Raw genomic sequence first — 72,089 nt, forward strand, 5'->3', positions numbered from 1 at the left:
AACTCTTACCCTAACCCTAAACCTTAACATAACCTTAGTAGAATATTCAATTCTTAAAGTTTCTGCAGACAGAAAGCCCTTTCTGGACAGTAGAGACAGTTACTCCAACAAAAGCAGGATCAACCCTTCATTTCGGAAGAAACAATGAATGAGCAGGTGTCCCAATACTTTTGTCCAAATAATGTAATTCATTTATTCTCTGTAATTATTCTCTGTACTCGGTACTCATATTTATTTTTCTGTATTAGACAGCTGTTCATTCCTCAGTCCCTCTTCACTGTTTTTATTTTTTTGCATCTCTGCTTCCTAAAACTGGGATTATGCCTTTTCATTGGCCCTTCCCCCACTTCAAGAAGAGATCTAGCTCTAACTCTCTCTCTCTCTCGCTTCTCTTGTCCCTCTCCTGCGCTGTTGTTCCTGGCAGTGCAGACGCAGTCATATTTTCCATAAACTCTCTCGCTCCTCTGTCTGCCTTAAAGCGCTCGGTGTCTGTGCACACTCAGGAAAAGCAGCGAGAGTGAACTGTGAGTGAAAGGACAGTGTGAGAAAAAGCAAGAGAGAGATTGTGCTTCTTTAACAGCATGTACAGCATAAGCACAGCATTGTACATAAGTCGAGAAAGGCATTAGAAGTAGGTTGAGGCGAATGGGAGGGGCTGTACAAAGTCTGGTGGTTTAGTGAAAAAAAAGCCAGTGGCCAACGTCTGGCCAATACAGCGTATCCCCGAGCTTCCGGTGTGTTGAGTCCAAGCATTAAACAGTTTTGACTGGGTGTGCTGCGCTTTAACACTGGAGAACTAACAAAAGACTCATAATAGTGTGGTGCTGACAGTGTTTCACAGAAGCCAAGTTGATTGCAAGAAAATAATGAGCGCATTAAAGCACCCGTATTCACATATCAGCACAATATTCAGTGTATTATCAGTTCAGTGAGTGGTGAATGGAGGCTGCTTATACAATCATTTGCGAGAAATGTAAATTGCTATCATAGCTCACTGATTTGGACAGTTATTAAAATTGATCCTAATACCGATACTGAAACCTTTATATTTCAATATTTAATATTAATTTTCTTTAAAACCTTTTTTTTTTTACATTTCCCCCTTTTCGTCCAATTTCATACTGCCAATCAACCCACCTGTTCATAGCTCCTCTAGCGCTAGCAGTGCTCTCGACACTAGGAGGGTAAGGACTTAACACATGTCTCCTTTGATACATGTGAAGCCAGCCACTGCCTCCTTTCGAACTGCCACCAATATGACATTGCCGGGCAGCCGACATGCTAGGAGGAACACGCCGGGTCCCCAGCGCCAGCTAACATATGCTTGTGCCGGCCAAACTCCGGGCACTGATGGCTCAGGATTCAAACTCGCGATCAGTAGTAGCGCACTAGACCGCTGAGACTGTTCTGTAAAAATGTAATGCTGTACATGAAATTAGAAGCTAAATTAGTAGCTCCTGGCTAGAGCCAGTAGAGAGGATGCTAGCCTCCCGGCTAAGCAGTGAAACCAGGAAAGAGGACTCAAGCCTCCCAGCCACGCAGTGAGAGCCTCCAAAGAGAGCCTCAGGTTTAGAGAAGTAGTGTTTTGGGTGTGAATAAACATATTTGGGTTGGGTCCTCCAGTCAAAATGTGCTAAAACCCAGCAGAAATGTCATTTGCAATAAAAAAAAAAGGCATATCAGATTCCATTGCTGGTCGCCAGCATACCAGCATCCTAAAACACAACATGTGCTGGTTTTGCAAATGATCAGCTATGCTAACCTGTGCTGTTTTTTTAACAGTGTGAAAATATAAGTCATGTACAAAATTGCTTATATCATATTGTTTTAGATATTTTTACTGTTCAAAGTTGGTCACTCATTATGACTAAATGAGTATTTTAGGTCATAAGGTCATAACGGCAGTGCTTAGATCCCAAAGATTGCAATTAGCAATGTAATTCAGTCCACAGAAATCACCATGTTCTCCATCAATTTCAGAGGAAAGCTCAGTAGACACTATTTGCATTGGTTACTGACATATAATTTAATGACTTTCAATGTTTGAAAGTTTTTAAAGAGAGAAATCAAAATAGTAGTGCAAACTTTTGTACTCCCATAGACCTGGGCCTGCTTTCTTAAATACAATACAGTGTATAACCCATCCACCACATCCCCCTTCCCCCCTTCTTTCAAACTCTCCCCCTCATGCTTTGCTGTTTTTAAATAACTTTTAGTTTTAAATGAATAATTATTAATACCTATTATTATTAATACTTCAATCCCATTCAGCATTGTCCCCAGTGTGAATAGTTTAGCTAGTACTGCTGAACTGGTGGTTCCAGGCCTGAGTTCTGCACGCCTCCTGTTTTTGATGCTTTTCATCTGATTACTGAAATAGAAATCTAATATTTGATCTAAGCTGTAGTTATCAGCAGGTACCTTCTTTCTTCCTGTTTCTGTTTTCCTTAACTGAGCATGTACAGTGAAGACTCCTAGCAAGCCTACAAAACATAATCAGATGCAGAGAAGATTCAATTATTCCAAAGGAAAAAATACAATTCTGTTTCCACTCTCATGAACTGCTTCAGTAAATTATACCCTTCCTCACTCTCTCTCTCTCTCTCTCTCTCTCTCTCTCTCTCTCTCTCTCTCTCTCTCTCTCTCTCTCTGTGTGCTATGGGACCAACCCTCCTTTACTCATCATCTGTACCAATCAGTTAAACCGCATGCGCTCACAATAAACACATCTGACACAAATTCACATGCTGCCTTTTTCCAGACACCAGTAGATGTTCACGGACGCTACACACATGCTGATGAGCGAGGCTAGAACTGCGGGGTCTACTGACCTTTGTGTGCAACTTTTGTGTGCTGTCACATTTTTCCATTTTAACCAGTTTTTCAACTTTTCATTTACTGAACCCCAACCCTGCCATGAGTATCTGTCATCAGATGGGATTGGGAGTGTAGACAGAGTGATAGGAATCATGCAGTCCTCATATGCCGACTGACAAGTCGTTCAATGCAGTGCTGCTCCTTTCCTTCAGTTGGGAGTATGGCTGTGATATGGGAATAGGGTTGCAGGGCTACTGAGGCTGAAGCTGCTTCTGCTTGTCCTGGCTCAGAGGCAGAGGCAGGGACAACTTATTTAGTATGAATAGCTGCTTAAGACTTTACCTGCATTGATTCGATGTCAGCCTGTTTTACTGTGGTCTAAGCTAACAGGCTACTGTCCACCACTCACAGCCTACCCCCACCTTTCTTCATCAAAGACTGGGCGACATGCTGTCACCTTTTCTTTCTCTCTCCTGTCTTTGTTTTCTTTCTTTGAGTATCAGATTTTTCATTATTATTTTCAGTATTCCATATATGATGAAAATTATAGTAGCTTAATATTGCAATACAAACCTGTTCAAAAACATTTTATACAGGCCCATAGAATCATCCTAACCTTACACCCTCCCCTTACAGCACCCTTGACTACTGTCCATTGGTAATCCCAAAATTGTGAAAACACTTAGAAACACTTAGAAAAAAGTGTTGAGTTTTGGGGGCCAACACAACTGTCTTTAATTGCACACCCATCCATTGCAAAGGGATTCTGTGGCATTTCTCCAAGGAACCCTTATGGTACGTTTATTTTTGCGAATGCAATTATGTTGAAGTGTAAATCAGTCACCTCTGAAAAGGCATATACACAAGCTTTGTCTTACGGATCATAACACTATCTTGAGTTTTTAAGGATAGAGACCTCCAAAGATCAGGATTGGACAACACTGAGAAAAACGGTACAGTAAAATCTGCAATATCCTCTATGCTGCCAGTGAACTGTGAGGAAGACAAGCAGCTACCCTGTAATTGTGACCCGCCCAACTAGCTTAGATTCCCCTTTCATTTCACTAAAAACACTGCTTTAGGTTGGGCCATGCTGGCAGGGGAAGAGTCTTGCCGGTGGCTTTCTCACACACACACACACACACACATACTCAAGGAGGCTCCATGGCACTGGTTCAGGGTCCTCGTGCCCAATCATTAGAGCTGTCTGTGTTTGTGTTAGACACAAGAGGACAGGCATCCGGAGCAGCGTGGCAAGCAGGTGTGCCAGCCTGGTGGGCACTGCTTTTAAGGTGACCATATGAGTGTGGCAACGCCCATTCAGGGCTTAAGTAATGAAAGATTTGAGCGTAGCCATGGAATGTCTTTGGAGTACCACGCAAATGCAATATGTGGCCTAAAAGAGGTTAAAGCCGTAGCTCTTTCAAAACTCCACATTTCAGACCAATTTCATCTACACTCACTATTCTCAAAGTCCCTGAATCTGAGCTTCTTGTTCTGGTCTTCTAGAGCCAGAGTACTGTTCTCCAACCAACACAAACAATGAGTGAGTCAAAGAGAGTCCCAAATTATCCCATACACTTGTATACTATAATTTCACTGTAGAGCTTCAACTGGCATCAGACACTGAGTTTTTAAAGTGCCCCAGTAGAGGGAAGGGACAGCCTCAGTAACCATTTTCTGAGGTAAAGGTATAGGTATAGGAGTTGTGGTCTTTCATTAAAACTAATAGAAAAGGCTATGAATACAAAAAACAATAGTCTGTGCCATAACAACCCTTATCCTAATGCTGTACATGGTTTGTTGAATTCCTGTAACAGTAAAGATTTGCTTCAACCCTGACAAGACTGTAGGCGTGTCATATAGACAGACCTTTATTCCACCACCTACTCCTACACTTTAGGCAGATCCGATTTTTAAATGAGTGTTTTTAAGCTTCAGGTTTAAATCCCTGAATGATCGTCTACAAAGCCAAAAATGGACTAGTCCTTCCCCGCTTGATGGCAATGGTCAAAACCTGAACCGGACCTAGAGCTCTTTAAGCTTTAAGTATGACTTGGCTTGCCCTTCCATTCTTCAAGATATCCGGAAGGAAGTCAAGCATCTAGACGCTTCTCTGTCCTAGAACCCAGTTGGAGGAACAAACATCTCCTGAAAATTCCTCACTATCTGACAAATGTCATCAAATGTCATGAACTTACATTACATTTTATTTTTTATTTTACAATTATTTTTTCCCAAATTAAAAGTGTTCAGTTTCATCCACCTATCAGGACTCTCCACAATGCCATTAAGCTGGAAGGGTGAGGGCTGGCACATGCTTCCTCTGAATGAGGCCCCACCACATCTTTTTAAAATACTGCTCATTCAATCATTCAAACACTCATTTGACAAGTCAGCATGTCCAATTATGGTATGTCAGCTAACAGATTAAGTAATTAGGGGGGAGAGTGAGGATCATTTACGCTCCTGAAATCCTGTCCATTCATGGAAGTCGAAAATGTTTGCAATTGCACATACACTATATGGACAAAAGTATTGGGATACACCTCTTAACTACTGAATTCAGAAGTTTCATTCAGTCCCACTGTCAGTGATATATAAAAGCATGTATCCAGCCATGCAGTCTGCCTTTGCACACATTGTGTGTGAGAATGGGTGGTTCTAAAGAGCTCACTGAATTTCGGTGTAGTACTGTTACAATAGAATGCTACCTTCTCTCCTAGATATTCCATTATCAACAGTAAGTTGTATTATTGAAAAGTGGAAGCATTAGGAATCACAGTGACTCAGCCGCAAAGTGGCAGACTATGTAAAGTCACAGAGCGGGAAGGCAGAGTGCTGAGGCGCAGGTGCAGAAAAGTCTCCAACGCTCTGCTGACTCAATAACTGCAGAGTTCCAAACCTACTGTTAGAGCTGCAAAGTGGGGACCAACTCCATAATAATGCATATGGATTTAGAAAGTCACATGCAGGTGTCCCAATACATTTGTCTATATTGTGTATAAAATCTCTGTATTGTGTATTGTTTGTATCTAGGTGCCATGCCTTGTGTGTCTTTGTATCGTCTGAACCTCCTGCCCCATATCTCCCATGGAATATGTGGTCACCCTACTTATACGAAGCTCAAAGAGAAAACAGTCATCAAGCAGGCTTACCTTTGCTTATTTTTATCTACTTTACCCACGGAAGCTCCCCCCGTCCTCCCCCTAAATATTCCATACCATCATCTTTTCCTGTAGGCCTGGTCTCCGTCTGCATGTATGCATGAGTGTGAGGAAGGCTTCGGTGGGCACCTGTAATTGCTAGGGCTGATTTTGCCTCAGTGTAAATGACAGACATTTACAGTCGTCTCCAGAGCCTAGGTGGCTGTGAAAGAGAGCGATTTCTCCCCCCCACTCACCCTGTTATTTGTCTGGAACGTGAGCAGGTTATCAAAGTGGGAGCGCTGCCATTGACACGCCTGGCTGCCGGGAGTGCTGGGCGAGGGTCTGAAAAACACACTGTCTGCAGCAACAACGCTAAATCCTCATCAGCACCCTGTCATGCTTCATCCGGCCTATTCTCTAAATGGTGTAGATGCGTGTAGGCAACAGACTGTACTGTTACTTTTTTGTGTATCTGCCACAGGTGTGTAGAGAAGTTTAAACCACCCCCAAATAATAGTTGTAAATGTTACCTCGTTGAGAAAATGACTCAAGTAGAAGTACAAGTTTAGCCTAGTTACTAAAAACTACAAATCTAAATATTTTATCTATATAAGTATAAGTATAAGTATATAGAATATAAAGTATATAAAATCTATGTACTTCTGCAGTGGGATTTCTTAGTACATGCAGCATCTATCAGCACAGTGAGTCATATAGTACTAGACAGTACGATAAAGACCCCCTTTTTTATTTAAGTGTATAAGATATATATTTATATAGCAATAACTACATGACTGCATATTCCTTCCCCTAAAAAGTCACATTTTTGGAGGTTTTGGTCCATATCCACAATTTATACATAAACTAGTATGTAACTAGTTTTACCTTTGTCTGACATCTGGCATCCATATACAGTATCTTTTACCTTGGCATAGTTGAAAAATTAAGAGTTTAGTACATGAAACTGACACAGCATAAACCTCAAAAACTGGTGTGTCCTCTTCAAAAACAAAATCCACATTCTAAGTAAAACACATCTGTAAAACAGGCCAATTCCAAACTGTCATTTTATGTACGCCCTTAAAATTTCCAACACCAAGCCCAAAGCTTTTCAAGGCTAAACGGAACGGCTACCTTGAGAGAATATGGAAGCAAGAAGGAATCCATGCTAGACTAAAAGCTAGAGGAAAAGCATGTGCTTGGGTGAAGGTCCAGCTAGAGAAAGCTCCATAGTCAGGTATCTATGGAAAGGCTTGGGGCACAGTTATCTGTGCTAGGCTAAAAGCTAACCCTAGCAGACTTAACTGCTGAGCTGCATCTCTTCAGCTAGCTGACTGGACACTGTGCCAATTGGACACCAAAAGGACAGCATCACTCTACAAAAAATGAGTGTTTTTCTTACAGTGCTAAAAGCACAGTTATGCTATACTATGCTGCTATGCTATGCTATGTGACGACTCAATGATGACATAAACCAGACAATCAAAGAACAGTTAATCTTTTTTTCAACCATAAAAGGAAATTCAGTTTTTTTATCATCTCAAGTAAAATAACAGGGTTGTAAACCCACATATGAGCATTTATCACCCCAACTAAAGTCTCATACTTATTATTTATTATTATTAAAGGACAAACTAAAATAAATACATTCTATGTCACCTTGAAAAGTCTTTTTTCTCCCAGCACTAGAATTACATCCTCCCTAAAACTTCCTTTTACCTTTTATTCCCGCCTGTCCCCTGCTTTGCTCCATTTCATCATAGTTTTAGTTCATGTCTCCATCCTCTTCCTGAGTTTGAACTCGCTCCTGAGATGGCTGAGAGGGCTAATACTAAAATGTCTGGGTGGAATCTGGCTGCTGTAATGATATTATTCTAGACACTAAACGCTGCTTTTAGACGGCACTCATTGAACTCTGTGGCAGTATCCTACCTCTTTACATAAGTATAAGTTGTGAAGTCTCATCTGTTGTTCAGCACATGCCTTTACTGCTTAAAAATGTATCATCGACTCCCTCTCTCTCTATCCCTCTCTCTGTTTTACACACGCACACACACACACACACACACACACACACACACACACACACACACAGAAACACTCTAGGCAGTTGCATGGCATGTCCAGCAACACTGTGTGCGAGCCTGAACCTGCAAATAGAGCTTCTCTCTGTCAGGACTTCATATATATGTGGAGTCCTGGGCCTTTACCTGGCCTTTGACACAGATAAGACATGAAATGAGGATCCCCAATGATACTGAGCTTACTGCATTAACCCAAGTTTGTCTTTCAATCACGTTCTGATTGGCCTGAATCAAGTAAATGGATTGGGCATACATACATATACTATATGGACAAAAGTATTGGGACACCTTCTCATTTATTGTGTCATCTGAATTCAAAAGGGTTTACCTGTCTCTACTGTCCAGGGAAGAAGGCTTTCTACTAGATTTTGGAGCATTGTTGTGAGAAATGTGACTGCATTCAGTGACAAGAGCATTAGTGAGGTCAGGATGTCAGATAATCACCATCCCTCCTCATCCCCAACTCACCTTACTATCATCAAGCACTATCATTCCAGAGAACACAGTTGCACTGCTCTACAGTCCGATGCTAGAGGGCTTTATGCACCTCTAGGCCTAGAGAGTCCTATTCCATTGGCAATACTTCTCTACAGGGACTCGACAAGCTGTGTGTGTGCATTTGCATATCTGTGTTAGCTATAGGTGCAACTTAAGAAGTTACAAATTTATATAAAAGAATGACTCTGTAAATATTTATACTGCCCTGCTACCAGCATTGCCCTTAATTTGCCAAGCATGCTAACTGCTGAATAAAGCACATAGTAGATGTATTGCCAGCAGAATGATTTGAGGGTAAATGAGCCATTCATTATTTCCAGATGGTACAGTCAGACTGAGAGTAGACCTGTAGCTGATGGCTGATTGCATGCACTGCTAAAACGAAAGACTTTAGCACCTGATGCCACATCAGCCTCTGGGAAACCATGCAGTTGTACCCTGTGACCCACCCGCCAGAAAAGTGCTGGTTTTACACTATGTTATAGAGCTCCCTACGCAAGCAGCCAGACTTCTTCAATCAAACAGTGCCCAACAGCGCACTTGTGAGGCGTTGCTGAGTGTGATTTTGCAGGTTATAGGTTGTGTTATTGGTCTGAAGTGAGGCTTGATGTTGTAAAGTAAGTGTGTGTGTGTGTGTGTGTGTTATTCTGCTCACCTGCTGGGCAACAGAAGTGCCGGGCTACAAGCAGGCGCCAACTAGCAGATACTCTCCGCCCCTTAACTTCTAACAGGAGCTTGTGAAGTGTGTCTCACAGCTTGGAGCAAACTCTCTAAGCACACTCACATGTGTGTATGAATTGACACTACACACCCATCCACACACACACACACACCAGAAGTGACTCTGATGATACAACCTGCACCAATAATGATTGGCCCGTATACTGAGCCCTGAGGAACGCCGTTGTGGATGCAGAATAGCACATAGAATACACAGTGCTAAAACACTCGGCTCTGTTTCCAAAACTGCTTTTCACATAAAAGGTCATTTACTGCATTTCTGCTCTCCAGCTAATAATGGATGAGGTGCAGCAGGAAACTACTATAGGCCCATACTTTTAAAAGACAGCCTCATGATGGATGGCACTGTGTTAAGACAGGAGGCTGGAATGACCACATTTGGTCTCGCTGCACATTTCTAAGTATGTTAGATAATGTAGACAAAGCTATATGTGATCATATAGCTGAAAAGAAAGGCAGCATTTCTTTGATAAAGCTGAACGAAAACCGACTAGAAAACAGACTGAACTATTGCCAACCTTCAATAACTCTTAATTATTGTTTCGATCAAGAAGCAACTTTTGCAGAATTAGTTTTAGTTCCAACACCTTTTCATTGTAAAAGCCTTTCTGTTCAATTCTGCTGTTTGGCTGATGATCGCTAAGATTACAGAAAGACCTTAGGTTGAATGATGCTGCTTTTTGGCCTGTAATAAAGGCTGAGGTGCAATGGTTGATTCACAGTTTTCTCTTTCCTCTTTGGATTCAATCTTAAAGGAAATAGTTCTTCTCGCATGGTGATAAAAGGGGCTGAATTCAGAGAGAGAGTGCGCGAGTAAAACAGCAACTGTCCAAGCACTTTTTCTCCACAGAAAATCAGACTTGTTTTGTAAAAGCTGTTTTAATTAAAAATAGCTATTAATAAATGAATTGAACATCACTTGTCTGTATACTGTAACTTAAAAGAGCACCCCCCTTAAATCAGGTGAGGTAAACTCACCTTTTTTGCCTTAGGGCAAGCACTTCATACTCAAACATCTGCACACAAGCTGCTACAAGCAGAGGAAAGGCATGGGAAGGTATCTAACCACAGAAATTGGCTACATTTAAATGAAGGGAAATGCTAAAGAAATGAAACTAATCACAGTGGTTTGTTTATGTGGGTCAACACCCATCCATCACCCATTCATCACACTGTCTTCTGAAACCATAGGCCTATCAGTGTAAGAGTTTAGAACAACAAGAAGTATCAGCGCAATGAAAGGAGCTATAATAAATAAGTCCAAAATAGCCTTTTCTATGTATCATCAAAGTTTAAACCTTAATGGTTCTTCTAAGACATATGATTTGGTATAGGACCGTTTCATTATGTGGATGTATCTTAAACCTTCAATTTTTCATTTTTAATGAACAACAAAGGACAAAAAGGCAGCAATTGGAACATTAGCCCCTTAAAAAAACTATGGCCTGCTGGCGGACCAAGAGTATTATTGCAAACTTCTATTACTAAAGAATAGCTCCAGCAGTTTGTTCATAAGTCCCTGTAGTTACTGAGTAATACGCCTCAGAGTGTAAAAGACCTTTCTGCGTTAAGAGGTTAACCATTTATGTGCTTACTTGCAAGAATCATGCATTAAATGTGGGACAAATGTGGCCCATAAGGACAATTTGTTTAGCCCACAAAAAAAAAAAGAAAAATCACACACTTAAGGGTACTTTTTGGATTCTATATAGCGCAGACAAAGGTTTCTTTTTTACTTAGTAGAATCCTGCTTTCAAACTTTTTAAGAAAGACCATTTCACAAGAGGTTTTTCTATGTATATGGAGAACTATTCAGCCATTTTTTTTTCATTTAAGCATTCAAATGGTTATGTGAATTGTCATGCCATTATTTAATTTTAACATAAATATAATTTTCTTTTGCCTTTTAGTAAAGGCAAAAATGGGTTCTTTAAGAACCCTTAAAGAACCCATTTTAAGTGTGTCACCACTCACCCAAATTAATTGATTATAATTAATACAATTAAAATGGTACTTTCCTCTTAGACCTCCATTTTCCAAGTATCTTATTAAATGTATTATTATGAAATACATATTGTTACTGTTTAGCTCCATTTTTGCCATATTTTTACTTTTTGGCATAATTTGAATCTGGCAGTTGTTATTTATATTATTTTAGAATTTCATGATGAGTGGACCAATGGAAATGTTCCAAAATGACAGAGAATATTATAATTTTACATTGACTTCCACTAAGTTAAGAAGGTGTTTTCTTCTGTAATGATGGAATTGTAAGTATAACATTCTTGAGGAACTTTTGGATGTTCTTCAATTTAAAACTGTGGAGGAACTTTGAGAAGAAAAAGGTTCCTTTAGGGGCTTTAAAGCACCTTAAGAGGTTCCTCCACAGGTTCAAAGTGAAGAACCCCTAAAAGTTTCTCAGTGTTCCACAACAATGTGGATTTACAAGGTTTATGCATGATTGTGTTAAAATCTAAATTCCTTAATTAAGAATCACCCATATTCTGTATTTGTAGACTGTTTTGTTTTTCTGGCATCCGCCCACAACCAACCATTACATTTTGGCAATCAAACCAAACAGCTGGGCATCCCTGTTCCACCAAAGAAGCCTTTAATATTTATGTGGAAAAGTCTTTCTGAATTAGTTCAGTAATGGAGTACATTCTTAAAGATAAAGGTGCTACAAAGTGAAGTGAGTGAAGAACCATTTTTTTGTGAAAGAGCTGTGAGTGTGAAGAACCTTTACATTGGTTTAAAGAATAAAATAAACTGAAACCTTCAAAAGTTTCTGCGGACATTAATCTATTTTGCAAATAAATGTTTTTTTATGAAACCAAAAATTGTTCTTCTATGGCTTCATTAAAAGAACCCTTTATAGCACCTTTATTTTAAGAGTGTATGTGAAAAAATCTAGCCCTAATCTTTAACTATTTCTCTCATTCATTCAGGTTCTTAAATCAAGGAGCTCCGAGCTTATGGGAAGCAGGTGCTGATATGTCTAAATGCCGCTCATAATGAATGACACGTCAGGAAACAGGGCCATAAAACCTTACTTTCCCCTTTTCTATAGCCTTCTTCTGACTTTCTGTCAAGGCCAGAAGCCGCAGCCTGAGTAGAAAACTCATTTGCGCTTGTTTCTTGTTGACTGGGGAGGAGCAGAGCTGGAGCATAAAACCCTCCCTCAGGTGAGGGAGTGCTTTATTAAGCTGGCCTCTAAAAACACATACACAAAATGTCCAATTTACTGGTGCCCCGGTTCCTGTGTTGAAGATGTGCGTAAACTATGTTGTGTGTACGTCTCTGTGTTTGTGTGTAATGTATGATTAGGCCTGAGTGTGTTGTTGGCCCCCTGTCTCCCACCCGCTAACAGCCACTCAGCGCTCTCAGCAAACATGTGGCTTCTGACAACACTTCAAACGACGGGCTTCCGTTCATAAAAACAGGGGGCTTTAAAACGAGGCACCTTCTGGGTCAGGAGCTTTGTGACGATGGCTGCAGCGCTCTCATTAGTTGCCTCTTACCAAGAGTGATGAAAAAAACGCTGTCATAAAGGCATCATAACTGACTGAAATGCTCAGCTGTTAAATGGAACCAATAAAAAAAGTGTGTGTGTGTGTGGAGGGGGGGGGGGGGGGGGGGTTGCAGAGTTTTAAAAGGTCTAGGCACCCAATTATTAAGCATGAGTCAGGGTTTTTTTTTTTTTACTTTTAAAACATACAGTACTGTACCTGTATAAATTAGAGTTAAATGGGTTCTTATTAGTGTTTATTTGCTTAACAAAACACTAATATTAGAATAAATACAAATAACATTCATATGAAAAATAGTGATTTAACATCACTGTGTTCATGAATACATCTCCAAGGCTCTCCTCAAAGAAGTATGGCATTATTTATTAATTAAATTATTGTCCAACACAATAATTGAATGTTAAAGCAGGTGAGCTGGTGATGGAATTCTTTAAACTAGTTCACAAGATATAAACTTATTTCTTCAAAATTAGAAATTCTTGTTACTTTTTACTGTAATTGTGTTTCTCTGTAAACAAAAACAATGTAAAAATGATTTCATAATTTAAAATAAGACACTTTTTCTAAAAAAAAAACATTTTAAACTAGACTAGTAGTTTATTTCGTTTTATTTTATTATTATTATTATTATTATTATTATTAATGTAACTGGAGTGCTTACTGACTATAACACAAAAACATTTTTGTTAAAAAGAACTTTTTCTTAAACAAACATGGTACATGTAAAAGTAGTTTATTTAGAGGAAAATAATTGTACTTGTTTTTTATTTCTAATGTTTTTACATTTTGTGTTTATTATTATCATTTATTTTTTAAAAATTACTTATTTTGAAAAAAATTCTAATTAATAATAGAATTATTATTATATTGTTTACAGTATTTTTAAGTTACTGGGTAGCTTACTGATTATGATGCAAAAGTACAAAAAAATGACTTTTTCAAAAAATTTATTATTATTTATTATATTTACAAATTATTGTAATTTAGCCATATCAGAAAATCCTTTGTTTCACTATAATACACAATCTTTCCACGTCAAGTTACACAGACAGGTGAATGTAGTGTAGGACTCTTATTGGTATGAATGGTATGCTTGCCCTGCCAGGGAATCAAACCCTAGATTTCTCTATGGGAAATGTGGTATAGTTAGCCACTACCCACACCAACCACCATAAACTATAAACACAAATAAAACCCTGAAATCGGTCTTCAGGCTGACCAAGCCATCAAGCCATCCCGTCCCCGTCTGCCTGTTCTATCTGTTGTGTTATAGCTTATAGGACAACACTCTCCTTCAAACTATGACTTATTTAACCACATTAGAGGACAATCTGTTTTTAAAATTCACCCCGATCCTCCCTCACAGCCTTCTACTCTTCATTCCAAGCTTCAACTGCCTTCTGTCTGCAATCTCAATCAACTATTGTTTTTCATTTCACAGGAGAGAAAGTCAAGAGAGAAAGAGAGAGAGAGAGAGAGAGAGAGAGAGAGAGAGAGAGAGAGAGAGAGAGAGAGAGGAGAAGGGACTTCCTCTTGATAGACTAAAGCTTAAAGCTTGTCTCCAGTCAACCTCCAGGCTGCTGTGCAGTCCAGCAGCACTCCACCCATAATCACCAGTCTGGACCCTGTGAGACGCTGACCACAGAACTATAGATTACAAAGACCGGGGCCAGATGAGGAGGTTCTGTAAAATGGCAGTTTCTATTTCCATGTGAAGCCACTCTGCTTCTGTTCCGCTCCTACACACTGCTCACTCAATAAGGTCATCCGGAACGGCCGAGGTGAGGGACTAGGTGTGTTTTGTCCAGGGTTTTGTACTGACTAGTTTTAAAAAGGGTTCTTACTGAAGAATCAGCCATTTGTTCAAGGACCCAATCAATATATCGTTTGAACGGTACAGTCAGGCAGAATTTTAGATTTATAAAGAACTCATATTTGGATAATTTTTAATTGTGAAAAACTTATGGGTCTTATGTGAGGGGAATCACTCGCTTATAATGCTTGTATATCAGATTGTTTGGTATGAGTCCACCCTCACCTTCAGTTCTTCTGTAGTAGATTTTTCCACTCCTCCAAAGTTCAGTCTTAGAAGTAGGGGCATTTTCTGCCTCTCACTATCCAAGTCATCCCAAACACATTCAATGATGGCAAGGTCTGGACTCTGGGTCAGTCAGTCCATTGTTCTGTGAGCACCAGTTGAGCTTTAATTTGATTGAATCAAATCTTCTTCTTTTTTGTTTGTTCCCTTTTCACTACAGGAGCTTCTTAAAATCTTCTCAAGCTTCACCTCCTTTCAGACCCGCAGCAATGAGTTGTCTTCTCCCAGTGGAAGTATGGACAACAACATATGTGCATACTTCACATCTTCACATCTTCTTCAAAATATTTTGGCAGCTTTGAGTGGAAAAGAAATAAATGAAGGTATCTGGCTTTTGCCAGCTTTGCACATTCATGAAATCTGTTGCTCCTTTAAATCGTTATCAGTTAGGCCACATTTGTTTCATTTAAGGATATGGCAATCAGTCTACATTAATGAAGTGTTGGATAGTCAGTGTGAATTGAATGCATGGAGAATTGCACTTTCAAGAGGTGGCCTAACTTTCTAGGTACACAAATGAGTAAAAATGCAGCAGAAAAGAGGCTGAATAAAGTCGGATCAAAGTGAAATTCTTCCCCCAGTTTCATTCCTCAGATTCCCCAGCTGTATTTCCATTCCAAGACAGTTAGCATTTGAGCTGCTGGCAGGCCCAGGCTTCAGAGTGGAGCGTTTTTCCGTGCTGTCTGGATTGAGCCAACTTTTAAATCAGCCCTGCAGTAAATCCAGCTGCCACGGACTACTCTACTCTACCTCTGAGGCCTCCGGAGACGGTCAGGAGCGACCGTCTCACTGCTTAATATCTGCCTAACGTATAACCGGACTACAAATAAATATGTACATCAGCAGTATGATGCGGAAATTGCAGGGTTGAGGGTTGTGATAATACTAGAGGTGCAGGGACTACTACTGTGCCTCCTAAAATGACATTAAAAAGGGTCACCTTTTGATTGCTATTACTGTTACTGTTACTAAGAAGCCACATAGGCACCAGCAGTAGCTCATTAGAGTTTGTGTTCGACTTGCTGATTCATTTCCTCAGTAAGAGTGCAGTCTTATTCAGCATGAAAGGCAGTAACTCATAATTAATATAGACACATTGAAACCTAATACACCTGTCAGAATGGTGGAGCCAACACTTTCTACTGGTAGATGCTTCACAGATTACTTTAACCCTACATTGAATGGTGTTGTCTGAGGGTAACAAACCATCTTCCTCACGTTAAATTGACATGATACATATTTCATGACAATGAAAGGGTTAAAAATGGAAGGAAATAGATGAAGAAACCAAATGACATGATGTTATAACTAATTCTAATTTTAGTATGTGATGTGAATACTATGGGGCAGTATATTCAACCAGGACCATCAATAGTTCAGCTTGACTTGATTCTTCTTATATTTTGACATTGTCTGTTTTTTCCCCCAGCATTTTACTATTTAACGACCAACAAATTTTGTATTGACTCAGTTTTGTTCCAAATATTAATATAAAACATTTTTTACTTCTACTTCTACTTTTTCTATTGTCCCACAAAGTTGTTTTCAGGCAAAAAAACCCCAAAAGGATTCCCACAAATTATGTTTTAATGACCACATCACCCTGCCACTCTACTGTGCGTTTTTTTCATTTGAACTCAGTTAATCCAAGTGGTTGAAGTTCAAGTTGTTTTGCAGCAGTTTAAATTTAGGAACATCTGTACGATTGCCCCACCAAACAGGGCGGCATTATGAATGCTCTGGATTGTTTTACTTTTTAATCGTCACATATTTTTAAGCATCTTAAATTAAGAAGACAGATGTCATAATTCTTTGCTATCTATAGTCTGGCCTATGTGCCAGCGCGAGGTTAACGACACATGACCTCGTTTGATTTCCATCTCAATATAGTAATTGTTTTATGCACGTCACCAAACATACACATTCACATATGCCAGAGAACTTAACGTGATGAAAGCAGCCCTAGTAAAAGCCATCCAGAAGTCTGCTCAACATGTAACACTGTTGTTCTCATGACTGCCAAACAACATGCTATTTCGGAGGCTGGTTGTTTGTCCTTTAATTGGTTTTTTTGGAGTTGTGTCCGAGAAATTCTCCACTGTGGGTTCAGTTCTACCGTCAGGGGTTCAATTTGTTTAGGAGCCGTGTACTCTATATGCTGGCTTTATGGTGTCCACACCACTTAGGGCCTAAAGGAACTCAAAGATTCAGATGAATTTGATGAAAACATCTTAGTAAACCGAGCCAAACACTAGAAAGAGTCCTCCAAGTAGTCAGAAGGACAAAGAAGGTTCTTCAGATTATGGACCTTCAGATTATGGATGGATCACTCTGGCTTATCTTTATACACAAAACGACGCCATAACCCTATCAACGGACTGTCTACCCTGTCATTTCTCTGCTTGCCTCATATTTCTCCAGGTTTACACAGATACTTTGTCATATTTTGACTGAGGTAGGATTGTAAACCAGCAAGAGGATGAGCACTTTCCTGAAGAGCAACAGCTGCAGGAGCTACTGAATGGTGTGAAGCTGGTATTTTTGTCATGCTGGCCTTCTGGGTCTTGAAAGTGTGGGGAGGGCGAGAACACCTGTTTGGCCAAAACAGACAACCACCCATCAAACTCCAGAAGCTCCAACTGTGTCAGACTGATCTGGTTAATGACATGATGGTTGAGGAGCACGTTTATGCTGCAATACCTGCATACCCTTCTGACTTAAAGAGACAGCCCAGCTTTGCAGTTTGTGAATGGCGAGTCCTAAAATAAAAAAAAACACCTTAAAGGGGTGTTGTTCTAGGGTTATTTAGTAAGGGCATTGGTTATATACAGTCAAATGCATTGTTGATTTCCAAAGTAAACATATCATCCCGGTCAGGCACCTCTTCATCTCCGTCTTCAAAACAGCAGCTTTACAGGAGAAGGAAAAAAACCTGCTTAACGTTAAATGGAAGTCAATGTAAAAAGATTTTATTCCAAGTCATTTAGGAGCATTTCTATTGGTCCATTTATCCAGAATTATTCACACAGTATACAGGGCATATTTGGGGTTCAGAAAATGAAGAAAACTTAAAACGGACAAAATTGGAGATACAAGTTTGTCATTGGACGGCAAACTTTGTATGGTTCTGTATTTTGGTGGAAACTTTTTACTAAGAACTCACTCATGAAATTGATCAAATTGTACTGGGAGCCGTGGCTCAGTGGTTACAGTGCTGGGTACTTGATCACAGGGTTGTTGGTTCCAGACCCATGTCTGCTAAGCCGCCACTGTTGAGCCCTCTCTTGAGCATGGCCCTTGACCCCTTTCAACTCCAGGGGGGGATGCTGTTGCATGGCTGACCCTGTGCCCCGACCCTAGCTTTCCAAGCTGGGATATGTAAAAGAGAAAAAAATACATTGTGCTGTAGATGTATAATGACAATAAAGGTTAACTTAGCAAGAGACACAACAGGGTGGGCAGAGACTCCTGACAACCTTTATTAACAACGTTGTTCCTGAAACACACACTTTACAGAACCTGGGCAGAAACTTAATTCAGGATAATGAGAAATTATAAGTCATGAGCTGAAAGAAGCTTACATTGAGGTTTTACGCCACTGGGATGGACACACATAATATAACTTGAGTTATGCACTAAAGTTTAAGATTTTTGTTATCATTCTATAAAGCTTGTCAAGCTTTTCCACAACAGATATGAATATTTTTGAGGGTGAAGCTAGGGGAGGTCAGTAGATAACGGATTTATCATTCAGGGTTCACTGCAAAGTATACTTGCTACAGTACACTTGAGGAATTTTGGAGGTTCTCCTTGAAACTGTGAAGAAACCTCTTAAGGTTTTTAGAAGACAACGGTCCCTTGAAGGTACCTTGAAGGCACCTGAAGAAGTTCCTCCACAGTTTCAAACTGAAGAACCCCTAAAGGTCCCTCAAGATACTTCTACTTATACTTTGGGGTGCTTTAAGGAACCTTCAAGAAAAGTTTTTTTTAGAAGAAAAGGGTCTCTAAGGAACCCTCTAAAACATCCTCAAGGAACCTATACTTCTAACAGTGTACCACCTGTAAAAAGGGGTTCTCAAAGAGGTTCTCAAACGGCAACTCAAAGAACCATCTGAATGCTTAAAAAGTTCTTTGCCATGATGGAAGAAAATTGCTCAATACTGCACCTAAAAGAAAAGAGTCCCACTGTTCTAATATAGGCCAGTTTTTTGGTCCAGAATCCTCAAAGTATATCAAAGTAAATCAATATCCTCTTCAATGTATTTGCAGTCTCATACAGCACCATACTGTCCCTGTAATAAAACACCCACCCTGCTAAAAATGAGGCCTTATGAGCCCAGTCTTTTCAATCCTCTCAGCCTCTCAGGAGTTCTATCTCTTCAGTCATCCCAGTGTCTTCTCCAGGTTGAGGCCTTCCAAGTTTTCTGTGCGTTGTTTTGCTTGGCCCCTGCTCTGTCCTGCAGCCCATGCTGGCTTTGGACAATGTGAGAGCTCCCAGAAGGCTTTGCTCTCCCTGCCTAAACACTCACACTAATCTTTCCTCCACTGCTTCCATTTTCATTCATTTGCGAGTCGCCACTGCCCACATCAAATCCTCAGTTAATTTAGTTCTGACTGTACTATACAGTGGGATTCTTTAACACTGAAACATAAAATAACGGCCCTGAGTGACATTCATCAGTAGAACTCATGAAACTACCTCTAGAAATACTTGCACGACTCCTTGCTTTGGTTTTATGGTGGATGGTGTAAATAGAGAAATACCAAGCCCTACCCAACATACCACCTTAAAGAGAGACTTAAAGGAAAAAAGCTTCTTTAAAAAGAGCTATATGAAATGTTGAGTGTGGACCCCACAAACACATTGATCCTTACGGCCATTTTCATTCCTTTTTGCCAATCTGCAAACTCCTATTTAGCTTCTAAGAATTCATAAAAAAGCTATTTTCATAATCTACAACTCAATGTACACATCTTACGCTGCACAACCACAAACTATACGTCTGCTTTAATTTAAATGTGACCGCATATATGCAGTTGGCTGAGCATTTCTGAAATATGGTTCTTGGCATTACAGTAGAAACATGGCCAGCAAACAAGGAATTTCTCATATATGCTACTTATTTAAAGTAGGCCCATATTTTGTATTCCTGTTGACAATTTCATTTCGACTCATTTTAAAGATACGGTTCATGGGAAAGTCTAGAAAATGTACATAGTTTTTTCCCTTCCCCCAAATATAGTCAATTAGCCCAGACGTGTTTGCTTTACAGTGTCATCTTTTTAATTTTGCACATGAGCCATGTTAAAAACATCTCACCAAAAGGTTCATGTTTATCTGCGTCCTATTCTATTGTCACTACAGGGACTAGACAAGTTGTGTATCTGTGTCCGCGATGGGTGCAACGTGAAGTAGCTGAATGCATCAATCAGAAGAGGTGTCCACAAACATATAGTGTATTATTTAAATGCTTAAATGGTTGCTTGATTGATTAAATGGTTCCCGATAGCACCTCTAATTGTTCCACTTCTGTTAATTGGACAATAGGTGAAATGGATTATTGCTCAGTGAGGCTTAAAGGTGTAAAAATGTGGTGTAATGCAGCCTAAAAGTCTACAATCTACAGTTGCTCCAGTGCTAAACTAAAGATGAAAAAACTTCAGATGAAAGACATACTGCAAATACTGCAAATGTCTTGACCTGACAATATTTGGGGCATGAGGATCATTTAAAAAAGGTTTTAAAAATGTACAGTGAACTATTCCTTTGAAATAATTGATAACTTAAAAACAGCGAAAAATCTAAAGATATTAAATTTGTCGCTGCCATGGAGAAAACCTTGTATTGGCAATAGCAAATGGCAACCTTCATCGCTTTCAATGGAAGTCAATGGCAAACGTTTTTCTTTAGAGTAATTTGAAGCATTTCTATTGGTCCATTCATTGTGAAATATTAATGCATGATTCACTTTATGTCAAAAAGTAAAAATGGCACAAAAAGGTGAACCTGTGACAGGTAGGTTCAGGTAGGTTAGAGGAGACTTCTCTATTTGTTCAGTTTCACCAGCAGCTCTCCTCATTTCCTTTAATAAAGCGACTGGATAGCAAATAATGGAGTAATGGATTGATTAGATCAACCAGGTGTTGGATGGTCTGTGTAAACTCTGGGCTTCTTCAAGAAGAGCTTTGGAAAATGATAAGCTAACACGCCCGTGCGCATCAAATAAGAACTTACTGCTCAGATGAATAGCTTTACATGTCATTTTCTAAACGTCTCTAAACGTCTGCACGATCCTGGCCTTCACAAGACGTGAACAGGAGCTTTCCTCAACACCGACCCTGAAGGCACCTGAAGGCGATGAGGTGGCGTTTTCCCTCTCGCAAAAGCTCACGCTGCTTTCATCTGCGCTGTTTCAAGGCGAAAAAAAAGACTCTTGGATTCTTGGATGGGGGAAAATACACGGAGCTGAAAAATGAGGGGGAGAGAGGAGCGCTGTGATTGGCCAGTCGCTCAGATGCGACGTGTCTGCGGAAGAGAGATGGAGCGCTGCTGGAGCCAAGGACCTCTTTTTTTTCTTTCTTTTTTTTCTTTTTTTAATAATAGCAATGCGCATGCGCGTTCAATGCGCTGCGGCTGATGTGTTGGATCAGCATCTTCATCTATCTATTTGCTCTATTCACAGTTTTTTATATTTTATTTTATTATTATTAAACTTTAAACTGGCTTAGGTGTCTTCGTGGTAGTCTCCCTGTGCACGTGTGTTCGTGTGTGTGGATGTGTGTGTGTTTTAATTTGGGGTCTTTTGGAACAATGTGGAAGCAGCAGGCCTGCTTTTCAGCCACGTAGACTGCCTAGTCACACAGTCCCAAGCATGCAATTGAAATGAAGGCAATGCAGACAGCAGACGCGACGTGCAGTGAACTATGGGGGGGCAAGAGAAATAGAGAAGGTCTGGAAGCATGTCTTCTAAGCATTGTGAATTTGAACCTGTGAATGCATGAAATGTGAAGACTACAGACCTACCTCACTTATAGGACCAACGTGGGTTAAGCCAAATCCATGCCTGTGGTATTTCTCCATTAAAGCCCTATTTCATCTAGATCTAGGCTTAGCCTTGGACTCGTTTTTGGAGACTGGAGCCTAGTCCCAGACTATTCTTTTTTTTCCCAGTCTAGGAAACCTGCCCATAGTGACACTGAATGCCTGCACATCTTACCTATATATGAAAGGTCTTTAAATGAAGCATCTCGCTAACCTTACTATGGTTTATGCATCATCCAGAGCTAACAAACACAAAGCAGTCACATCATATGAATCCACACAAGACCGATTTACCAAGTACATTCAGATCAGCAACCCAGCTGAAAAATAGAGGTCTCGAAAATGCCCTTCCCTTCGGTTTCTGCAGGACACTGGTGTTAAACCCATAAGGTGAGAAGGTGAGAAGGTGCAGGCCTGCCGGCGCGCTGTCCAACTGAGCCAAGGAGGCTTTCTGGCTTGCTTAACCCTCACCTTTTCTTTAAAAGATCAAGTTTCTTTAGATACTAGGGTGAAGCAAGCAAAAAAAGAGAGACAAGAGTTCTTGAGACAGCCCCTCCGTCTGGTGAAGGAGGGACCGTCCCCCCCTCCCCTTCTCCTGTTAAACGGGAACATGCCTGAGCTCTCTGGTGTGCCCGGCACCTCCCCAAAACTTTGGAGTATAAAAGCGTGGGGGAAAAGTGCGTTTAGGCAGTAGGGAGTTTCTGCTGGGGTCTGGACTGGAGTCAGAGAACACCGGACCCTACTGTGTATGATTGGAGTCTAAAAAGAACTTCCCTCGCCTCAAAGAGTCTACATGTCTAATATTTAGACATGTTCAGCTTTGTGGATATTCGGCTGGCGCTGTTGCTCAGCGCAACAGTGCTTTTGGCAAGGGGGCAAGGCGAGGACGACCGTAAGTATCTCTTCAGTCCAGCTTCTTTTGATTAGGACTTTGTGTTGCTGTTAATGGGCAAATGTGGTCAGTGGTCAGGGCACAAGTGGTTAGGATGCTAGGCTCAGTGGAAGCGTGTCTCTCCACGCTTCAGCTTGTTTTATTTAAACGCCAGAGAAGCTTCATACTGAAGGTGCAGGAGATCCAAATGAGCCTCTGCTTGCATGCATGCGTGGAGACAAGTTGGCACAGGCTTGGAGACTCGTCCACCCTCCCCACCCCCTCCTCTCCTCTCCTCTCCTCTCCTCTCTATGCGTTAGTGATGCCCTGGAGCAATGCTTTAACAGCTGCAAAGTCATGGACAAACAAGACAGGCAGAGAGGGAGAAAGTTAGCAGAGCGCACAGTGTTCAGCTGTGTATTGCTGTAGACTGTTGTTGGAGGGGTTAGATGGGTGTGAACTGAGCTGAGGGGTGAGGGAAACACCAGACAACGGCTGCTTTAGCTGGAACGACCAGCTTCAGGTCAGCTTTACCAGACAAGTCCATCTCCAACACGTAGATGAACGAGAGCTTTTGAGGTTTTCTCATGGAAAAACCGATGAGCTCATCTTTGGACCAGTTTGGAGTTTTGGAGCATCTCGCAAAGCCTAAAGCTGAGCGAGGAGATCAGAACCTAACAGCAGAAAGTCGTTCAGCTTAAAAGAAGGTGAGGAAATGACTCCATAGCTGTTTAACATGGTAGAAAGTTTTTTTTCGGATTCCTAAAGTTGACCGTTCCCACATCTGTAATTGTCCTTAACGCGCGCGTTGAGGAGCCCCACCACAGTCCTTGAGCGCCCCTCAGCGCTCACGGCTGGGAATGGGCCGGTTTGGGCAGCAGCCTCAGCAGAGCCCCCACCCCGCCTCTGGAGTTCTTATGATAATGTAAAACACATGTGCGCTTCGCAGACTTTCCACTGAGGAAAAACGCATGTCTCTGCCAAGCCGCCGGGTTTCTATTATTTTATGACAGACAGTGAACCCCGAACGACGTGGACGTTTTCCCTCAGCCTTTTTCCCTCGCTTGAAAGGAAAGGCACAGTTACAGCGCCACCTAGAGTACAAAGGTTTAATTACACAAGGCTTTGTGGCTGAAGCCCACTGATGGCAACGCTTTGCTCGATTTCTGTGGATTTAAGCGTAGTTTTTATACCATATTTCTACAATTGCAAAACACCAGACGATGTGATTTTAACTGATAATTAAAGTAGTATAAAAAATAGTTCGCTAAAAAAAAAAAAAAAAAAAAAAAAAAAAACAGTAAAGGGCGATGCAGTGGTTTTCTGGGCTTGGCCTTGCCTAAATGTAAACCTTTAGAGAATTGAGAGCATTTTAAAGGGGATTGTTTTGTTTTGCATAGAATATATATTATATTATATATATATATATATATATATATTAAAATAATATATAATTATATTATATATAATATTAATTATTTTCGATAGTTTCAGGCCCACATTTAAGGACGAACCCCGTTAATAATAAAATAAAAATATATACTAATATTAGCAATTATAACAGTGTATTGCAATTAATATTAGCGATTCAGTACATGTACATGTACCACCCCGTAACGCCTTATTTTTGATGTGTGTGTCCTCAGGCACAGGCAGCAGCTGCACGTTGGACGGCCAGGTCTACAATGACAGGGACGTGTGGAAACCGGAGCCCTGCCAGATCTGCGTGTGCGACAGCGGCACGGTCATGTGTGACGAGGTGATCTGCGAGGACACCAGCGAATGCGCCAACCCGATCATTCCCGCCGATGAGTGCTGCCCCATCTGCCCCGACGACGGTACGACAGCGCGGTCTAAAGCCCCGCCCACTATCCCCTTTACCGTGGGAAGCGCTCGCGTTTTTGGGGGAAGCTCTGGAGGCCGCGCGCGCTCTGTAACGCTCGGCCTCTCTTCATTTAAGCAAAATAAATGGGAGTCTAACAGCGGTTCCTCCCGCGGATTTCAAATTTGGCCGTCGTTCTGCTGAAGCTCCCTTCCTACTCTGGATTAAATGCCGCAGAGCGCGTGCAGGTCTGCCTTCAGGCCTAACCCCGGGGTGCCCAGTCTCATCCACAAAGCACTGGAGTGGCTGCAGGGTTTTCATTCAGATCAAGCTGGAGCACGCCTGAGCACCTGTTTGCACTGGTTTAATCAGCTGCTCCCAGTCACTGGTCAGGTGTGCCCCTGCTCTGCTAGAATGAAACCCTGCCCTGTGGATGAGACCGTACACCCCTGGTCTCGACCCCTCGACCTTTACCCCACTTAGTAAAACCAGGAGGCCAGATACAGGTCATGCTGACACATGACATGCTGTTATTTACTGAAGCATGACATATCATGGGCATAGAAGGGATTCATTTTATCATTTAGATTTTCTTTCATGTTTCTTTTCCCTTTCATTTATTATATTTTTGTATGATTTTAATTTTTTTCAATTTTCTCCATTTTGTAGAATACCAAGAGCCCAGTGTTGAGGTAATTGTTTTTCTATAATATGTTTATTTGTTTACTTCTGTTTGTTTACTTGTTTTATTGATCAATTTATATCAACTTAATTTATATTATAAAGACATTTTTATATATAAGTCATTTTAATATAAATAAGACATTTTAATAATATTCATTAATTTTAATTTTCACTCATCTGGTTTTTAGGGGCCCAGAGGTGAGCCTGGTGACAAGGGCGAAAGGGTAGGTTTTATTTCCTTATCTTTTAGTGACTAAAGCTGTATGTTTTAAGGAAAAGTTTTGCGTTGCTATTGCTGTATAGCACAGGTCTAGTCTTAACAATAGCATTGCATTAACTGTAGTGTGTGATTAACAAATACATAGAATGATGGGGCCTTATTTGTGGACAAATTGTACCTCATCATCAGTGTATTTTTTTTTTGTTAGTGTAAGTAGTCTTTAATATTGTGTAGGTTTTAAGCCTACAAAGGTTATGGATGATTTACAGGCAGGTTCTGTTGAAAGACAACCATCCTGCATATCTAGTTATTAGGCAAAATTTGTTACCTGTATGGACCCTATAAAAAGCTATAGATCCGTGAATGAAAGTATGAGATTAGTGGCCTTTTCTGGAATACTGAATATGAATGTCTATAGAGGGTGGTGCAAAGGTGAATATGCATCTGCCTTTTAGGTTGCAACCACCTAAAGATTCTTTCATTTATTCCCACACACTCAATCTTTTTCTTTTCTTTTTTCCTCCATCAGGGTCCTCCTGGTCCTCCCGGCAACGATGGAATTCCTGGACAGCCTGGACTTCCTGGGCCCCCAGGTCCCCCTGGACCCCCTGGCCTTGGCGGAGTAAGTAACTCACCCTAGAAAAGGAAAATAAGAAGCACACCACACAGGGAGCAGTTTCTCCAGGCCTCAGGGCTGAAGGAACTGCTGATTCACTAAATGATCTGGACTACATGGTCTGGTTCCAAAAGAGCCACAGGGCTGATTAAATAAGTGAGCTCTCCCAGGGAATCTCTCAGGTTAGAATCTCACCCTCCAAACATATTTCAGCACCACTGGAGTGGACAGCGGCTCACAGGCCTTAGTGCGCTGCAATATGCCATCATTAAACTTCAGAACAGATTCTGTTTTCTTGCATTTAAGCATTACTAAACTCATTTGACCATGTGAGACCTAATATTTTCCTAACTCATTTGTAACCATAGCAACCCAGGCCAATATAAATGAATAAATGATCTCAGATGTCTTCACCTTTAGAATGATCTTCCCTGAAGAGTGTATTTGGACAGTTATTTGGATAAACGTTTTTGACACTTATGATCTCTGTAGATCTCTTGCAGAAAACTTTGCTTAATTACTAATGTCACACTGTCTCTATTCTGCCCTCTCCACAGAACTTTTCTCCTCAAATGTCTGGAGGTTTTGATGAGAAATCTGGTGGCATGCCCATCCCAGGCCCCATGGTAAGGACACATGCATGCACATACACACTCACTGATACACAGCCAACACAATTGCTGATGATTGCATGTGCAGCTTCTTCAGAGTGAACACACGTGGACCTCATGTGTGTCCATTGAATTCATATATAGCCACAGTTACCTTTAAATGACACTGTTTACGATACCTACTCTTTGTAATGAACCTGATTATTCTGCTGAATGCTTCAAAAATGAATGATGGATTAAACCCTGAACTTTGCTATGCTGTGGCTCCCTGAAACTCAAAAGAAACTAGTCTAGACTCATCAATCCAAATCGATGCTGCTAATCTAGACTTTTATGATCCTGCCTTTAGTTTTTGATGAGTAATCTCCACCTACAGACAAACACCTGCTTAATACTACAGAAGACTGTCCTGTCTCTATTATACAATCAGCGTGAACACCTTCAGAATTCAGCAGGATATCTAATTCTAGTTTTAGTGACTACACATTCAGTTCAGTGTCTAATTACTATAAGGACTGTAGTGTTCTGGTATGATGTATAACATGATGGGATAAGAGGGACATGACAACCCATCCATTTGAATCATGGTTGGAGAACTTGATTGGTTGATGAGCTTCTTTCTCTTTTCTGTCCTACAGGGACCAATGGGACCCCGTGGTCCTCCCGGACCTCCTGGCCTTTCTGTAAGTATTCTCTGCCTTACTTATTGATCTGATAAGATGGCTAAGGTTTCAAGCCTTTTCTTGAATATATATATATATATATATATATATATATATATATATATATATATAACAGTTTGGGCTTTAACCTTGCTTCATTTGCCTACTGGTCTAAATTCTCACATCATATTTCTGATTTCTCCCCTGTAGGGACCCCAAGGTTTCCCTGGCCCCCATGGTGAGCCTGGTGAGGCTGGTGCTCCTGTAAGTCTGAATTTATCATCAGTACATACATGCACATGAACACACATCCTCATTTCAGTATAGAAGTGTTTCCAGAACTGTGCAAAATCAGTAAATACTCTTTGCTGTTCACAAATTCCCTAAATCATCAATATATACTGTTGCCATTAATATGTCACGAATACCACCTACTCACACAATCACAAGTTGAGGTTTAACTCAATAATTGGGGTTAACTAGGTTAACCGAGGTCAAAAGGTCATTGGTTTTATGAGTGTTGATTTAAATGTCAGTGCTCATAGATTTTGATTTTTAAAAATGAATTTGCTGAGTTCTGAATCAGGATGCATGCACATCTAATATGTTTTCACTCTTTTTTTTCTTTCTCTTACACACCTGTACACATGCATGTTTAACCTGCCTTGTCCTGCTTGGTTTGTGTAGGGTCCCATGGGTCCCCGTGGTGCAGCTGGTCCTCCTGGAAAGAACGGAGAAGATGTGAGTAGCTGAGCTCCCACTAAAACACTACAAAGACAAGAAGTCTCTCAGTCTTTTTTTCCAGCTACCCACTGTACTCTTCATCATACAGATCTCCTTCATTTAGGTTTATGGCTACATCCACAATGTTCACATAGGACTTAACCATTAGTCCACTCGACCCATAGTCCTGCTTCTCTCACACCAGGGCCAACACTTTACTGTAGTGCATAAAAAGACTTGGCAGTTGGCTTCATTCCTCCACTGAGAAGTATTACAGTCCTGTTGATTCCCTGTCCTCTTTCTCTAATATTGTGTTCTTCCATCTCTCTCTCTGTAGGGTGAGTCTGGCAAGCCTGGTCGCCCTGGTGAGCGTGGTCCCTCTGGCCCTCAGGTGAGTGTATTTGGAAACTCCCATCACACAGTGAAATGGCTATAGCACCTTTAAATATCCCAACACCAAAAACACTGTACATCCCAGCCAAGATCCATTTAGCAATGTCTGCCTGTCTCTTTCTCATTTACACAGGGTGCCCGTGGATTCCCCGGAACCCCTGGACTTCCTGGCATCAAGGGACACAGAGTGAGTGACCATTCCAGTGAAACTGCCATTTCTACAGCCTGGTGGAGCTCAGCATCATTCCAGTTCTCCTAAACCTCTCTTTTGACCTTTCCTTGCTTAGGGTTTCAGCGGTCTAGATGGAGCCAAGGGAGACACCGGCCCTGCTGGTCCTAAGGTTAGTGTCCTGCGAATATGTCTCATCAACACACACATGATCCTGCTTGTTTTAGAAACTGTATTTACCATCATGAACTGCTTTATAATGTTCTGACTCGCCCTATAGGGAGAGCCTGGTGCAGCTGGAGAGAACGGAACTCCTGGAGCTATGGTGAGTGTCACAGTATTCTCTCTTTATCATATTCAGAAGCGTAGGTAGCCACCAAACAGGCATGGAGATGATGGAGCCTGAATATGGCTGGCCCTATGTGAACTCCACCCTGACCTTCTCTCTTTATCTGTCTCTCTTGCCTAGGGTCCTCGTGGTCTTCCTGGTGAGAGAGGTCGTGCTGGTCCCTCTGGTGCTGCTGTAAGTAACATACCAACATCTCAACACTCATCCACATCTCTGCAAAATGCACAATTTCAGAGTTGGATCCTAAATGAGGTCCTCAAACTGATGCCAGGAAGGGATCATTGGAGCAGTGGCATAGAAGAACCACTTTTGGTCCTCTAATGAACATTTTAACAGATGGTTCTTTCCAGAACCCTTTTTGTAAATGAGATATTTGAGTTTAAAGAACCTCAACATAATGAAATGTTTCAATAAGCTGAATGTTTGTCCTAGACCCAAGATTCATTTAGGAACCTTTATTTTGTAAGTAGTGTAGAGCTACGCATTAGACTTCCATTCCCGAATTCGCAAATGATGACAGTTTTTTGTTAAGAAACAAAACTCAGTGGTGACATCAGGTGGACTTTTGTAGTTTTAAGGAAAAGGCATTACAGGTCTGCTTGAGAAAACCACCTCTACTCTAGACTCTAGTCACATTTATAGATATTGAAATTAAGCCCAGAACATAAACAATCAAATGCTGCTTCAATCTGTAACATTGAAGAGCTATTGGCCTTAGGGCTAATTAGCTTATTTACTGTTTATTTATTAACTTATTAACATATACTGTTTATTGTTACTTTATCAGTAAATGTTACATATGGGGAATCAGGAGTGTAAGAGAGTGTGGAGAAACGAAGTTCACCACAGTGGTTCTGAACCTCTTTGTTTTGTTTGTTTCTTTAGGGTGCTCGTGGTAACGATGGTGCTGCTGGTGCTGCCGGTCCTCCTGTGAGTAGCCGCTTTTTAAACATCTTATCAGTTAAACAGATTTGTTGATTGCTTATCAGTTTAGGATAAAATATAAAGGTTATGCTAAACACACTTTTGTTCTGTTTTAGGGCCCAACTGGCCCCGCTGGCCCTCCAGGATTCCCTGGTGGCCCTGGAGCTAAGGTAAGAGTCCTTTATGAAGTTTACCATGAAGAACTTCAGGAAAAACCAGCATAAATGTGCAGATACAACTTGTTAGTGTAACATGCTTGCTCTATAAATGCCCATAAAGCTCAACAATACACCAAAAGCTGCCTTAGGCAGGTTGTGATTATTGTTTTAGGAGAGATAATTCTGAGTTAGTGTGTTAATGGAGTCAAGATCAAACCCTTTATTAAGCAAGGTCACTGAAGGTCAGTTAGAGAGAGATATGACCCTGCTGTAGTGACTTAGCATTTTCTTTAGTGACTTCTTCACTAAAGAGCAGTAAAGACTGACTTAAACATTTAGGCCTCAGCCTCATACATCTTCTCTGTTCCTTTCAGGGAGAGGTTGGTGCTCAGGGAGGTCGTGGAGCTGAGGGACCCCAGGGAGCTCGTGGTGAGCCTGGTAACCCCGGACCTGCTGGCCCTGCTGGACCCGCTGTAAGTGGACTTTCTTGAGTTTATGAAAAATATCATTTGTAGGTAAGGTGAACTGTTATCCTGATTCTAGTCTGCCCCATTCACCATTTCTATGTTTCTTTCTTGTCACTCTAGGGTAACAATGGTGCTGATGGTGCTCCTGGCCTGAAGGGTGCCCCTGTAAGTGGACATTTTCAGCAGTCTGTTATTTGATATTAGCAGTCGATTAGTTCATTCCAACCAGCGAAGATGTTGTACTAAATCTCTGCTGCCCTCTACAGGGTGCTTCTGGAATTGCTGGTGCTCCTGGCTTCCCCGGACCTCGTGGACCTTCCGGAGCTGCTGGAACTCCTGGCGCCCCTGGTCCCAAGGGTAACACTGTAAGTGCATATCGAAATGCATCTGAATCATCTCACTGGATTTTTCAGTGAAGCTCTGATTTTGTAAGCTGTGAAAGCGATGCCCAGCACTGTGATGGAGGTCCATCCAGCTGGCCAGCCACTGTGTTTTCTTGAGATGATAAACATTTTCTGTTTCCTGTGTGACAGGGTGAGGCTGGTGCCCCTGGTGCCAAGGGAGAGTCTGGTGTCAAGGGAGAGTCTGTAAGTACAGCATCCTTACCATCTTAATTTACCATCCTACCTAATTGCAGCATGGCATCCATTCCAGAGATATATTTTCTGAATGTGTATTTTATTATTTTTATTTTTTTTGTGATTGCCTAGGGTGCACCTGGAGTTCAGGGACCCCCTGGCCCCTCTGGTGAGGAGGGCAAGAGAGGAGCTCGTGGTGAGCCCGGTGCTGCCGGTGCCCGTGGACCCCCTGGCGAGCGTGTATGTATTTCTCAGAATGAGCTGATCTTACTTTCACCACCTGCTCTTATGAGCATTTTCGTGATCTGGGTGGAGCTGGGTGTTAAGACAGATGGGCTTGGGTGATTAGATCATTATTATTGAAAACTACTGTAAACAATCCAAAACCGAGGCAGTTGAATCAGCACCTTCTGTCTGCATCTGAACAATGCTAGTACTGACCTAGCACCATATTTCCTTTTATTTTGTCCCTCGAAAGGTTTTGGACCATGTTCCAGATCTTTATCACTTTCATGCATCCATTATTTTTTTTCCCATTCCCATCCCATGTTGGGCACACAGAAGCAGATCAATAACCTAGAGCCTACCATACACAACCAAGCTTCATCCACCTGTCCCTCTCTCCACAGGGTGCTCCTGGTGCTCGTGGTTTCCCTGGTGCTGATGGAGCTGGTGGCCCCAAGGTGAGTCTAATATCGCTCACATATTGCAACACAGCATCCGTAAAAGATGATGATGGTAAAACTACACCCTGAAACATCATTAGCCATGATCAATCAATCCCCTATTCTCTCCTTTATTATAGGGTGCCCCTGGTGAGCGTGGAGGCCCTGGAGTTGTTGGACCTAAGGGTGCCACTGGTGAGCCTGGTCGCAACGGCGAGCCCGGTATGCCTGGATCAAAGGTAAGAGCTCTTCTGGTTCCTTTCTTATTATCCATACATTACAGAAAGAAACTAGAAAGGAGAGAGTGGGCATTGCCACCACCACCACCATGGTTGTAGTACACTGCTCAGCTAGACGTTCAGCTAGTTATTTTGGCTGCTAGTTCACACTGGTTGAGCTTTTTGATGTACTGATAATGAACTATGTGCTTAAATTTGTATTTAAATGTGTGCTCCCTTCTTACACTCTCATTTTTAGGGTATGACTGGTAGCCCTGGCAGCCCTGGACCTGATGGAAAGACTGGTGCTGCTGTAAGTACATGTCATCTAATGTCTCCATTACACATGAACAATATATTGATCCATTATTACACTCCAGCATCAATATCATGCCCTATTAACCATACAACACAGCACTTCACATATTACTTCATTTCAGCCCACTGGCTGCCCTTACATTACACTTAAAGCATTTTTTGCCTTCTCCTGTTATGTATTTTGGACATGCATGGTTTTGTTTCATTTGATATTTTTGAACAGTTACCCTGGTTGGCCATTCTTGGAGTGATATTAAGAGAATTTTTAGCCGGACAGATGGCATAAATAGTGTTTACACTCAATAGAGAGTGATCTATATACAACCAGAACAATACACTAAATTTCTCTGCTCTTTTTCTGACAGGGACCCTCTGGACAAGACGGCCGCCCTGGACCCCCAGGCCCTGTTGGAGCTAGAGGTCAGCCCGGTGTTATGGGATTCCCTGGACCAAAGGGTGCTGCTGTAAGTATGATCTGCTGATGTCCTTACTTTGGTCCAATGAAAAACAGACTTGAGATTTGTATTTTGAATCATGCGAATATTCATATTATAGGAAAGGTGAGAGTGATCAGTAATACAGTGCCAAATTGCCAAAACATTAAAAATATAAATCATTGCAAGAGGCTTCTGATTACTGTAACATTACAGTAGGACTTGTGTCTAAGGCCTTCATGAATCTTATAAGGAAGAAGAAAGGTCTTTGTCTACCGAAGGGAAAATAAATACTGATAAAATATGATAATATGCTCTTTTACTCTCTGCAGGGTGAGGCTGGCAAACCTGGTGAGAGAGGTGTGATGGGCGCTATTGGTGTTCCTGTAAGCATCTGCATTTGTCCTCTACTACATACAAAAAATATATACTTCTGACATTCATTATTGAGGTTGTATTCTTCTCTAACCATACGTGTTCTTGTGTATATGTAGGGTGCTTCCGGTAAGGATGGCGATGTTGGTGCTCCTGGTGCCCCCGGCCCTGCTGTAAGTCTTTATTTCTAGTATCTTATAATAACCCAGAAATGTAGCCCTTACCCCTTACCATTTTCCTCAGTGTCAGTTATAGTTGTCAGTAATTGATAGAAAACAGTTTATTAGGCCGTTTTTATCAGGAATATCCACCTTTGTAGGTATAGAATTAATGACAGAACTTGGCATCAGACACAGTCTACCCTGTTCATAAGTGGAAAGGTACTTCCAATGAACCACCAATAACCACACATTGTTTGGTTCTGGAGCTTTTGCACATGCCAGTGTTACTGCTGGACTGAGAATATTCTTGTTAACAAGCCAACAGTGGTCATGTGGTCAAAAGCTGATGAAGGGCTTGTACCAAATTACCAAAGCATCACAAAATAAACAGCATTTGCCCTTTCAGTCCTGCACATAACTTATCACTGGGTACAATGTGATAAGCCATGACATTCTTTCTTTTGTTTATAGGGACCTGCTGGTGAGAGAGGTGAGCAGGGACCTTCTGGTCCTCCTGGATTCCAGGTGAGCTATTTGTTCCTCAAGAAAGGACCTCCTTAAATCTCATCTACTACTTTTTAGGCAATCATCTAGAACAGTTTTCTCATTATTTGGCTTTTCCCCACTCTAACAGGGTCTGCCCGGACCTCAGGGAGCTACTGGTGAGCCCGGAAAGTCTGGTGAGCAGGTAAGACACAAGACTATGTAAAGCTTAATGTTCAAACACACTGTCAAAATGATTAGCCCTAATACCATCTTTGATTAAAGATGCCTGTTAATTATCATTAATGCAGTATTAGACCGTAATATGTCCTATTCAATCATCTGACTTGTGCCAAGGGTTGCACTTTGTCTTTACAGACAACCAGCCACAACTGGTAGCCATTGCTTAGATGTGCAAAATGCACACACATAGCTTGTCTAATCCCTGTAAAGAAGTATTGCCAATAGAATAAGACTCTCAGGAGTAGATAAACATGAACCTGTTGCCACCATGCCAAGCATGAGCTATAGGGGTATAAGGCCCCTACAGCAATGAGCTGTGAAGCAGTGAAGTAATGGAGACCGTGTTCTCTGGAATGATGGTGCTCCATCTAATACTTTTGGGATGAGTTGGGGAGTTTTGGATAAGGTGGGGTGGTAATCATCCAACGTCCAGACCTCATGAACACACTTGTTGCTAAATGCAATCAAATCATCACAGCAATGCTCCAAAATCTAGTAACTCCTGTTATACACTTGATTTCAGAAGGCAGAAAGAATGTCCCAATACTTTTCTCCATATAGTGTCTCTCACACTTCAGATGAGTCCAGTTGTTAACCATCAGTGCATCATTGCAGTAGCTGGAATCAGTGGTTAATGACAGGCATGATCATCTCTGTTACAGGGTGTGCCTGGTGAGGCTGGAGCTACCGGACCTTCTGGAGCCAGAGTGAGTATCCACAGCATTCAATGCCTTAGAAATACAGGGTACACATTTCAAATGTGTAAACCTTGTCTAGTTACAGTCCCCAAGAGCTAACAGCCTCTTCCTCCCTCTCTTTTCTCTGCTTAGGGTGACAGAGGATTCCCTGGTGAGCGTGGAGCCCCTGGATCCGCTGGTCCCGCCGGCCCTCGTGGATCTCCTGGTGCAGCTGGTAACGATGGAGCCAAGGTGAGAGTCACCAGTCATTTGTTGGGTGTCAGGCCAAATATATGCAATCTATAGTTGACCATCAAATTGAGTCAACACAGCATTAGGCTGGATGGTGCAAATGTCTTGCTAAAACCATGCTAGCTCATTTCTTGCAAAGTATTTCTCTGTAGCTAAAGCACAATAATAATATTTATAATGCTCTTCCTCTCTCTAGGGTGAGACTGGTGCCCCAGGTGCCGCTGGTGCACAGGGTCCTCCTGGTCTTCAGGGTATGCCTGGTGAGCGTGGTGCTGCTGGTCTGCCAGGTCTCAAGGGTGACAGAGTGAGTACCACCAACACCATGTTTTGTAGCACATTTGGAACTAGATTTTTTATTGATGCAAAATCTAGAGCAGAAGAGTTAGGGGTGAAGTAGGGTGGTGGTCATCCAACATGGAGACCTCACTAGCGCTCTTATCACTAAATGCCATCACATCCTCACAGCAATGCTCCAAAATCTAGTAGAAAGCCTTCCCTGGACTGTTAAAACAGTTACTCTAACAAAAGAAGAAGTGTTTGTCCATACAGTGAATAAATTGGCACAGTTGGTGGTAAAACAGAGTGGTATAATATTCAACTTTTTTAAACAAGATCAACCTGTGTTTAATCAAAATAAAGGAGGATTCACATGGCCCATGGCAATAAGGTGCTTTGACATGGCTTAAAAAAACAGCAGGAATTAAATACCTTCCCACAGAAAGCAAGATGGCTTCCGAATTCACCTGTAACACCATACATCTTTTTCTGATGCTAACAGAATTCACGATTCTACAATTACTGACCATAATAGTAATGAAAATGGGATCAGCACATCCATGTTGTCCAAAGCAATCAACTCCTTTAGTCCAATGTCACACTGTCTCTCCCCATAGGGTGACCAAGGAGCAAAGGGTGCTGATGGTTCCGCTGGTAAGGATGGCATCCGTGGAATGACTGGACCCATTGGACCTCCTGGACCAGCTGGTGCTCAGGGTGACAAGGTTAGTTTGCCTTTACCTTAATATCTATTACTGTTGATCATGGAATCACCTGAACTCTTTGATGCTTACTGTACATCTGCCCTATTATTACTCAGGGAGAGCCTGGTGCTGCCGGACCTGTTGGACCTACTGGTGCCCGTGGACCCCCTGTAAGTACTATTGTCTTATGAAGACAAGATGTAGCACACACACTTTGAAAGCTTGAGGATCAAACCCCACTTGTACTTCATATACTTCCTATACCAACAACTGAATTATTAATTTGGTTCTCACAAGTGACTGTTATGTCTCCACTCCTAGGGTGAGCGTGGTGAGTCTGGTTCCCCTGGACCTGCTGGATTTGCTGGACCACCTGTAAGTACTTTAGTACATAAATTTAAGCTTAACCTGCCCTGAGAACACTTTTTTCTTCACTTATTTTCAATCCAATTTCACACAGAAAAATATTTTTTTAATATTGTGTACTGTGTTATATACAGTATGTAGGTTGGTCAGTGGGCTGGCTAAATATGTCTGTATTTCTTACATAGGGTGCTGACGGCCAGGCTGGTGCTAAGGGAGAGCCTGGAGATACTGGTGCTAAGGGTGATGCTGGTGCCCCTGGAGCTGCTGGAGCTACTGGTGCCCCTGGACCTCAGGTACAGTCCCATCCACTACCCATCTAATGAATGCACTCATTGCTGACACAGATGTGCAAATGCACAACATCAACCTATTGGCACCATGCCTAATGCCAGGTGTGGGTTAGATGGGTATAAAGCCCCCCAGCATTGAGCTGTGGAGCAGTGGAACTATGTTCTCTGGAATGATGATTCTCAATCCAATACTACTGAAATGAGCTGAGGATGAGGTGGGGTGATGATCACCCAACATTCTCACCTCACTAATGCTCTTGTCACTGAATGCAATTAAATCCTCACAGCAATTTCAGGACAGTAGAGGCAGTTGCTTCAACAAAAGCAGGATAAACTCTTTTTAATACCTGCTTTTTAAAAACACTGCATGAGCAGGTGTCCCAATACTTTTGTCCTTATAGCGTATGAACATTACGTGTTAATTTCTCCCCAGAATGGTATAGCCACTGAGCTTCTGTTGTTTAATATAATGAATATATCGCTGTATTTATAATACAACAAACACAACAATGCTCCCCTTCAGGGCCCCGTTGGTGCTACTGGACCCAAGGGTGCCCGTGGTGCTGCTGGACCTCCTGTGAGTATTTTTTAATTCTGAAACAGTACTAGACCTCAAACTCAAATTAAAAATAAGCAGATTCTCCTTTTGAAGATGAATATTCACATTATGTTTTGACACATCAAATCTCTCCATCTCTTCTGTTAAGGGTGCTACTGGTTTCCCTGGTGCTGCTGGCAGAGTTGGACCTCCTGGCCCCGCTGTAAGTTTTTCAGTGCAGTTGATGTTAAAAAAACCCAGAACCCTTTGAACCCTGAAAATGGGCCCATTTTATAATTCCTCACTCTCAAATGGCATATATAACATTACTTTAACAATAGTAACTATATAATGAATATTTACAGAATAATATTTCTTCAAATTAAACCTCAAAATAAAAGCTGAGGGTTCAAGGAGTTAACCAACTCAGGTGATCAATACAGTCTGCATATGAACGGCCTGGCACAACACTCATCTGCTGCTTCACCTTTACTCTGTCCTTTACAGGGTAACTCTGGTCCCCCTGGACCTCCCGGAACCTCTGGAAAGGAAGGCCCCAAGGGCAACCGTGGTGAGACTGGACCTGCTGGTCGTCCTGGTGAGATTGGTGCTGCTGGCCCTCCTGGTGCCCCTGGTGAGAAGGGAACTCCTGGTGCTGAGGGTGCCCCCGTAAGTAATAACTCCAGGATGATGAAATGCAACACAGGCACTGCCAAGTGCATGCAAGTTGTCCTCATCATTGGCTTATTTGTTTTGTAGGGATCTTCCGGTATCCCCGGACCTCAAGGTATTGCTGGACAGCGTGGTATTGTTGGTCTTCCTGGACAGAGAGGCGAGCGCGGTTTCCCTGGTCTCCCTGGACCATCTGTGAGTCTTCTGAAATCTTCTAATCCTTAGTGCACCCAGTAGAACAGAATGCTCTGGTCTATATCAGTATGAGTCAGTGCTCATTGATGTACAAGATTTGTTAAGCAAATTCACAGATATTAACCAATCCAAAACTCTCTTTCCTCGACTAGGGAGAGCCTGGCAAGCAGGGACCTGGTGGACCCGGTGGTGAGCGTGGACCTCCTGGACCCATGGGACCCCCTGGACTGGCTGGACCTCCTGGCGAGCCTGGTCGTGAGGTGGGTACTTTTGCACACCTCTTGCAGAGACATCATTGAATTACCACTGTGGTGTTTTTCTCCTAGTATCATATGTTGATGCATCTGATGTCCAAAAACAGGACAAACCTAACTGTTAAAAATTTGTCTACTAGGGAACTCCTGGTAACGAGGGTTCTGCTGGCCGTGATGGTGCTGCTGGCCCCAAGGTGAGCTGAATTCACAGCATCTTTTTCGTGTTTTCGTGCATGACATCATCCAGCCACAAGCCTCTTTCAAGTTAGTTCTGGCAAAATCGTACCTCAAAAGCAGTGAGAATATGCTGTTGACCAACTCCTCTGTTTGCATTTCATAGGGAGACCGTGGGGAGAGTGGTGCTGCTGGTGCTCCTGGTGCTCCCGGACCCCCTGGCGCTCCTGGACCCATTGGCCCTGCTGGAAAGACTGGTGACCGTGGAGAGTCTGTGAGTAGCATTTCTAAGGTTGAAGTTAATCTGATTCCAGCCAAACTGAGTTTGAATTACTTAATCAGCAATGTCTGTCTCTTTTCTTTCTCAGGGTCCCGCTGGTCCTGCCGGCGCTCCTGGCCCTGCTGGTCCCCGTGGCCCTGCTGTAAGTTCTTACTGTAATCATTCAATTGTCACCACACACGTACTTATGCCCATAACAACCAGGACAAATCATGCGAGATTTAAGCAAAGGCCAAGCCTTTCTACAAATTGTTACTGGTAGCCATCCACAAGAACAACCATCCACATTTGACCAATCACACATTCATTGACATCTTGAACCTTATTTCCTCTAATCTCTTGACAGAAACCTACTTGTTTATGTACGCAGTCAAAACCCCATATCAAGGGCCTTCTTGGCCAGTCAAAAATATGCTGAACTTATATACATCTTTACAGGGAGCTGCTGGAGCCCGTGGAGACAAGGGTGAGACTGGAGAGGCTGGAGAAAGAGGCATGAAGGGACACAGAGGATTCACTGGAATGCAGGGACCCCCTGGACCTCCTGTAAGTGACTACTCAATGCACAACTGCAGCCATATACCAAAAATGCTATAATGAACTGCTGCAAAAATTGGTAATCCCAAACTCATGTGTGTTACTTCTAACACTGAATGTACTTATACACATATGAAGACAGAGGGAAAGGGCTGTGGATAAGCCTCCAAAGAGAATGACTGACATGATTTGGTTTATGTTCCATTGTAGGGACCTTCCGGAGAGAGTGGACCCGCTGGATCATCTGGCCCTGCTGGACCTAGAGTGAGTGCCTCCTTTTTATTCTTGTATTCTTCGTCATAGATCATGTACCCCAGTACCAAGAAGGACTTTAACTCTCACAGCCTTGACTGTGTGGCTGAAGTAGAGTACATCATCGCATGGCTGGATTGATGATACAGTTATTGTTTCATTTTTTATGACAATAGGGACCCGCTGGATCTGCTGGTTCCTCTGGTAAGGATGGCATGAGTGGACTTCCCGGACCCATTGGACCCCCTGGACCTCGCGGTCGCACTGGTGAAATTGGACCTGCTGTGAGATACCCTTTATTGATCTCTCAATTTTGAAGTGTTCTGACCATGCATCAGGCACCTACTTTACACCCCTACTTCCATCATCCTCTGGTTTAGGGACCTCCTGGACCTCCCGGACCCCCTGGACCTCCTGGACCCTCTGGTGGTGGATTCGACATTGGCTTCATTGCCCAGCCCCAGGAGAAGGCACCTGATCCCTTCCGTCACTTCCGTGCCGATGACGCCAACGTGATGCGCGACCGTGACCTGGAGGTTGACACCACCCTCAAGTCCCTGAGCCAGCAGATTGAGAGCATCCGCAGCCCTGATGGCACCAAGAAGAACCCTGCCCGCACCTGCCGCGACCTGAAGATGTGCCACCCTGACTGGAAGAGCGGTATGTTAAAAGAGCCGGTCTTTCAAAAGTGTGAAAATAGGCCATGTGACTGCATAAGACTGCAGAGGTTAGACTGGTACTGTATCTGGTCCATAGTCATCTGACATCCCTTTCCTATACAAAATAGGCGAGTACTGGATTGACCCTGACCAGGGCTGCAACCAGGATGCCATCAAGGTCTACTGCAACATGGAGACTGGCGAGACCTGCGTCTACCCATCAGAGGCTGAGGTTCCCAAGAAGAACTGGTACACAAGCAAGAACATCAAGGAGAAGAAGCATGTCTGGTTCGGAGAGGCCATGACCGATGGCTTCCAGGTGAGGGCCCTCTTCATGTGTTCACTGGCTGATACCTGCTGGGAAAATGATCCCCTGGGTGCCCACTGAGGGTGTGTACTTACCCCTGTTTTGTCTCACTCTTTTCTCCTCTTCAGTTCGAATATGGTGGTGAGGACTCCAAGCCCGAGGATGTCAACATCCAACTCACCTTCCTGCGTCTCATGTCCACTGAGGCCTCCCAGAACATCACATACCACTGCAAGAACAGCATTGCCTACATGGACCAGGCCACAGGCAATCTTAAGAAGGCTCTGCTGCTCCAGGGATCCAACGAGATTGAGATCAGAGCAGAGGGCAACAGCCGCTTCACATACAGCGTCACCGAGGATGGTTGCACGGTGAGTAACGCATCAGCTCTTAGTGTAGAATTAGACGTTTTCTGCTCTCGGAAACCAAGGTTTTAGACTTATTGTGTGTATGTTTGGTGACTAATTGTATTTTTTACTGTTTCAATCCTACAGTCACACACTGGTGCATGGGGCAAGACAGTCATCGACTACAAAACAACGAAAACATCTCGGCTGCCTATTATTGACATCGCTCCTATGGACGTTGGTGCACCCAATCAGGAATTTGGCATTGAAGTTGGCCCAGTCTGCTTCTTGTAAAAAAAGAAATCTGGACTTGAAATTGTTTGTGTGTTGTGTGTGTGTTTTTTCTAGCAGTCATCTCTCTAAAATCTTTTCTATGCATTAAAAAACAAAAGCCCTAGACTTCGATTTGGCTGTCCGAATGGTCCGCTTGCTTAGAACTGCACTTCAGAAGACAGTGGTTGTGTGATATCAAGCTTTTTTTTGGGACCACTATTTTACCACCACCACCACCACCACCCACACCAAGGATACTTTTTTTAGGAGACACATTTGTTTCACTGGCAACAAGAAAATAATATATACTTGTAAAGCGTAAAATCCCCCTGGAGCTAAGCAAAAAAAGCAGAAAACAGATACAGGTGACTTTTTTTTACCACTGCGGAAGGACAATGAAAACAAGAACCAAATGCTTTGTACCATGTTCAGGTGTTAAATAAATCTGTAAAATGATATTTAAGTGTCTTTGTGTTCAACCCATCAGAACAAGTGTCCGGCAGGCGCGAAGCGTCAATGTTTCTTTCGAGTGTCGCAGAAAGAACAGAACTAATACGAGACAGGGGTTCGACTTCGTTGTGATATCTTATGGCTACCTCAGAAAAGAAACCTACGTTAATACCCAGTGTTGACCAACACCAGGTTAGGATTTTACATTGCGGAAGTATGCTTTAAAAAAAAAAAAAAAAAAAAGCAAGTAACAGCTGCAAAAGGTGCTATTTCATGAGGTCCTGTAAGTGGGGTGTGTTAGAGTTGTGCTTTTTTTTTATTAAAAAAAAAGTAATGTATTGTTTGTCACTCTTGCTCACAGGGCCTTTGGTGCTAACAAAAAAAACAACAACAACAAAAAAAGCATGATCTTGCTGTCCAGTTGTAACAAATGCCTCTCTTGCCAAAGTGTTTTTTTGCTGCAGCCTCTGCAGCAGGGCTTCATAGCAATGCAGCTTAGATGCACAGTCTTTTTAAGTGTAGAGATAAGCAGGTGGAGTCTTTCACCCCCAACATTTTTTTGAACACTTTTTGGTTGTTGTCTTTTGGTTTCATTACAAAATCCCCCTCGTGTTGTTCAATGGTTACTTGCAGTGCCCCCTTTCTCCCCTTTTCTTGCATCTGTTTGTTTTTGTTTTGTTTTCTGACCAAGGTTTTTCAAGGTTTTCCAAAGACAATAGCAAGAGAAATAGAGAATTCCAAAAATCCAAAGTCCAACTAGTGAGAGAAGCAGACACACAATAGGGGGGTTAAAACAAGAGGATCTGTACCTATTTTGTATATGTATAATAATTTGAGATGTTTTTAATTATTTTGAATGCTGAAATAAAGCATGTTAAGTGGTCGACCTTATGTTTGTCAGAAGTGATCTTGACTCATCCCTGATTGCCCAATGGACTTGAACGAAGCACACCTTGCACCTGTTACAGTTGTTTTGACTAAAAAGGAAGATTAAAGAAAGTATCAGAAATGGCTGGCTTACAATTGTAATTTTTTTTAGCTTTAAAAGTAGACCCTAAATTGGGTCTGCTCTTCCCTCACTGAGCAGTACTTGGCTACAGTATTGTAAGGTTAGCCTATCTACCGCTAACAGTGCAGTGCAGTGCAGTGGATAAGCATACCTGCATCGCCTCAGGGCTGCTGCTCCTCAGTTCGTAAAAAACTCCAGCTGTAAATAATCCAAAACCGAACCCCTCTGCCTTTCCTCTCGCTGCTAATCCCAATTCCTTAAAAGTCTTTAAAAATCCACATTTTGAGGGTTTTTTCCTCACTTAAACGACCAATAGAAATCCAATTGCGTCTCCATCCAGAGCCTCAGCGCCTCCATCAGGAAAACACACTAAAAGCCTCGAGAAAAGTCAGGAAACTCACACCAAACTAAACGCTCCAACCGACTATTTCAACACTTTAGCTGCTACAACCGACCTGTGTCTCCCTCCGTGTCCTCTCGAATGATCGGGTGGTGCTGCTGCTGCTGCTGCTGCAGTGGACTGGAGTTTGGTACTGGCCTTGCTTGATACAAGGGAGCCATTGTGTGGATAGGTATGTGAAGTAGTGGGGGGCTACCTGAAACGCGACCCAGTCCCCTACTTCCATTCATTCATTCATTCATTCATTCATTCATTAATTCAATAACACTGGGTGTTTTCGAGTCTGTTGAAGAGAAACTAGAAAGCCTACAGCTTCTGATTCTAGGCTACTCTATTTGGCATATCAGTACCTACACGATATGTCCAAATGTTTGTGGACACCCCTTCTAATGAAGGCATTCAGCTACTTTAAGTTGCAGTGATTATTGGTGCACACCAAATGCACACTCACACACAGCTTGTCTAGTCACTGTAGTAAAGTATTGCCTATAGCATAGCACTCTTGAGATAATCATGAACCTATTGGCTCCATGACTAACACCAGGTGTGGGCTAGAAGGGTGTAAAGCCCCCTCAGCATTGAGCTGTGGAACAGTGAAGCACTGTGTTCTCTGGAATGATGGTTGATGCTCCATCCAATACTTTTGGGATGAGTTGGGGATGAATTGGTGATCGTCTAAAATCCTGACCTTACTAACAATCTTGTTGAAAGCAATCAAATCCTCACAGCAATGAAATAAACCTGTGTTTAACCCCCAATTTTGGAAGAAACAACGAATGGGCTGGACCTAAAGTAAAATATTTTGCATTAAAGCACCAAGCAAAACATAAATTCGGCCTAGATCGAGGAGTGTAAAAAGGCACAGTGTTAGACACTTTTTAAAGCTTGATTGTTTACATTTTGATAAAAAAAAAAATGTATCTGGGTGGAATTGACTGGCTTGTAAACAAAGTGGTTGACCAGAATGGTGGAGATAAAGCTGCATGCTGTAACTACCACGTGTATATATGTTACACAACAGCTGCGCAAGCACCATTTATCACCCACTGTGCACCCCATCCACCTTTTGTCAGTCTGGAGGATTTTAACGCTCTGGCCACTACAGGGCAGATCAGTGGCCTAGTGGCACAAGAATGCTTTCCTTGATCCCTTCTTCCGATTTAGCACAAAGAATCTGAGGAGGCTGAGGAAAACAGTTTAACACTCCAAGGATTGATACACACTAGGGTGTATTATTCAGAAACGACAGGGACTGTGCAAAACTGGTGGGGGTATTCTTTGGTAATAGACGCTTGTAATAACACTTTCAGGCTTCTGGCTTTTTAAGGGGTTTTAACCTAAGAAAACTGTGGTGAGAAGATTGTCCATAATGTGTTTTTCTCATGCGGTCAAGAGCTGAGATCCTGCATGCATGTTTAAACTGGTTGAAATAAAAGCAAGTCCATTAAAAATAAAGAGAAACACTATATAAGGGAACAGCACTAGAGACTTTACTGTTCAAATATTTGTAATTTTATCTAGGATATCTTAAACAGCATGAATGTTAGACTAATTTAAGGCACATGCTCTGGCAAAAATGTATGAAAATGTAAAAAGGTTTGGAACAAAGAGCACTGGTTTGTCACCCGATCAGATCAGATCTGTATTGAACAGGGATTGAATGGAAGATGTTCACACTTACTGGCTTTTACAATCAGCTGGTGGATGTCATTACTCTATTAGAGGTGGATGTCATTACTCTTACCCTCACTACAATGGCTATATTAAGTTATACTACACCATGGTTATTATATTTTGATTAAGATGAAGTTGCAGATCTGAGTAATACAACTGTCTTGGTGGTTCAGTGGCTTCCATCAATCATTTATAATGGGATGGGTCCTCCTTGTGAGTCTCGGTTCCTCCCAAGGTTTCTTCCTCCAGCTCTGAGGGAGTTTTCCCTTGCCACTGTTGTCTTTGGCTGCTCACCGGGGGTCCTAGGTTTTCATGTTTTTTTATGTTGTTGATTTCTTGCCTGTTTACTGATTACTGATTTTGTAAAGCTGCTTTGTGACAACAACAGTTGTAAAAAGCGCTATACAAATAAATTTGATTTGATATATTACAAGATGGCCCATCAAAGTAAAATATACTGTTTTACTGGAAAATGTAGTTTTATGGTTTTAGTGGCATCTTTAGTGGCATTGTAGAATATTATGGCATAAAAGATGCCAGAATACAGTATTTTTGGTTGTAATTTTAAAATAAAATGTTTTCTGTACACCAGTTTTGGGCCATTCAGCTGCTCCTATGCACCAATCAGCCATAACATTAATATCACATGCCTGATATAGAGTAGTGTATCTTTGTGCTACCATAACAGATCTGACCATTCGAGGCATGGACTACACAAGACCTCTGAAGGCAACCTGCGGTATCCGTCCGTCACCAAACTGTTAGCAGCAGATGCTCCATGAATCGCATCAATGAGCCTTAGGTGCCAGTGACCCTGTTGCCGGGTCACTGGTTGTTTTTTCTTCAACCACTTTTGGTAGGTACTGACCACTGCATACCAGAAATAATAATAAAAAAAATAAAAAAAAAGACCTGCCTGATTGGTCTGGTATTAGAGATGCTCTGACTCAGTTGTCGAGCCAGATTGGCTCAGATTCTTATGCTTGCCCATTTGTCCTGCTCTCCTTTAAGAACTGACTGTTCACTTGCTGCCTAGAATGAAGATAATGTTAGAATGTCATGGCTGATCAGTGTAAGCTGAGTGTGGAATTCAGGTAGCCAATCAGAGAGCTAGGGTCAACTATCTACTCAAAATAAAGTGAAGCAATTGCAGAGAACATAAACAACTACAGATGTAAAGAGTCAGTGCTTTACAGTTTAAAATCCTCTTCCAATAGTCATGGAAATTACACATACAATGACATAGCGCCATCTGCAGATTGGAAATGAGAACCAGTGGCTTTATGAGAGAAGAATAGAGAAAGAGAACAGGGTTAAATAAGGTGAAAAAAAAAAAAAGTTACATTTGGCAAGCCAGTCTAACAGAACTGTTTAACCGATACAACAGCAGAGCAGCATGCTTATGGAAGTGGCTACTAAAGTTGCCCAGATGCAACTGCAATATTCTAATGGTATATGCATGCATTCACTGTTTACTCAGGTTGTATGTTTTTCAGGAGGGGTGAATGGACAGTGCACTACCCATATCATCAGCTGATTACTGTTACTACAGTATATTCCATCTCTCTGATTTAGAAATGATATACACACTGTATTAGGCCTTCTTAGGCCTTCTTAGCCTGCAGGATAACTGTAATTTGACAGACAACTATCGCCACCTAGTGGTCTTTTTGTTGCTCACTGATAGTGAAGTGAGGTGAACAGGTCAGTGTTACAGTTCAAATAAGGCTGGATCTTTGTTTCCCTATTTTATCTGTGTAGGTGGGTGAAAGTAACCTTCACTGTAAGCTACTGTTCATTTAGCATATTTCAATATCTGTATTTTACTGGAGAAGAGTCATTCTAGATTTGGTAACTTCTGTGTCACTGCATCTTGAAAAAGATGTTGAAAGATGTGTCTCAGCTACAGTGAAGACTACAGTGATGATGGTGATGATGATGATGATGATGATGATGATGATGAGGAAAAACCTACCAAACACTAAAATATCTTGTTAAAGTATGAGCCCAGTCCATAAATCCTATAGGTGGATTTTTACCTGACAGTAGTTCATGTGATGTGGACTGGTAAGCCTGCTCAGCTGCTTATTGTGGCTTCTATTTCATGTGGTGCTTGCTGATTTTACCCCGGCAGATATGGTAATTTTGGACTGGGCTGGGTTTTAAATCCACACACACACACACACACACACACACACACACACACACACACACTTACAGCATGTGTGACCCTACTTTTATTAGTTGTACATCTCAATTACAGTTATCTACCCATTTATATCATGAACATGTAACATATAATAATGTGGTGTAATGTGGTAATTGTTAGCGCATTCACCTTTTAGCACTGTAGCTTTGGGTTCCAGGCCTTATGCCTGTGTCTGTGTCCCTATTTCATCACAATTTAACCAGCCAGCCATTTACCCCAGCCTAAAAATTCAGCTAGCCAAGACTATTTTTTCAGATACTCAACCAAAAAGAATTGTGAGGTTCAATTAGCCAATCACACGCAGGATTCAGTTAGTCTATCAGAGCACAGGACAGTATTGGCCACTGATAAGATCACATAGAGTCAATCAGAAGGCAAGGTTCATGAATCCAATCATAGGAATGCAAGATTCAAGTAGCCAATCAGAATGTATAATGCTACTATCTATTGATCCATCCATCCATCCTACCCAGAAACATTGGGAATACCCAGGGCAACAGTCCATCGCAGCCTCACACCTTTGCACCACACGCAACCGTTCACTTACACACTCACACCCAGGGGGCTACCAATTCACCTATGTGCATTTTTGAGGGGTGGGAGTAAACACAGGCAGACATGGAGAGAAACATCAAACTCTATTCAGCCAGTGACTGGAGCGGGGATTGAACCCACAAGCTCTTAGAGCTGTGCTACACACACACACACACACACTACCTGTGGCACCACCATGCCGCCATATGACGCAACTAGCCGATTAGACTGCAGACATTCAGAGGGATTAACTTGGCCAGTTAGATTGCAGGGTCCAAGTAAACAATCAGAGGACAGACTTCAACTGGCTAATACGTGTGCATTCAAGATTTCAGAAGCGCATCAGACTGCAGCATTCAAGTAACCAATCAGAGCACAGGATTTAACTGGCTGATCAGAGATCAGCGTGCCGGATTCCTGTAGCGAATCAGCGAATCCAGATAACTAGTTAGAGTGCATGACTCTGGTAGCCAGGAATCACATGTATAAATCAGACTGCGGATTGATCTAACCAACCAGAGCACAGGATAGAAAATATCCAGTAACTGGACCTTTACACTGTGACCCTTGGCTTTTTTGGTTCTTTCTGACCTTGAAAAATGAAAAATGAGCTGAGCTGAATGGGATTGATTTAGACCTTTCTATCAATTATGCAGCTTTAAAGAAATTCAGTATGGGGTAGCTGTTGTGGTCGCACATCTGAGGTGTGCCTGTGTATTAGGGCAGGGTCAACACATAGAGGAACAACTGATGCCGAGAATCTGGGTCACCATGGCGGCAGTGTGGGGGAGATGTTGCCATGGCAACTCTACATCTGTGCAAGGAGGAGCATGCAGCGCTCAGCTGTTTCTGCAGTCTCAGGGGAAGCATGAACCACCTGCCTCTATACACCTTCCAGAAATATACAACAACCTCAACATTTAACGCTGCTCACCTTGTGATCTTAATTTCCTCTGTACATCATATCGCTGATATGAGTGATTGTCTATGAGGAAAGTGAAACATTATAGGGGAAAATTCTCAGTCACCAATTCGCCCTTCCTACGAATTGTCTTAAATTTGTTTGTGGGAAACGTCCATTGAAAAGGGGATGTCAGACTTATGAGCTCTGCTCTTGTTATGATGAGCACTGTCCTTGACAATAAAAAGTGTATGTCAGAAACTGAAAAACTGTAGAACTACAGGGACGTCTGTACACACTGGTCTTCTCTTGTAATGCTGGATCCTATTGCCTTTGTAAATTGCACAAATCCTGAATAAGAAAATCTTTATGAAAACTGCATACACAGATTTTACGGGTTGTTGGAAACCAAAAGCACAAAAAGGCAAATCTTGTAAAGCAGCACCTATACCATCCATGTATCTCACATCCATGGTTTTACATGAACACATCATTTATCATTTATTTATCATTTATATGACCATTTTCCAACCTCTGTTTATCCCTTAGAATTAGCTGTTACTGTTACTGTGCTTTTTTGAATGAAGCGCATTACTAGGCAGCCAATCCGAACACAGGTCTCTTGGCTACCCAGTACCGTGCTTCATTATGCCGTATTCAATTTGAAAGGTGCTCATTTATTTGTGCCGTAGATTCCACAAGATGTCAGGGCCATTCTTTTGAGATCCTGCTCCACGTTATCATGATTGTGTCATGCAATTCCTGCAGATATTTTGGGTGCACTTTCATGCTGTGGATCTCCCGCATTCCACCGCTGCACTGCAGCCTCAGCTTTCTGTTCTTGGCAGACTGAAGTGGAACCTGATGCAATCTTCTCATGCTGCAGCACAACTGCATCACGGTTTGACCTGTTGTGCATTCTGAGATGCTTGATGTTAATGTGAACAGTACTTCCTGGCAGGCACTGGACGTCAATTCAACATCAGAAAGATGTTAGAACTAAGCATTGGACAGATGTTGAATTTCAGCTTGACATCGACCTTCATTTTTGTACAGACGTTATCCATAATCTGCAATATCCGTCAAAAATCAACATCGGGTTGACATCAAGCTAAAACATCAGATAGACGATGAAAGGCTTCGAGACCTGTTTTCATATATGAATAATCTATATGATATTATTATGTAGTATGATATAGATATATCTATTTATGTTTCTATACGTATATTCCGCCTATAAATATATATATACATATAAATATATATTTTTATTATTATTTATTATTTAGGCCTTTTGTTACTTTGGTGCTTAACACCATAGCTTACTTAAAGCCAACAAGATATCATTGCTAATGACTGTATAATTTCATGTTATGCTGACATAACCATTTTAACGTTTAACAGATGTTATTTAACGTCAGCATGTTTGACATGACGTTAGGAAGACGTTAGATGTCGGTCGCTTATCATCACAACTTACAACCAACAAAATTTCAACGTCAGCTGTCTTGAGTTTTCTACGTCATGCTGGCGTTAGACGTTGTCTTGACGTGGAATTTTGGTCACAACTTACATTCAACTAGATAGCAACGTCTAGCAACGTTGGGCTAAAGCTGCTGGCGACCCTATTCGAATGATCATATGCGTTGCACTGCTGACCACGTGATTGGCTGGTGAGCTATTTGAAAGAGTGGGTACCTAATAAAGTGCCCAACGAGTGTATTTTGCCAAACATCAGCACTGTTTTTTTAAAAGTGTGAATTTTCCCCACGGAAAACGGGATTACCACAGATCAGCTCGGTCATGTTCGTGTTTGTAATATAGAACAAAAATCCTGTTAGCCTCTAAGAAATCTGCTGAGGCGGTCTATCAAACCGGACTGAAACGAGCCGAGCCCGCTGCCGTGGTCCAGCAACAGATAAAGCCTGAAGTCGTCAGGGTTGTTTTTACCGTGAATGAAAAAGAAAAGCTCGGAACAATCGCCTCCCGGGGGTTCAGCGTTGCAGTTCAGTGAATGCGCCTGCAGGCTTTCCTCCTGCTGGGGGGGGGGGGCTGCAGTTTCACCGAGCCGCCGCTAGTCGCCGCCATTCTCATGTTCCACCGCACGCAGCAGCTGCAGATCCCAGCAAAATGGGTCAGTGTGTCTCAGCACGGTCGTATTGTCCCAGGCGCTCGTTCTGTTTCATTAATCCTGTTGTCACCTAAATATCACACTAAGCTCAGTGTCGCGAACAGAATGGACTCGCTGTAGATTTGAAAGGAAAGTCAATAAAATAGTTGCAAGGAAAAAAAAAATTAAATCTAAGGTTCTTGCTGCCTAAGTGAAACCCCGGTATCTCCAGTCAAAGTGAGAGTGGGCTGTGGGCTGTGGTGCCTTCCTGAGTGCCTTGTGGCCTAGATAACGGTCTAACCCTGATATTATCTAAGGTTTTTTTAAGCATTACCGTGTTATAAATAAATCCTAGCCGAGGACATTCTTGGAGTTGAGCGTGTGACAGTATGAAGACCCAGTCTCGACTGGAGCAGCTGTGCGGAGTTCTTGAAAAATGAGACTAAAGAGAAGCGTTAAGCTTTTCTGTGTGTCTTTAGTCTACCGCACGAGGTCGCTCATACACACCAGTCCGCTCTGATTATTATGCAGATTATGCAGCAACTGATCGACTAAAATCAATCAATTAATCAATCAGTCAATTTAACCCGTCTAGCGAAGGCTTTCAGATATTTTGGAGCATTTCTGTGAGGTTTAGTGAGGTCAGGATGTGGGATGATCAGCACCCCAACTCACCCCCAGCCAGCTCCAGGCTGCTGCTGGGGGGCTTTCTACCCCTCTGGCCCACGCCTGGCATTGGTCATGGGAGTCCTATTTTATTGGCAGTACTTCTCCACAGGAACTAGACAGGCTGTGCGCGCGCTGGGTGTAACTTAAAAGTAGCTGTGTGTGATCATTAGATGAGGTCCACAAACACACACGACCTGTCTGTCTATCTGTCTGTCTGTCTGTCTGTCTGACTGTCTATCTGTCTGTCTGTCTGTCTGTCTGTCTATCTATCTAATCACGTGGCCGAAATCATTTTCCTCGCGCTGTTAAATGAATGGTAGTAGTGTGCCTCTGTGTGCGCGCGCGCGTGCGTGTGTGTAAAGGCAGAGCTGCTGGTCGCAGTGCTGAGCGCGAGCCTGAAGCAGGGCGGGCGCGTCACTTCTGCACGCTCGTGCTGGAAAAAAAAAACGGCTCGTGGACACAATGGGCTCTCCAGCGGACGGAGCGAGCTCCGATTAACGCGCCGCAGCCTTCGATGAACACAAGAGACGAGGTAATTCCCCACAGCGACGCTCGGGCGAGACCGCGTTTGTGTGATGTGAGAGTGTCGTTTTCTTTCTGTGTTCAAGCGAAGAGGGAAAAAACGAGAGCATTTCTTTATGAGAGGAGAAGATGCAGGAAGCGACGTAGGCTAGCCGAGCAGCGGGCAGGAGGCAGCGGGCAGCAGGGCCTCGCTCTTCCGCAGGGTCCTACTGTCGTGCGGAGACAAACCGATAGCTGACATTCATACACCGCGATGATCGGAGCAATGTACGGGTGTTTATAACGCTGCAGGGAGGATGTAGCTAGCGATCTCGCCTGCTCTTTGTTTTAGGTAGCTAGCTGGTGCTACGAAGGAATAACGGAACAGGCAGTAGAGCTGGGTTTCCGAGCGGTAGGCTAAAGCTTAGCCTCCCTAGACAAATAAAGTGGCATCAGTCGCAGTCTGTGCTCATAACAAAGCCTACCACAGCATGCCAGGCTGTGAGAGGGTGCTGCGTGTGATTGTGTGGTTAGGGCTTTTAAAGAATATGGAAAAGCTTCCAGATTTGGGAAGATGAAGAGCTAAGAGCGAGTCTGCATCTTTCACCGGAGATGCTTTTGGGGTGCGCTAACAGCTGGTGATTTTATTTTATTATTTATTTATTATTTTTTGAAGTAAGCAGCTTAATCATGTGAGCACTAAGACATATATCTGCTAAAATAAATTATAATTATATATATAATATATATATATATATATATATATATATATATGCATATAATATGCTGATAATACAGTGTTAATATCGTATTTTACAATTTATGTGTTTGTGGGACTGAAATTAAATGCAAAATGTAAACAAAATTTGAATCAGATAATGTATGGGTTTTATTATTTTTTCCCCCACAGTCAAATTATGTTAAAAATAATTTCAGAGGATACAATTCTCGAGTGTCTTACTGTGTCTAACTGACCATAGCCTTCTTAAAACATCAAGTGAATAAAATATAGGCATGTGTGGTATATCAGGGCTATAAATAAACAATGGTGTTTTTAAGGGCACATCAAAAACCTGTGCTTATATAAAGGTGTGGATAGCCTTCCTATTAATCTTTCATTCAACACTCACTTGGCCTCGGTTCTTGGCCTGCCAGCCATTATATATATATATGTGTGTGTGTGTGTGTGTGTGTACTTACTTTTCATGTTTGTGAAACCTTCCTCTGCTAACGTGTCTCACTTGCTCTTGTTTCTTGATGCTGTGGTTATTGATGGCCTCTGGTTTGCCTGGGCTTCCTGTTTGCTGTCTCTACCACTGACGCAGAAGGAGAGGCAGGGGGCTATGTCGTTTCAGCTCCTCTTCACCATCGTTTGATCAACCATGATGAAGACTGAACCCCCGTCTGCGGCCAGCGGCAGCACCAGTGGCAACTCACTTGGAGCGCGGAGCGCCTCCCCGCACAGGAACGCCTACGAGGCAGGAATTCAGGCGCTCAAGCCGGTCAAAGACCCTGGCGCTGCCAATGGGGACGACAAGGAAGGGAAGGTGCGGACCCCTGGCCGGGGCCGCAGGTACGGCTCCAATGTTCATCGCATCAAGAACATGTTCATGCAGATGGGCTCCCCTGGGGATGAAGAGGACCCATCCAAGATGAAAGACCAGGCTGTGCGGCTCTCTCTGCCCAGAGCCAGCAGCCTGAATGAGAATGTGGACCACAGCGCTCTGCTCAAACTCGGAGGCACAGTTTCGGAGCGGGTCAGTCGGTTCGACAGTAAGGGTGATGGAAGCGGTGCTCGTGGATCTGCCTTGGGCGCCTCCAAACTGCAGGAGACACGCAAGATCTTTGAACAGCGCCACTTACAAGAGAAACAGGCTGCCACCAACCGCATCCTGCTGAAGAAGGAGCGTGCCTCAGGCTTCCAGGACAGCCGACTGGACGTAGTTGTGCGGTTCAACGGTAGTACGGAGGCCCTAGACAGACTGGACGGAGATCCTGGTCCCGTTGAAGCAGTGTCACCCACTGTCAGCCAGCTGAGTGCGGTGTTTGAGAAAGCAGAGTTGCGCAACAACCTCCATCGCCCGTCCTCCACCTCGCCCTTACCTTCTCGCGGCGTGAGTCCCACTCCTGGGAAGGTAGCGGGTGTCAACTCCAAAATGGCTCCCAAAAAGATGCGAACGTTTCCTCAAACAGGAGGCCAAGAGAAGGGAGTCCAGTCTAAAGAACAGGAGGACATCCCTGGAAGTCCCAGAAGGATCAGCTCCCAAACGGACATGTCGAGCAGCAACAAATCATTGGTGGATGGATCTGCAGAGTCTGAGAAGGTCCAATCGGGCGAGTTCCTAGACTCCGCAGATGCCTGTGGAAATGAGTTTAGCGATGGTGCCAGTACCGGTACACAGGATGCCGGTAGTAGGCTGGTTCAAGCCGAAATCCACGTCCACACTTCTCTGGAGAATGGGGAGGCAGATGGCAGCCGCTCGGCAGACGAGAGAGACGAGAACAGGCTGGACTCGGGAGAGGCCTACCCTCAAGAAGATGAGGCGGGCGAAGAAGAGTTTCATAGGGAGGATCACTCCGAAGCAGACCTGGTAGACATCAGCGCTTACAGCGGCATAGGTGAGGACTCTGGTGGGAGTCAGCTGGATGAGGACGAGGAGGCTGATGACGATGAGGTTTATGAACCTGAATCCAGCTGCTCCGAAATCCCAGGTCTGCCAGTCGAGGATGAACCTCCGGCCAGCCGGAAGATCCGTTTCAGCACCGGACCCATAAAGGTGAGTGCTTGAGGTTGACACACAGCTTGGGCCAGAACATCCAAGCATCATTTAATGAAGTGCTTCATTTGATAGTCAGCAGCTGTAATTGTATAATAATCATAATTGTTATAATAATCTAATTTTGGCTCCTGGAATTTTGTTCATCATGAAAGATAATTAACACAGTCCACTTAGCCGAAGCCTGTGTCTGCTGCAACACAGTCGAGCCTTTCTGGTGATGAACAGCACTGCTTAGAAATGCATGTTCTTTGTGAGCTGTGCAGTATTCAGACAAGTAGTACAAATCTTAGCCATTCCAGCCAACTAGGTGTTCTTGCTATTACAGATGTTTATCTGCTTCTATACGTCACATTATTAGGCCTGTATTATAGTTGTATGACTCTGTTATTATAAATGTCCATGGAAAAGCACTCGTGACTGTAACGCACACTAGATGTAATCATTGTCTAGAAAAACAGACGTATTTCACAAGTAGGGAACCGCTCCAGCCACAGATTCGATATGGCAGCCAGGCTGACAGCATGTACAGCCTCCTCCCGGCTTGCTGAGAACTTTGAGTGCATTACACGCATGCGCCTGAACCTCCTCAGCTGCTGACAGCTCTGTTCCGCAGGTCTGAGAGTGCCTTCGCTGCAGCGTGGAGTCTCTTCCTGTTAGCATGCTGCAGCTGGTCAGATGCTCGCAAGGCTACTCTGTATGAGAATCACATGGTTGCACCCTGTGCCTTTTGCAATGACTGTCACATTGGCATATGAACCCCCAAGAAAGCTCTTGTGACACTGCTGTTTTCTGCTTCAGCCTATTGCCACAGACTCAGAGACACAGGACGTGAAACCCAGCTATACCTATACACAGTCATATCTGTCTATCATATCTGTTATATTTCTATAAACGGAAAGCGGTGTGGATTAGAGCTTATCAACGGATAATTAGCTCCTGTAGAGCCTTTTATCATTCTTTTATTTTGTAAACAAGCGTCACTTACTTCTGAAGACTGCAGTGGTTTCATGCTGTCATGCCACTTTATACAGCCACTTGGAAACTGGTGAAGTCTGAAATCAGAAGCTTGAACAGAACTACGTGGTTAAATATCTTTAGCACAAGAATAAAATGCTTCTACAATATTTCTATTATTTTACTATAATATATCACTCTTCATACAGCTGTTAGATCTGGCCACGTGAGCTGAAACTGGTTAAGAAGTATTCTAGGTGTTCTGTTTCGCCATAACAGTACGTCTTTTTCACAAACACTGTATCCCTCCGCTGAACAACGTTAAACCAAGAGGTCACATAAATACCCTGAACAGGAGAAAACAAGAATGACAACAAACAAGAAAAAATAATTGTGAGTGGGAAATGGAGTTTCATTTATTACTACGGTCTAGTAAGGAGCTGGAGAAGGAACTGTAGGCCGTTCAGTAAGTGAGTGGAGTTTGTTTCGGTAATAAGCAGGTAACAAGCTGCTTATTAAATAACCATAATTTGGTGGAAGGAAATGCTAACATTTAAATATTTTAACCCCATAAAAAAGTGTTATAAAGAATAGCCCCACCAGATTGTACAGAAGTCCCTGTAGTTACTGAGTAATACACCTTAGTGTGTAATCAGCATTTCTACTTCAAGGAGTTAAATGCTATGTTCACGGTTCAATTTATGTATTTCATTATTTCATTTTTTATTTATTTTAACTGAGATATAAAAGCAATAGAACAGTCGAGGTTAAGGCTGCATAATATTGGAAAAAGCTGACATTGTTTTATATATATATATATATTTTTTGTTTGTTTGTTTGTTTGTTTTTTTTTTTGTTTGTTTTTTTTTGTTTTTTTTAGCAGATAAGTGCTGCCTCTGCTAAATCTGTTATGGAAAATAAGAACAGTATGGATTTTTGTTTTGTATAAGCAGCAAAAAAGTTATAGCATGATGTAATTGATATCATTTTACGTTGCATGTGTGTACATTGTGATGCAGAAACGATATATTGTCCAGCTCTACCCAAAAAAGTGTGATATCGTGAAACAACAGAGCCTTCAGCTCGTTTCAGCTTCTTTACAGCCATTACAGCTGTTATTTTGCGATACAACTACTGCTTTAGTAAGACCTGTTGTTTATTTACGGTTGAGAATTTTACATACGAGAAACGACCTCTGGCAGTCATTTAGGTTAGTAAAGCACTGTTTAACTAAAACTGCAACTTAACTAAAATTTGCAGTCTGTTCAAATTCAAGCCATGTAAAGCAATATTACTACTGGCAATATTACCACGTTCAGATCAGTTTTGATGATGACTTTTCAAGGATGTAACAGTCCATCGTATTGTGTCATTGGGTCATGATTAGCATGCTAGCTTGTGGCTTGTATGTTGACTTGTGGCTACTATATTAGCTTGCGGCTATAGCGAATGCTCTGAATAACTGTAAAAGGTTTTCAGCAAACAGGTTTTCAGCTTCTCTGCAGTTTTGCTGCATTGAAAAGTGTATAAAGATTTGACGCACCACCATACTGGATTGAGTCCATCCATTCTGGATGTAGTAAATTGTACCCTGCCAACTTTCATATAAGTCCCATCCTCATATTAATACTGGGTATTCATCTCTCTTTAGTTTCAGAGAATGTCAGCGATCGTTTTAAGATTGAGCCCTTAATTGACTGGGCAGTTTTGCGTATCAGGGCCTTCTCTGGCTACAGATTATTTTGGCAGCTGAGTAGATTCTGGTAATGGTCCACTCACTTGTGAAATATGTCATGGCATGCCATGGCTTTTCTGTCACAATGCAGGGAGTTCTTGTGGTCCACTGTGGCAGCAACTTAAAGGCTCAACCAGTGCAGGGTTAGCAAGTCATTGGCATTGGCATAGTCATTAGCAGGTCATTGGCAAAGCTAGTTGCCACTTTTGCAGCCAATATAGAAAAATAGCCAGTACTGCCTGGAAAGAACTCACTCACAAAATAGAAAAAAGCTCACAAGGAAGGAGAATGAGAGGAATTGGTTTGTTAGGACCACTTAGATTATGAAATGAAGATCACACGAAATGTGGTGTATTTATTGTGTTTTGTGTCTTTTATAATAGGGCTGCCCAGTATGAACAGAATGGAAATTTACATGAATGGCATTTGGCTGATGCTTTTATCCAAAATGACTTACATTTCAGTCATGTTACCCAGGTACGAGAATGTAGTGTTAGAGTTTTGCCCAAGGACTCTTAGACTACAGCAGGTAGAAGTTGCCCAAATTTGCATGAATGGCAGAAAACACATTGACCCCGTTTACACCTGGTCAATTCATGTGACTAGAATCTGGATTGTATCCTGATAAGATTTTAGCCACATGCCTTTACATTCAGTAGTGTGTTCACAGTTGGTTTGAAATCTGATTGCTAGATTAGATAGTGTAAACAGCCTTAAAATATCAGATTCAGATGTCAGAAAATCGGATTTGGAAAACTTTTATTGGTGTAGCATGGGTTGAGTTCCCGGCCAAACAACTGAACCCCAGTCTACCATGGGGTTGTGGTTACACCAACCTTAATATGGTTGTGATTAATAATGCACGAGTATGATGTTATGTTATTGTTAAGACTGTGCCACTTTATGGCCAAAAGTATGTATGTTGAATGACGTAAATGCCATGATTCATCCAAACACCCACCAGAAGCTCAACTTGGACGTGCACAAATTGGCCGAGAGCGAGATGTGTCGGAATGGGGATGTGTTCGATGTGCCTACAGCCCTTAATACATCAATTACTGCTTTGTTTGAGGGCTCATGTGTACATTGCAAGCCTTGATAGTATCACTATTGTTAATGCTGATCTACTGTGATGCCCCTGTACCCTGTTGGTGTTACTGGCAGTAACAGAAAAGCTTTTTTCAGCATTGAAAGTAGACAGCCTGAGGAAGTAGTCACAATCTAAGGAAGTGAACATAGGCTATAAGAGTCTGTTCAGATTGGGTAGAGAATGGCATCACGCACCTGTCCATCCTTAACAGGCCAACAGAAAACTGGCCTCAGATCCACAAACTGAGCATCTTCATCTTCAGCTCTTTTCTTTCCTCCTCAGTCAGCTAAAGTGCCCTCAGTCACTTCTCTTAGCTCCTGCTTCCTCCACTAAGAGCCAGAGCGGTGGCTGCTGCAGTTCACCAAGCAATTACACAAGGCTGTTTGGCTGCATTTCAGAACACGATATCGGGGCATGCAGATACATTGTGGCTATGTTTAAGTGGCTAAAGTGTGTAAGTAAACTTCATCCGGTTTCTAGGTATGTTTATCCCCTTTATATATATATATATACACACACCACTGAAGTTGTGTCGTCATTGAGGTTATTCCCATATTTGTAATTGTGGGGCTAAAAGGACATGAATTTTCAGCAATGGCCTCTGTCGCATTTTGGGCTAATACAAATAGTCCAAAGCTGAGCTTTTTTTCTGTTAAGGTTGTAGGTGGGAGTCGAGTGGTATTTTCAAGTTCTAAATGGTCAACCAGCTTGGTCATGCTGATAGACCAGCTAAACCATCAAACTCACATTAAAACACATGCTGTGTTGATCAAGACCTGAACTGCTCAAGCAGCTTAACCAGCTTACATAGGGTGTGGTTTCTCCTGGACGGCCAGCTTTTCAACCACCTTGACCATCAAGAACCAGCTTTGATCACCTGAAGCCAGATGAAATATCAGCAAAAGCTGGTGCTGAGCTGGATTTTTCAGCACGGAAGTAATGTAGGTTATGATGCACTTATCTGATCTTCATCTAATACCCACTGAAACACGAAGAGCCCACAGAGCTCTCGCTTCTGTTCACAACTTGCTTTGACAAGCCCTACAAGTTGACCTGCACTAGGACCACACAGCCTGAAAGGGGTTTTCACCTCTTTGAATACTTTCGTGGTCATCCTTGAAAATCAATCGCTACAATCGCTATTGCCCGCTTTGCTTTGGTGTGGCTCACTGACGTCTAACAGATTTGCAGCAGCATTAGCATTAGCTATCGTAACGAGGGAAAAAGTATGCCTTGCGTGGCTCTTGCGAGACTCTTAATTAATCATGGGTGTGTTTTGGGCTAACATGCAATAAACCAATCATGTAATTTGCCATTCTCTTTAAGAGCCAGGTGCGGTCTGACTTTGGCGGACTGCTCTTTCAATGGCGCATCACGCCCGGTCTGGGAAGGCCCGGTCTAGACGCCTCACTTCTAGAATAATGTTATTTTATTTTGTATTCTGTTCATTGTTGATGTAAAAGTTTGCATAGCTGCCAAATTGCACACGCTCTGGGTTTATTCACTTCTGTGTGTTATGTGTTATTAGTTCTTGTTATATTGTATATTATATTATATATATATATATATATATATATATATATATATATATATATATATATATATATATATATATATGTTATACTCCCAAGTTATGTTTTTTGTTTATGTTTTTGTGTTTAAATTCAGCAGTTTAGCCTAAATTGCTGTCATACATTTAAACAGGGAGTCACAGGGAGAGTTGTGCCACTGGGGAACTCAAGCTTTTGCTTATTGTGGGGTTAATAAGTTTGAACCCCAGCAATGCCATAGCCAAAAAAAGATTGGCCTGTTATCAGTGATTGTTTTGCCAATACCTATAAAACTTTGGCTCCTTAATATCGGCTGATATTATTGTTAGACTGAGAAATCAATCAGGCCCTAGTCACCACTATGAAACTAGAATTCATGAGCAATATGGAACTGCTCATATAATTATTTCATGAATTCTTCCTAAAGGAAATGTTCTTACATAATCCTTAAATAATGTTTTAAAAAAATGCCCCTTTTCCACTTTAAAACTCTGCCGTCTGTGTTTAGCTTCCATCCCCATGGAGTTTCTGGTCACAAGGATGCTAATGCTGTGGTTTTGTCCATTCATCCACTGTTAGACACTAGGCTATTTCCATGGATACATCAGGGCTGCCATTCTGACACTGAATTGAATGCAGCTGGGTCTTGTGCCTAGTGCTGTGCAATGCCAGTTTCCCAGTATGGTGGCAGCCAGCTCCCTGTGGAGGCAGAAAGCATGCATGCTCAGCCCTGACGTACTTTGTGTAATCTTACTGACGCAGGGAATATCATCCAAAGGGCTTTGGGTTTTGTACATACAGTACTTATGTGCACGTATACAGTACAATAATCACTTGTTTGCCTTATAAGGGATGCACAAGTACTTTACTGTAATTAGATGTTATCAGAAGTGCTGTTACAGTGGCTCGACTAGGGCTGCATGTACGGCATTAGTATTACAGTGCTGTATGTTGCAGTTGTGATATTCCTGACAAAGATGATGGAAAGTCTTTTTTTATTAAATGAAAGAGTTACAAAAGTCACAAAACCCAATGCATGTTTACATATTCACCTATTCAGCTTACAGAAGCATTCAACTGCCCTGGACTCTGACTCCTGTTGCCCACCCCTGATATATAGTATACTGATATATGTATATGCCGTACAGTAGGGCTGGGCAGTATGGCGAAAAATGTATTTTTTTAATTCTGATGGTTTCTTTACCGTAACTGGGACGTTCTATAGGTTTGCAGCTTATTTTTGTGTCAATGTCAATGTCATGTTTTTGCTATTTAAAGGACTCTGGTCTGCACGAAACCTCTGCAGAACGTAAACAGTGTTTATTGTGCAAACTGCATCATGGCAAAACCACACCTTCTAACCTTGAAGGTCAAACGATGGCTCATGTAATACCAATGCACATTTTAACCCTCTGGGGGCATTTTAAATTCTCCTCCTTTAAAAGCACTTGCATAGAAGATAATTCCCACATGTGTTTTACCAAAGTGTTCAGGACTGTAATGAGACCCCATGTGACAGAGAGCACTGTGTGAAGAGACACTCTGACCCTAAACCTGAAAAATTGTCCAATTATATAAGTTCTTCATACTTCTTGTGAAAACATACCTTTATTTATGTGGGCGAAATGTTTTGGTGCTTGAAATCAGTTTACCATTTGAGTCCTTCCTTCGCAAATGAAGTGGAATGTATGAATAAAATGCTATATAAATGGTGAGAGACAGAAGACAAGGATGTCCATTAGAGGGTCCAGGTGTGTGCGTGCTTGTGTGTGTGGATGTAAAGAGAGAAACAGAGATGTGAGCAGAAATAGAGAGAGGGTTGTTAGAATAGCTCTGTTTATGTTCAGTGTGGCTGATCACAGCTCTCTTCACTGTGTCTCAGAGCTCCTGGTCAACAATCTCGTAATCGCCAGTTAGTCGACAGTAGCCTTGGGTTTATTTGAACATAGGTGGACTTGAAAATAGCCCTGGAGTGAGCGCATGTGTGCCCCCTGGCACGTTAGTGCTTAAGGCTGACAGTAATGTGTTTATGGCTTATTTATTATTGGATTATTTATTATTGTGTTGGGTATGTAAAAAACATAGACTGCCCAGCACGACCATATAGTATTAGTGTATGCACCCTTTAGCCCCCATGTTTAAAGATGGTCCTGAATTATTTGGACCAAAATTATTTTCTTGATTATTCTGCACATCCACAGCAGCACTCACCTGGAACTATGATTGGTCAGGATGGTCAGGGTACCAGCGGAAACCATTGGGAGAGCAGCCTAACCAATCACAATATTGCAACCCTCAGACAGTTCGCTGTGTGGAGTAATCATAGTAGAGCAGGTAGTCACTCTTCATGTGATCAGCGGCGTCTTGAGCTAGGTAAGAAGCCTAGTGTGTAGAGTCTGAACAGCAGCAAACGGCTGCTTCTACCTACCTCAGCCGTCCATTTGTTCTCCCTCTCATTTTGTTCTCTGTCATTCATTCAATTCCCTGTTTGTTTCTCCTCCCTCCCTCCCTCCCTCCGCCTCTTCATTTCAGTCTCAGGCTCATCTGACCAGCCTGATCTTATCTGCCATCTGTAAACTACCAGTAGCAGCAACAGCAGCAGCGTCGCAGCCTTGCAGATAACACTACTGCAGCCTACTGTTCAGCTGGAGGAAATTTGTGCGTGAGAGTAAGGCAGGGAATCAGGAAAAATAGACAGTATGTCTTTGTGGTTTTAGCGCGTGGTGGACCTGTTTACGCGTTTATACGTTGTGTTTTTCTCTCGCCGTGAATCCACGTGGGTTCTACATGCGTGTGCATGCCCAGCTTTGTGGCTGACCTTGTTATTAAGTGCTTCCTGATTCCAGACAGCCTTGGGCGGCCCCTCTTATCCTCTCAAACACAGGAAGAGCTCCAGCAGCCGTGGGGAAGGAGGTGGACCGGCTTAGCCCAGTTGGCAGAACTTGTCCTTTTGTGGTAGTCACAGACCAGTATGGCATTTTCTCTGTCCAGTACTTTAAGGCTTTACTTAGGGCTTGGGGAGTCGGGACTGCTCCTGGATGAGCACAGTGACAGCATTAAAAGCTAGCTCAGGCTGGGAATGAGATTTAAGTGAACTGTTCTTAACTGTTCTTAACATTACATGCAGTTTTAAAGAGGCCAATATTCGATTAGACAGACTAAACTGGGCCTAAACTGTGATGCTTTACAGTACATTTACATTTACATGCCCTCATCCAGAGCCATCCTTATCACTAGCTAGTTTGTATAGGCTAGGATCCAAAAGATACCTCAAGCTAGATGCTGCCAAACACAACTGTCAGTATGGATATCTAGATACACAATACTGAACATACACTACACTTTGTCTAAAAGTGTACTCATGGAAGAGGTGGGTCTTGCATTTGAAGACAGTGAGTGACTCTGCCGTTTGGTCTCCCAGAGGAGGTTCGTTCCACTGCTTCGGTGCCAGAACAGAAAAAACCTGGATGATTGTCTACCATGGATCTTAAAGAATGGTGGGTGAAACCGAGCCGTACTTAAAGCTCGAAGGGCTCGAATGCCATTGCCATCAAGTATGGAGGGGCTGGTCCATTCTGGACCTTCTGTAGGCCAGCCTCAGGGTTTTGAATTTGATGTGGGCAGCTACAGGAAGCCAGTGAGAAGAACGCAGCAGAGGACTTACATTAGCTCATGCTAATATTATTACAATAAAGAAAGCGCTAGAAAGTGCTTCCCAAGCAGCTTTGTTTCTTGGGAGTTCTCACTGTTATGTTTCTCGAAGGCCGCTTAAGGTTGGGCATCTTCCTCTTGCTAAAGTTCAGTGCCAATCAGCGGTGCTAGCAAGATATCATGTCAGTATTTACAGGCAGGAAGGTCAGTTTCTACTATTGAGTATCAAACTTGGCGTCACTAGGAAAAAACGGCTCAACCGAACAATAGCTACTTTTTGTTTGTCGGGATTTTGATCTGTGAAGGACGGCAACCGCTGATCCCCTCATCATTACAGCAATCATTGAAGGTCTGCTTTATCTCTGATCTCATTAAACCCTGTGTAAAACATGCCTTTCCTACTGAAAAGCACTGGGAACCATTGCAAAAAACAGTGTGTGTACAGTGTGAACCCCCCTTTTTCAGTTATAAGTAAAATATGAACCTTAAACTGCTGGCTGTTGAAGTTTGTTCAGAGATCTAATTATATACTGAAAAACTGGAATAATAAACATTGAATAATGCATTTAAATGTAATTGCTGGATTGAGGCTGGAGGAGACAGGTGTTAGGACCTTACCCTTTGAGTGTCAGGAGTATTGCTAGTGTTAGAGGGAGCTACAAAGGGGTGGGTGTGTGATGATTATTAGCGAACTTCTTAACACATCTGCCATCGTAGCATTTGAACTCTGATCTGTTGCTGTTGCCAGCATATATATGCTGCATTTTCGTGACTGATTTTGCAATAGAACCCTGAATGCTGTGTTTTACTTAGTAAAATGACTGTTAAATGTTGTGAAATCCTGGCAACACTTCACCAGTGTGAATTACGTGCAGCCTTTTCATATAGACTCATACGTGTGAACGTTGACGGAGTTTCCTTTAGTGAATCAGTTCTGATGGTAAAAAGGGGTTGGGGGTGTGGGAGGGTAAATGCACACTTGTCAATGTAACATAAAGTGTGTATGCTGGTAATCTTTTTTAAAGTGCTGCAGGCTACACCGTTCTCTTACTCCTGCATTTCCAGATAGCATCTGTCTGTTTTTGCACTGCATCGCATAAACAGATTAAGTGCATACCTCCAGTTAAAAATAGAGCCTTCTCTTAATCCAGAGAAAAAGGCTTGGTGTGTGGAACACAGGGAGTGTCAGAGGTGTCTGAGGGATCAGGGCAGTCCTGATTCACTTCAGCAGCACAGTGATTTGGAGTGGTTATGAGTGCATTTGTGGTTGACTGCTGATTTCAGATTATCATCAGATTATCATTTAGGTGTCCTACTCAGGGCCACGGAGGAAGAAAAGGTCATTTCTGACTGTAATTTTGGTGTTCTTGGTTCAAAATACTCACATCTCTTAGCATCTTAGCATGCTTTCCTTCCATGTATCTTGTAATACACCATGTAATCTTGTAATATACTGAAATCTTGTAATATACTGAAAAACAATGCCTTGAATATGTGTGTGTATATATGCTTACGAGATGAAGAGATTGCAGCCATTTAGCTTTTAGCTTTGCCGTTACTCCCTTTTATGGGTTTCGCTTTCTCTGGTGTTACTCGTACAACAAATATAAGACAGTATTTTGCCTTCTGATGTTTGTTTAGCTCCAGTTTGGTTCCTCTGAGGTAGACCAGTTTGTTTTTGAGGGAGCAGACGTTGGAGAGAAGAGATGGTAAAAAGGCTGGCGTGGTAAAAGCCTACCACAGATCCCTGTTTTTTCCCACCCAGCTTTCACTTTGTCACATGCCGAGTTTCAGTCCCCTTCTGCAGACACAGTCACAGGAAAAAAGCATGCCCATAAGGCCTGGTTCCTGTTGCAGTCCGTGCTCCCATAACTAGTAACTAAGAGTCTGGTGATGATTAGCTGCTCCTCGATTTCAGCAGCACTGTCATGTTTTACTCTTTCGCTAGGTTTGTCTAGAGTTTTCGCTAGTGGGCTATGTTCATTTTATGGCAGGTTTTACAGTATGTCACTTGTACCATGTACTGAACTGTTTTAAATGTATTCCAAATCAGATAGCTTCACTGGCTTCCTGTAGCTGCTTCCCGCATCAGATTCAAAACCCTGACGCTGGTCTACAAAGCCAAGAACGGACCAGCCCCTCCATACTTGATGGCAATGGTCAAAAGCCGATCCGCACCCAGAGCCCTTCGAGCTTCAAGTACGACTCGGCTTGACCCGCCATCCCTCAAAATCCGGGGAAGACAAGCGTCCAGGCTTTTTTCTGTCCTGCACCAAAGTGGTGGAACGAGCTTCCCCTGGGTGTCCGAACGGCCGAGTCGCTTGCTGTCTTCAAACGCAGACTGAAGACCAACCTCTTCAGAGAATACTTGGACGAATAGCAGAGTACTATGGTCACCTTATTGACTTGTGCTTATTAATGTCTAAAGCTTAGAGGTATCTTTGAACTATTAGTCTATTCTAACTAGCTATGTTTTTTTTTTTGGGTAAATAGCAAAGCACTTTTGTAAGTCACTCTAGATAAGAGCGTCTGCTAAATGCCTTAAATGTAAATGTAAATGTAAGTGTTCCTCTATTCAAACAGTGACCACAGCTGAACATACAGGCTATGAAAGGCAGGGTTGTCAGTAATGCAGTGCTGCAAACATGGCGGAGCGCTTTCCATCATGTTTCGTAGTAACAGAAAATTCCAAAAGAATTCCTGATCCTGCTCCAATTGAGAAATGCCACTTTACTTTGTGTACTTTCTTTGTGAACAGTGGTAATGAGCGTCTCAAGGTCTTGATTAGTTGTTAATAGTGCATGGGAGATTGCTTGCTAGTGAAATTCCAGTGCCCACTATTGCGAAATGTGAGGAAAAGAACATGTGCATTTCCAGTGGAACAAATGAGGAAGGCTGAATGATCTCAGCGTTTTTGTGCGCACTGGGTAATCTGGCTGCAGTCTCAGCTGTGGCTCTCAGTGGTGGCTTGCTGTGGTCTTGTTTCAAGACAATGAGGCCTATTATTCTATTTAACCTCTAAGACTTAACACAAAAGTCAAGTCTACAGAAGCAAAGCGTGTCTCAAAGTCTCAAAGATGGTCTGAATAAGAAAATGGAATCATTCACATGTGCACAGTTTCTGGACTTCAGCATGTTTTAGTTCTTGTCCTTAATACACGTTACACAACGTCTCACTTCCGCAGCACTGTGTCAGCAGTGGCTCAGCAGTTAGCCACGATTGCGGTAGAGATACCTTCGCAAGCCTTGTGAGTCAAGAGCTTGCTTAGCTTTAAAGGGATCCCTGGCTTGTAAGACTCTGAAGGTTCAATGTGGTGTACTAACACTTTATACATCATTCAAATAGACGAAATTCCTCATCCAGCGGGCTTTGCTGCATCAAATGGTTGCTCTCTCTCTCTTTCTCTTGTCCAGTAAACGAGGAACAGTTCTTACTTCCGATGCCAAGGAATGTCTGATGTGTGCCTCTTTAGGAGATGCTAGGCTAATGTTAACAAACACTGGACTCAGATTGTCACCAACTGCACCAAGTTTAGGCCAGTATCTTAATTCAGCTAAAATGCTATCCAAGTGTTTTTTAATGGTGTAGTTAAGCTGTATGGATAGACCTTATTTAAACAAAGCTACATTGGAACTACATTGAATAGAATTGTGAGACTATTTCTTGCTAGACCTGGATATTTTACTGAGGTAAAAGTGGTTCCTGCATCTGGATCTAGATCTGGAGGTTTTTTGAGGTGTTTGAGAAAAGGCATGGGCTGTTTTTAGGCATGTATTCACACAGACGATTGACTGCATCTGGAGTCAGTGAGAAATCATGTTCATTTAAATGCTTTTGCCAAACTACTGGATTTCCCATTAAGCAGAAGCCTGGCACTGCTAACAGGCTTTAATCTAAGCACTGATGTACTAAGAGCTTCATTGAGACACAAATGTTGGCTGAGCGAGTCTGAAGGTTGTTAAAGTTGAGTTGTGCTAAAATACTTATGGTGGACAATCTTGATTGTACAGGCCTTCTAAACTCCTAAAGAATGTGGCTATTGATTGCTGTATGGCCTCATTATGATAGGTAGCTTTGCCCAGCCACTTAATCGATGGCTGACTACTGTGTAGCTCAACATATGACCGGCATACTTAAAAAAAACACCAAAGACTACAGTTTCTAAAGCCCTGCTTTTAGTTGTCAACAACCAGTGCTGGGCTTTCCCCACAGTTTCAGAATAGGAAAGCTTCCTTGCACGCTTGTGTACCTTGACGATCACCTTGATTTAGTTTTTTTTACAGTAGTAAAAGCTGTGACTATTGATCAAGATGCCACTCTTTTCTTCCTGTTTCTTTAGACTGGCATTCTAAGCATCCACTATTGATCCAGAATGCTTGAAAGGTCTGGCTGACCCAGATTGAGCAGCATTGCGATTTGAAGAGCATTGTGTTCTGCTATAGCTGTTACAGGAGTGAATAAAAGACCCATATATAATTTTATTCATTACAATGTGTTGTTCTTGACGTTTACGCTTTATACTGTGATTAGAGGACCAATCCAAACACACCTAATACAGATAACCAAGTTCCTGTGAAGACCTCAAGAACCTCTTCAGCTTTACATTGTAAATAAGAACCTAGGAAAGCAGATTTCAAGAGAAGGGCTTTGGACCACCGGACTAGAGAGTAAGCTGTGCTACAAATAGTTTCCTTTGTCAGGGAGATATACTGATAATCCTCTAATAGACTCCTAAAGAATCTCCTTTTCTCCAGCCTCTTATTTAGTTGCACAATGCGAGGAGCAGTCCTGCGCCATATGTAGAGCTAGTAGACGTCTACTACTGCAGTCCTACTGAGCCAAAGAGTAATGAGGATAATAGGATTTACTACAGTTGATTCATCCTACAAGAGCTTGTTGAACAACAGAGAAACGTATGACTAGAAGGCAATCCTGGAGTCATTAGAAAGAATATAGACTTAGGTTTCATTGGCTTCCATTGACATTTGCCGGTTTAGATGTAATGTAAGGGTCCTATTTGTCTGTATCCTTTAGCCCATGAAGAGCATTTGCCACACTCTTAAAATAAAGGTTCTTCAGCAGTGTGAGCAGTGTACCACTTTTGGTCCCACAAAGGAACTTGAAATGGGTAAAGTACCTTTACATCAAGGTAAGGTTCTTTAGACCTTTAAAAGGTGTTTCAAACAGATGTAAACACTCTTAAGATGCATTGGGCCCTGTCTTGTACCCTGCACAAGACATGTCGCGATGCTCATCGCTATCTTACACTCCGCCAACAGTCTATTTTCACACCTTCCGTCTACGTCGTTAAAATACCAACGGTGCTTTCGTATATATCTACTCCGATGGGCGTGGTGGTCTCGAAATGAGATGTGTTCAGGTAAATTCCGGGCGTATTGCTGTCTTCGCAACGGAAAACACAGGTGCACCACTCACTGAAAACAACCTAGGTTAAATAGGCAGACCTTCATTGCTGTCTTGGCAGTGACAGGCGCGTGCCCAATGTGCGTACACCCCTGCTTTGTGCCATTAAAATAGCAATCCGCCAAAGCACAAAACACAATTAAGAGACTTAGTACATGGCTGTTGCGCATTTCGAGCCGTGCAAAGCTTAACTTTTCCGTCGTTATGATAGCAAAGACACACTGACACGCCCTAAATCAAGCTGCGCTGTGTGCGTTTGACAGTTTGCCTAAGATCACAAAAATAGAGCCCATTGTGCTTGGATTAGAACCAGATCAATCAAACCACATTTGAAGGTGGTCAGAGATGTATCTCTTGTGTTTGTGGATTACATTTTCTGTAATCGGATTCCATCAGGCAAAGGAAATATGACTGTCAAAAAAAACAAAAACGTTAATTACGCAGTATTGCTCAGTTTGTTCCCCTGTGGTTAAAGTAGTCTGTCACATTTTCTAATAAAGCCATTACGGGAATGCAAGAACCATCGATTGTTCCACCATGTTGTAGAACCTTCAGCATTACTCTAAACTGTTCGCAGTCTCCAGGAGCGATGTTGCTGTGCTTTTTACACAGGAAAGTAAAACTGGATCTCATCTGGTCCCGTCCCGAATGCGCATTACTGACTAGTGTTAACGAAATCCAGATACTATCTGGACACAAAACGCAGGTGTAAACAGGGCTCATAATGGAACCAAAAGTGGTTCCTCACTGGCATCTCTCAAAGAATGATGCCGAAAGCTTCATTTTTAAGAGTCTAATTCATTTGTATATTTCTTAGACAGGAAATGCAGCTAGCTGGTTTTTCTTTTTCCACAGTTGCTGTAATTTGACTCTTTTACACAACCAAACCTGCTGTAAATTGAAGTGTCTTTTGCTTTAGTTACCTTTATGGAGTTCCTCTGGTGTCCATATTAAGCCCCCCTTTTTTTTGCACTCACTCAAGGGAGCGACGAGATGTGGAGACATATAAAAGGAGGTCACACAAAAAATAGACTGGAACCGTAGGCAGGAAGACACAGTAACCACCAACTAGTGGGCCTTTCTCTCTTTTTTCCTCTTCTCGTAAAAGTCTGGCTATAAATAGGCTACATGTTTTCGCTCTCTCTTTCTCACACTGGCTTTTAGTAAGGGCATTGTTGGTAGTGCATATGTAAGGCAAGTTGGGTTCAGGAAGCGATAGAGAAATACCAAACCATGCCATGCATTTTCAGCATTATACATTCTCCACAAGAGCCGCTACTTTCACATCATTTTTTTAAAGTGTGGAGACTAAAGCTGCCAAAGTAGAAGGCATGATGGTTCTCTTTTGCTCTAGCTCTATCTTTCACTCTTGCTCGCTCTTTCTCAATCTCTTCTTGTGATAACATTGACTCACGGCGTGCTGCACTGCTGGTCTGGAGTGGGCTGGTCCGGATTTTATCCTGGATATTTGAACCACACAAGAGTCTTTCTTATTAGAGGTGCAAATCCCTTACTAGGGATCTCTTACTATTGACACATGTGCTAACTTGAACGTTCAATCATTTGTCAGAACAATCATTCTTCTTCTTCCTCCACTTTTTCTGCCAGATTTGGCTCCACTAACTTGTCCTGCAGTTTCCAAGATATTGACACTGTTCCAACTCCAGGCTTGCATTCAGCTTTTTGATTAGATGTATGGTTTCCATGTAGCAACTCATTTTTACAGGGGTACAAAAAAGTGCACCCTTCTTATGTCACAATGATACACATACACTAGTAACACCCAACCAACCACACAGGGCATCACAGCAACCACCTAGCAACTCCATAGCAACCTCTTGAAAAAACGTAACAACTTTGCAGCAACAGCCTAGCAACTCTCTGGAACTGGGAACCACTTAAGCTGGGAAACCCTTTCATCACCTGCAGGAAATTCACATATTCTGGTTAAATATGTGAGCTTGGTTTGTATTTATTATTATTTTTTTTTTTATATTTATGCTAATATGTTAATTAAGCCGTAAAAAACTATAATTTTCTAGTATTTTTGTTAAGTGACAAAAATGTCATATAACAATACAATATATATATACTGTATATATATATATATATAAATTATAAACAGCACAGTCTAGTAAACATATGGTGTTCAGAGAGTCATGAGTGTTTTTACATTAAAAATGTATAATTTAATGTTGAGCAGTGTACATATGCTGTCAGTACTAGAATTAAAATACTGATACGGTGGCAGCCCTGTTTCTGACAGTGGTGTGATCAGAAGCTGCTTTGTTTAGAGAACTGAACTACTGAATCATGAAGCCTCAAATTTCACATTGATTCAATTCACTTCAGTTTTTGGGAAATAAATGTCAATAATTGTCAAACAGTTTAACAGTGTCTGCAGGATCAGTTTACAGAGTCATGGAAGATGAAAAATAGAACAGTACAAAATACTGTACAGTAATATATACTTTACCTTTTTTATTGTTTACAAACAGTCTGAGAATTTGGTTTGGCTAAGAAAGTGAGCACATATCATATTGGATTGAATGCTATCATGCCAAAGCTGGATTGAAACCTTCAGTTCCCAATGCCTCACTGCTTTCCCCAGAACTAAACTTGCTCATGTATGCAACTGCACACACGAGACACAGAACCTAATCAGAGCTCTCTGCACGAGGCTTTGCCTGTAATTCCACACTTTCCTCCTCGCTGACAGAGCCTGTATTTTACATGTGTCATTTACTTGCCGTCTCCCTATCATTACAAGGTGCTGTGTGTAATCAACTTGTGAACCCTGCTTTGCTCCATATTTTATTCTGTGATTTGGTAAAGAGGAGCTTCTTAATGACAGAGATTTTGGGGGGTTCACCCTCGTCATTTTAAATTATGTAAGTAAGTAATATTTACTTTTACAGCACATATAAAACAATTGATGTAACAAAGTCCTTTATAAAAAAAGATTAAAGGGCAGGACCAACAATGCGAAAATGAAGAAAGCCTTTGTCTAGGCGACATTAGCCTGGCCCTGCTGGTTTTCTGACAGTAAGGGTTTCCTACTTGCACACCATCTATGTAAATTGTGCAGTCTTTTTCTGATGGCAGATGCTGGGCTTTGACATTAACTGGGCAGATGGAGCTACCTGTAGGTCCCGTGATGACATTTTAGGACTGTTGGAGACGTCTGTACACATCTTGTTTTCTGCTCTCAAGCTGGTCTTGCTAGGATGTCCTGACTTGGCCATGTTGGGCAGTTGTTTTAAATGTTCTTGTGTAGGGCTGCACAATATA

The 72,089-nt window shown here is 42.2% G+C and overlaps 2 protein-coding genes across 4 annotated transcripts in view; both read left to right on the plus strand.

The window, feature by feature from the left end:
* Nucleotides 1–22,660: 22,660 nt before the first annotated feature.
* col1a1a (collagen, type I, alpha 1a) lies at nt 22,661–41,370 on the plus strand. Its single transcript, XM_072694260.1, has 51 exons — nt 22,661–22,851; nt 24,477–24,668; nt 25,322–25,344; nt 25,525–25,560; nt 26,086–26,178; nt 26,730–26,798; nt 27,422–27,466; nt 27,656–27,709; nt 28,133–28,186; nt 28,506–28,559; nt 28,695–28,748; nt 28,849–28,902; nt 29,011–29,055; nt 29,200–29,253; nt 29,965–30,009; nt 30,120–30,173; nt 30,536–30,634; nt 30,749–30,793; nt 30,895–30,993; nt 31,162–31,215; nt 31,339–31,446; nt 31,836–31,889; nt 32,012–32,110; nt 32,349–32,402; nt 32,773–32,871; nt 33,174–33,227; nt 33,336–33,389; nt 33,849–33,902; nt 34,012–34,065; nt 34,766–34,810; nt 34,934–35,032; nt 35,229–35,336; nt 35,926–36,033; nt 36,129–36,182; nt 36,334–36,387; nt 36,564–36,671; nt 37,192–37,245; nt 37,376–37,429; nt 37,714–37,875; nt 37,966–38,073; nt 38,226–38,333; nt 38,468–38,521; nt 38,668–38,775; nt 38,870–38,923; nt 39,220–39,327; nt 39,529–39,582; nt 39,747–39,854; nt 39,951–40,230; nt 40,358–40,548; nt 40,665–40,907; nt 41,031–41,370. The coding sequence occupies exons 1-51, from the start codon at nt 22,770–22,772 to the stop codon at nt 41,175–41,177; spliced, it is 4,344 nt and encodes a 1,447-aa protein (XP_072550361.1). The 5' UTR covers nt 22,661–22,769; the 3' UTR covers nt 41,178–41,370.
* A 10,098-nt stretch (nt 41,371–51,468) lies between these two features.
* ppp1r9ba (protein phosphatase 1, regulatory subunit 9Ba) overlaps nt 51,469–72,089 on the plus strand; it is a 66,926-nt gene continuing 46,305 nt past the window's right edge. For all 3 annotated transcript variants that reach the window (XR_011980703.1, XR_011980704.1, XM_072693786.1), the window contains exons 1-2: nt 51,469–51,644; nt 52,939–54,390. Coding sequence is in view for 1 of the 3 variants with exons in the window: in XM_072693786.1 (XP_072549887.1) it covers nt 52,996–54,390 (1,395 nt within the window). In the remaining 2 variants the exon portion in view is untranslated. The remainder of the gene's footprint in view (nt 51,645–52,938; nt 54,391–72,089) is intronic.

This window comes from Salminus brasiliensis, chromosome 12, assembly GCF_030463535.1.
Source record: "Salminus brasiliensis chromosome 12, fSalBra1.hap2, whole genome shotgun sequence".
In the NCBI taxonomy this organism is placed as follows: Eukaryota; Metazoa; Chordata; class Actinopteri; order Characiformes; family Bryconidae; genus Salminus; species Salminus brasiliensis.

Bases quoted from the DNA above. Each gene is read 5' to 3' on its own strand.
- col1a1a (XM_072694260.1), top strand. From the start codon at position 22,770: ATGTTCAGCTTTGTGGATATTCGGCTGGCGCTGTTGCTCAGCGCAACA. The intron at 30,010-30,119 runs GTGAGTAGCCGC...GTTCTGTTTTAG, and splicing joins CTGGTGCTGCCGGTCCTCCT to GGCCCAACTGGCCCCGCTGG. The intron at 38,924-39,219 runs GTAAGTTCTTAC...ACATCTTTACAG, and splicing joins CTGGTCCCCGTGGCCCTGCT to GGAGCTGCTGGAGCCCGTGG.